Genomic DNA, 72,089 nt, shown 5'->3' with positions numbered 1-72,089 from the left:
ATTATATATTGCTGGAAAGCCCTGGATGTCTACTTTCCAAAGCAATTGGAAGTGCGCCATTTCGAGCGCTGTAGCTCCAGAAAATCCACTTTGAGTGCAGGGAGGTCAGAATCCAACAACATCAACACTCCTTCTTCAACCTCTGAATCTGATTTTTGCTCAAGTCCCTCAATTTCAGCCAGAAAATACCTGAAATCACAAAAAAACACACAAACTCATAGTAAAGTCTAGAAATGTGAATTTAACATAAAAACTAATGAAAACATCCCTAAAAGTAACTAGATTCTACTAAAAACATACTAAAAATAATGCCAAAAAGCATATAAATTATCCGCTCATCACAACACCAAACTTAAATTGTTGCTTGTCCCCAAGCAACTGAAAATCAAATAGGATAAAAAGAAGAGAATATACTATAAATTTCAAACTATCAATGAAATATAGCTCCAATTAAATGAGCGGGACTTATAGCTTTTTGCCTCTTGAATAGTTTTGGCATCTCACTTTATCCATTGAGGTTCAGAATGATTGGCATCTATAGAAACTCAGAGTTCATATAGTGTTATTGATTCTCCTAGTTCAGTATGATGATTCTTGAACACAGCTTCTTTATGAGTCTTGGCCGTGGCCCTAAGCACTTTGTTTTCCAGTATTACCACCGGATACATAAATGCCACAGACACATAATTGGGTGAACCTTTTCAGATTGTGACTCAGCTTTGCTAAAGTCCCCAATTAGAGGTGTCCAGGGTTTTTAAGCACACTCTTTTTTTTTTTGCTTTGGACCTTGACTTTAACCGCTCAGTCTCAAGTTTTCACTTGACACCTACACGCCATAAGCACATGGTTAGGGACAGCTTGGTTTAGCCGCTTAGACCAGGATTTTATTCCTGTAGGCCCTCCTATCCACTGATGCTCAAAGCCTTGGGATCCTTTTTATTACCCTTGCCTTTTGGTTTTAAGGGTTACTGGCTTTTTGCTCTTGTCTCTTGGTTTTAAGAGCTTTTGGCTTTTTCTGCTTGCTTTTGCTCTTTTTTTTTTCGCCTATTTTTTTTCTTTTTTTTTTCTGCAAGCTTTGTTCTTTGTTGCTTTTTCTTGCTTCAAGAATCATTTTTATGATTTTTCAGATTATCAAATAACATGTCTCCTAGTCATCATTCTTTCAAGAGCCAACATATTTAACATTCTTAAACAACAACTTCAAAAGACATATGCACTGTTCAAGCATACATTCAGAAAACAAGAAGCATTGTCACCACATCAATATAATTAAGCTAAGTTCAAGGATAAATTTGAAACTCATGTACTTCTTGTTCTTTTGAATTAAAACATTTTTCATTTAAGAGAGGTGATGGATTCATAGGACATTCATATCTTTAAGACATAGTTACTAACTACTAATGATTATGTAATGAAGACACGAATATAGATAAGCACATAACATAGAAACGAAAAACAGAAGAAATAAGAACAAGGAATGAATCCACCTTAGTGATGGTGGCGTTTCCTTCTTGAGGAACCAATGATGTCCTTGAGCTCTTCTATGTCTCTTCCTTGTCTTTGTTGCTCCTCCCTCATTGCTTTTTGATCTTCTCTTATTTCATGAAGCATGATGGAGTGCTCTTGATGTTCCACCCTTAGTTGTCCCATGTTGGAACTTAATTCTCCTAGGGAGGTGTTGATTTGCTCCCAATAGTTCTGTGGAGGAAAGTGCATCCCTTGAGGTATCTCAGGGGTTTCTTGATGATGAGCTTCTTCATGTGCCTGTTGAGGTCCATGAATGTGCTCTCTTGTTTGCTCCATCCTTTTCTTAGTGATGGGCTTGTGAGATGAATCTTTCCATCTCCCATGGCTCAGAGGTGGAAGCAATTGTCTTGCCTTTCCTCTTTCTTGAGGTTTCTCTGGCCTTAGGTGCCATTAATGGTTATGGAAGCTATGCTTTTACCACACCAAACTTAGAATGTTGCTTGCCCTCGAGCAAAAAAAGAAAGAATAGATGAAGAAGAAGAAGAAAATATGGAGGAGAGGGGGAGATGTGTGTATGGATGTGAGTGGTGAATGGAAAACAGAAGGGATGACCATGAATGGAGAGAGGGAGGGTGAGGTGGGTGGGGATCCTGTGGGGTCCACAGATCCTGAGGTGTTCAAGGATTTACAACCTTGCACCAAATTAGGCATGTAAAATGCCCTTGCACACAACTCTGGGCATTCAGCGCCAGGTTGGTGCCCATTTTGGGCGTTCAACGCCCATTTGTTGGCCATTTCTGGCGTTGAACGCCAGAACCATGCTTGTTCTGGGCGTTCAGCGCCAGCTCTTCTCCAGGGTGCCATTCTGGCGTCCAGCGCCCAGATGATGCCCATTTTGGGCGTTCAGCGCCCAGACACTGCCCATTTTGGGCGTTCAGCGCCAGAACCATGCTCTGTTCTGGCGTTGAACGCCAGGCAGATGCTTCCTCCAGGGTGTGATTTTTCTTCTGCTGTTTTTGATTCCGTTTTCAATTTTTCTCTTTATTTTGTGACTCCACATGATCATGAACCTATAAAGACATATAAGTAAGAAAAATATAGTTAGATAAATAAAAATTGGGTTGCCTCCCAACAAGCGCTTCTTTAATGTCAATAGCTTGACAGTGGGCTCTCATGGAGCCTCACAGATGTGCAGAGCTTTGTTGAAACTCTCCAACACCAAACTTAGAGTTTGGATATGGGAGTTCAACACCAAACTTAGAGTTTGGTTGTGGCCTCCCAACACCAAACTTAGAGTCTGACTGTGGGGTCTTTGGTTGACTCTGCTTTGAGAGAAGCTTTTTATGCTTCCTCTCCATGGATGCAGAGAGAGATCCTTGAGTTGTAAACACAAGGTTGTCCTTATTTAATTGAAGGATCAATTATCCTCTGTCCACATCAATCACAGCTCTTGTTGTGGCTAGGAAAGGTCTTCCTAGGATGATGGATTCATCCTCTTCCTTTCCAGTATCTAAGACTATGAAATCAGCAGGGATGTAAAGGCCTTCAACCTTTACTAACACGTCCTCTACTTGTCCATAAGCCTGTTTTCTTGAATTGTTTGCCATCTCCAATGAGATTTTAGCAGCTTGCACCCCATAGATTCCCAGTTTCTCTATTACAGAGAGTGGCATGAGGTTTATTCCTGAACCAAGGTCACACAAAGCCTTGAAGATCATGGTGCCTATGGTATAAGGTATTATGAACTTTCCAGGATCCTGTTTCTTCTGAGGCAATGTCAGTTGATCCAGATCACTTAGTTCATTGGTGAACAAGGGAGGTTCATCTTCCCAAGTTTCAATACCAAATAATTTGGCATTTAGCTTCATGATTGCACCAAGGAACTTGGCAGCTTGCTCTTCAGTAACATCCTCATTCTCTTCAGAAGAGGAATACTCATCAGAGCTTATGAATGGCATAAGGAGGTTCAATGGAATCTCTATGGTCTCTAGATGAGTCTCAGATTCCTTAGGTTCCTCAGAGGGAAGCTCCTTATTGATCACTGGACGTCCCAGGAGGTCTTCCTCCTTGGGATTCACGTCCTCTCCTTCCCTTACAGGTTCGGCCATGGTGCTTATGTCAATGGCCTTGCACTCTCCTTTTGGATTCTCTTCTGTATTGCTTGGGAGAGTACTAGGAGGGATTTCAGTGATCCTTTTACTCAGCTGGCCCACTTGTGCTTCCAAATTTCTAATGGAAGACCTTGTTTCATTCATGAAACTCACAGTGGCCTTAGATAGATCAGAGACTAAATTTGCTAAATTAGAAGTATTTTGTTCAGAGTTCTCTGTCTGTTGCTGAGTGGATGATGGAAAAGGCTTGCTATTGCTAAACCTGTTTCTTCCACCATTATTAAAGCCTTGTTGAGGCTTTTGATCCTTCCATGAGAAATTTGGATGATTTCTCCATGATGAGTTATAGGTGTTTCCATAAGGTTCACCTAAGTAATTCACCTCTGCTATTGCAGGGTTCTCAGGATCATAAGCTTCTTCTGCATAAGAAGCCTCTTAAGTACTGTTGGATGCAGCTTGCATTCCATTCAGACTCTGAGAAATCATATTGGCTTGCTGAGTCAATATTTTGTTCTGGGCCAATATGGCATTCAGAGTATCAATTTCAAGAACTCCCTTCTTCATAGGCGTCCCATTACTCACAGGATTTCTCTCAGAAGTGTACATGAACTGGTTATTAGCAACCATGTCAATGAGTTCTTGAGCTTCTGCAGGCGTTTTCTTTAGGTGAATGGATCCACCTGCAGAAGTATCCAATGACATCTTAGCTAATTCAGATAAACCATCATAGAATATATCCAGGATGGTCCATTCTGAAATCATGTCAGAAGGACACTTTTTAGTCAACTGTTTGTATCTTTCCCAAGCTTCATAGAGGGATTCACCATCTTTTTGTTTGAAGGTTTGGACATCCACTCTAAGCTTGCTTAGCTTTTGAGCAGGAAAGAACTTGGCTAAGAAAGCCGTGACCAGCTTATCCCAAGAGTTCAGGCTGTCTCTGGGTTGAGAGTCCAACCAGATTCTAGCTCTGTCTCTTACAGCAAAAGGGAAAAGCATGAGCCTGTAGACTTCAGGATCTACTCCATTAGTCTTAACAGTATCACAGATCTGCAAGAATTCAGTTAAGAACTGAAAAGGATCTTCAGATGGAAGTCCATGAAACTTGCAGTTCTACTGCATCAGAGAAACTAGCTGAGGTTTCAGCTCAAAATTGTTTGCTCCAATGGTAGGAATGGAGATGCTTCTTCCATGTAAATTGAAATTAGGTGCAGTAAAGTCATCAAGCATTCTCCTTGCATTATTATTATTTTTGGCTGCCATCTCCTCTTCCTGTTCGAAAATTTCTGACAGGTGCTTGCTGGATAGTTGTAATTTAGCTTCTCTTAGTTTTCTCTTCAGAGTCCTTTCAGGTTCTGGATCTGCTTCAACAAGGATGTTCTTGTCCTTGCTCCTGCTCATATGACAAAGAAGAGGGCATAGAAAGATAATAATAATAGGGATCCTTTTTTACCCAAGTATAGAGGTTCCCTTTAGGTGAGTGGAAGAAAAGGAGAAGAAAAGAGAGAGAGAGGGAATTTTTGAAAATTGTTTTTGAAAAATGGTTAGTGATTTTCGAAAATAATTTTTGAAAAAGGTTAGTGATTTTTTTCGAAAATTAAAATAAAAATTTAAAATAATTAGTTAATTAAAAAGAATTTTTGAAAAAGAGGGAAGATATTTTCAAAAATTAGAGAGAGAGAGTTAGTTAGGTGGTTTTGAAAAAGATAGGAAACAAACAAAAAGTTAGTTAGTTAGTTGAAACAAATTTTGAAAATCAATTTTAAAAAGATAAGAAGATAAGAAGTTAGAAAAGATATTTTGAAATCAAATTTTGAAAAAGATAAGATAAAGAGATATTTTGAAATCAAATTTTTGAAAAAGATAGAAAGATATGATTGAAATTAGTTTTTGAAAAAGATTTGATTTTTAAAATCACAATTAATGACTTGATTCACAAGAAATCACAAGATATGATTCTAGAACTCAAAGTTTGAATCTTTCTTAACAAGCAAGTAACAAACTTGAAATTTTTGAACCAAAACATTAATTGTTGTTGTTATTTTCGAAAATTTGATACAAAAATAAGAAAAAAATTTTTGAAAAATATTTTTAAAATTTTCAAAAATAACTAAGAAAAATTAAAAAGATTTGATTTTTAAAAAAGATTTTGAAAAAGATAAGATTTTTAAATTGAAAATTTGATTTGACTCATAAAAACAACTAGATTTTAAAAATTTTTGAAAAAGTCAAATCTAATTTTCGAAATTTTAAGAGAGAAAAAGGGAAAGATATTTTTTTTTCTTTTTGAATTTTTATGATGAGAGAGAAAAACAAGAAAAATGATGCAATGCATGAGAATTTTAGATAAAAACATGTGATGCATGCAAGAATGCTATGAATGTCAAGATGAACACCAAGAACACTATGAAGATCATGATGAACACCAAGAACATATTTTTGAAAAATTTTTAATGCAAAGAAAATATGCAAGACACCAAACTTAGAATTCTTCAATGCTTAGACACTAAGAATTCAAGAATGCATATGAAAAAACAAGAAAAGACACAAAACATGCAAATGCAAAGATCAAACAAGAAGACTTACCAAGAACAACTTGAAGATCATGAAGAACACTATGAATGCATGAAAATTTTCGAAAAATGCAAGATGCACATGCAATTGACACCACCAAACTTATAACATGACTCAAGACTCAAACAAGAAACACAAAATATTTTTGATTTTTATGATTTTATGATTTTTTTTGTATTTTCTTTTAATTTTTTCGAAAATATTTGGGAAAAAGGAAGTAATGAATTCATATTCCTCAATCAAAATCCTGGGAATTGGACATGGCTTAATAGCCAGCCAAGCTAAAACATGTTATATGAAACACTAGAATTCATTCTTAAAAATGTTGAAGAAAAATATTTTTTTGAAAACACATTTTTTTTTCGAAAACATATGAGAAATTTTTGAAAGATTTTTGAAAAATTTTCTTTTGAAAATAAAATAAAAAGAAAATTACCTAATCTGAGCAACAAGATGAACCGTCAGTTGTCCAAACTCGAACAATCCCCGACAACGGCGCCAAAAACTTGGTGCGCAGAAATTGTGATTACACTTTAATTATGTAAAATTCATTGCTCTTTCTTTCCCTGGTAATGGCGCCAAACACATGATGCCAATACCATGGTTCACAACTTCGCACAACTAACCAGCAAGTACACTGGGTCGTCCAAGTAATATCTTACGTGAGTAAGGGTCGAATCCCACGGAGATTGTTGGTATGAAGCAAGCTATGGTCACCTTGCAAATCTCAGTCAGGTAGGGTTAAATGTGATTGGATTAGATAATTAGAAGATAAATAATAAAGGATAGAAATACTTATGTAATTCATTGGTGAGAATTTCAGATAAGCGAATAGAGATGCTTTCGTTCCTCTGAACCTCTGCTTTCCTGCTATCTTCATCCAATCAGTCTTACTCCTTTCCATGGCTGGCTTTATGTGATACATCACCATTGTCAATGGCTACTTTCGGTCTTCTCTCGGGAAAATGATCCAAATGCCCTGTCACGGCACGGCTAATCGTCTGGAGGCATCACCCTTGTCAATGGTTTTATCTTATCCTCTCAGTGAAAATGGTCAACGCACCCTGTCACGGCACGGCTATTCATCTGTCGGTTCTCGATCCTGCTGGAATAGGATTTACTATCCTTTTGCGTCTGTCACTACGCCCAGCAATCGCGAGTTTGGAGCTCGTCACAGTCATTCATTCATTGAATCCTACTCGGAATACCACAGACAAGGTTTAGACTTTCCGGATTCTCTTGAATGCCGCCATCATTCTAGCTTACACCACGAAGATTCTGATTAAGAGATCTAAGAGATACTCATTCAGTCGAAGGTAGAACGGAAGTGGTTGTCAGGCACGCGTTCATAGGGAATGATGATGATTGTCACGTTCATCACATTCAGAGTGAAGTGCGAATGAATATCTTAGAAGTGAAATAAGATGAATTGAATAGAAAACAGTAGTACTTTGCATTAATCTTTGAGGAACAGCAGAGCTCCACACCTTAATCTATGGAGTGTAGAAACTCTACCGTTGAAAATACATAAGTGAAAGGTCCAGGCATGGCCGAATGGCCAGCCCCCAAAACGTGATCACAGGATCAATAATACAATCCCGGATGTCTAATACAATAGTAAAAGGTCCTATTTATAATAAACTAGTCACTAGGGTTTACAGAAATAAGTAATTGATGCATAAATCCACTTCCGGGGCCCACTTGGTGTGTGCTTTGGCTGAGCTTGAGTGTTGCACATGTAGAGGTCCTTCTTGGAGTTGAACGCCAGCATTTGTGCCAGTTTGGGCGTTCAACTCTGGTTTTGGATCCTTTTCTGGCGCTGGACGCCAGAATTGGGCAGAGAGCTGGCGTTGAACGCCAGTTTGCGTCATCTATTCTTGGCCAAAGTATGGATTATTATATATTGCTGGAAAGCCCTGGATGTCTACTTTCCAACGCAATTGGAAGTGCGCCATTTCGAGTTCTGTAGCTCCAGAAAATCCACTTTGAGTGCAGGTAGGTCAGAATCCAACAGCATCAACAGTCCTTCTTCAACCTCTGAATCTGATTTTTGCTCAAATCCCTCAATTTCAGCCAGAAAACACCTGAAATCACAGAAAAACACACAAACTCATAGTAAAGTCCAGAAATGTGAATTTAACATAAAAACTAATGAAAACATCCCTAAAAGTAACTAGATTCTACTAAAAACATACTAAAAACAATGCCAAAAAGCGTATAAATTATCCGCTCATCAATAGCTCTGCTGGAGGATCTCTTCATCTGAAGAAGATGCCTGCAGAAGCTCAGGAACTCATTGAAATGGTTGCAAATAACCAATTTATGTATACTTCTGAAAGGAATCCTGTGAATAATGGAACAACTCAGAAGAAAGGATTTCTTGAGATTGATACTCTGAATGCCATATTGGCTCAGAATAAAATATTGACCCAACAAGTCAATATGATTTCTCAGAGTCTGTCTGGAATGCAAGCAGCAACAGGCAGTACTAAGGAAGTTTCCTCTGAAGAAGAAGCTTTTGATCCTGAGAACCCAGCAATGGAAGAGGTGAATTATATGGGAGAATCCTATGGAAACACCTTTAATCCTTCATGGAGAAATCATCTAAATCTCTCATGGAAGGATCAATAGAGACCTCAACAAGATTTCAACAACAATAATGGTGGAAGAAATAGGTTTAGCAATAGCAAGCCTTTTCCATCATCTTCTCAGCAACAGACAGAGAATTCTAAGCAAAGCCACTCTAACTTAGCAACCATTGTCTCTGATCTAATCAAAACCACTCAAAGTTTCATGACTGAAACAAGGTCCTCCATTAGAAATTTGGAGGCACAAGTGGGTCAGCTGAGTAAGAAAATTACTAAACTCCCTCCTAGTACTCTTCCAAGCAATACAAAAAAGAATCCAAAGAGAGAGTGCAAGGCCATAAACACGTCTCACATGGCCGAACCTGAAGAGGAGGAAGAGGCAGTGATCTCCACTGAGGAAGACCTCAATAGACGTCCACTGACCTCCATGGAGTTCCCTGATGAGAAACCATGGGAATCTGAAGCTCACACAGAGACCATAGAGATTCCATTGAATTTACTTCTACCATTCATGAGCTCTGATAAGTATTCTTCCTCTGAAGAAGATGAAGATGTTACTGAAGAGCAAGTTGCTAAGTACCTTGGAGCAATCATAAAGTTAAATACCAAGTTGTTTGGTAATGAGACTTGGGAGGATGAACCTCCATTGCTCATCAAAGAACTGGATGACTTGACTAGGTAGAGATTACCTCTGAAGAGACAAGATCCTGGAAAATTCTCAATACCTTGTGCCATAGGCACCATGACCTTTGAGAAGGCTCTGTGTGACCTAGGGTCAAGCATAAACCTCATGCCTCTCTCTGTAATGGAGAAGCTAGGGATCATTGAGGTACAAGCTGTAAGAATCTCACTGGAGATGGCAGACAATTCAAAGAAACAGGCTTATGGACTTGTAGAGGATGTCTTGGTAAAAGTTGAAGGCCATTACATCCCTGCTGATTTCATAGTCCTAGAGAATGGGAAGTGTATAGATGAATCCATCATCCTTGGCAGAGGACATGAGGACATGCTTGGTTTAAGTGTGGGGAGGTTGACAAACCCCAATTTGACGGTTTGTTTTGTATTGATTTTTGGGGATTTTATCACCTTTTACCCATATTTATTCAAGAAATAGCATGGTTTTGTATATTCTCCTTTAATTGTGCTTGAATGTGAAAACATGCTTTTTAGGACTCAAAATAGCTAAATTTAATTCACCTTGGTTCTATTAGATGCCTTGATATGTTTGTTAAGTGATTTAAGGTTTAGGAGGCAAAGATTGGATCAAGGGAATGAAGAAAGAAAGCATGAAAAGTTGGAGAACTCATGAAGAAATGGAAGAACCGGAAAGCTGTTAAGCCGACCTCTTCGCACTTAATCGGCCATAACTTGAGCTACAGAGGTCCAAATGATGCGGTTCCAGTTGGGTTGGAAAGCTAACATCTGGGGCTTCGAAACGATATAAGATTTGCCATAGTTGCTACACGTATGGTTTAGTAGTGAGAGTTAGTTTCTAGAGAGAGAAGCTCTCTCTTCTCTCTAGAATTAGGATTAGGTTTAGTTCTTAGATCTAGATTTTAATTCATCTTCTTCTACTTCTATCTTCTCAATTCCTTGTTGTTACATTCATTCTTCTTCCATCCTTTTGTTGTAATCTCCTTTATGTTGTTCTTGCATTTTGTTGTAGATCTACTTTTGTTCCTTCCTTTCTCTTTCAATTCAATTCAAGGTAAATCATAATAATTGTGTTCATTTGATTTGTTGTTGTTTAATTCCTTGCAAATTGAGTAGTGTAGATTTACTTTTCTTGCAATTTTACTATGCTTTCCTTTTATGCCTTCCAAGTGTTTGATGAAATGCTTGGTTGGATTTTAGAGTAGAGTTTTATGTTCTTGGCTTGGAAAGGTAACTTAGGAACTCTTGAGTTACTAATGTCCAAGTAATTGATGATTGGGATTCATTGACTCTAGTTCTCACTAATTGAATTAGTGGAGAGTTAGGACTTATGGACTAGGATTGATATAGCTCATTTGACTTTCCTTTACTACTAGTTAGAGGATGATTTAATGAGATTAATCCTTGCCAATTCTCATATTGTGGTTAGTGATTAGGATAGAGATCTTTGACCACCAACCCTTGCCAAGACCTTTTTAGCCATTAGTTTACTTTCTTACCATTTATCTTTCATGCTTCATATCAAAACCCCAAATATAACTCACAACCGATAACAAGACACTCCATTATAATTCCTAGGGAGAACGACCCGAGGTTTGAATACTTCGGTTTGTAAATTTTAGGGGTTTGTTTTAGTGACAAACAACTTTTTGTAAGAAAGGATTAGTGATTGGTTTAGAAACTATACTTGCAACGAGATTTCATTTGTGAAATTCTAAACCGTCAAAAATCCAATTCATCAAAATGGCGCCGTTCCCGGGGATTTGCAATGGTGTTATGTTATTGGTTATTGTACATATGTGAATAGTGTGAATATCTCGCTTTTTGCTTTATTTGCTAGTTGTAGAATTTTGCTTCTTTTGTTTTCTATTAGCTTTTGTTTTTATTTTATCTTTTCACCATGAATTCTCATTTTGGCTATGAGTGTGATTACAACTATGTTGTAGGTGATGAGGACTATAATGGAGATGTGTATCAAGGATGGGACAATCAAAGGTGGGAGGAGCCATATGCTTATGATCAATCCTCTTGGCAACAACCCCCACCAATGCACTATGAGGAAGAGCCATTCTTTGATGCATATCAATCAAATGGCTATGGTGGATCTCCTTGTGATTTCCAAGAACCACCACTATATGCCTATGAGTCATATCCTCAACATGACCCTCAACCACACTCACAAGCTTATTTTCAACAAACACCTCCATATGACCATGATCCTTACCCACCATACCAACCCCCTTTTGAACCATATGAGCCATACATGGAACCACAATTCCAAGATTACTACTCCTAAGAACCACTTCAATACACACCACCACCTCACCAAGAAGAACCACCTTCCTATAATGAACCCTTTCTCCAAGACAATGAACCTTCTTATCCACTCCAACCTCTAATGGATGGAACCCTTGGTGTTCTTCTTCAAGGACATGAGGAGATGACAAGGGATGTGCAACAATTCATGACCGCCTTGGATGCGATGGTAAACCGGTTAGCATCCCAACTTTTGGACACTCAAGGAACTCCCATGGCTCAAGAAGAGCATAGCATGAAGGAGAGATTGGAAACTCCGGTGGAAAAGGAGGAAGGCTACTTTGTGTTAGAACAATTGGGGGAACCTATGACCATTGAAGAAGAGGAAGAAGTGGTTGAAGACTTAGGAGATGCGGAACTTCCATGGGAAGCTAAAATCAAAGAAAATCCCTCCAAGAAGAGTAAATTTGATGTTGAGGAGGAATGTGCACAACCTCCAAGGCATATTCTATATGAAGACTTGGAGAGAATGAAGCAAGAATTGAGTTCCCTTGGTGATGAAGATCATGCATCCAATCTTCTTGATGAAGAATCCTTTGAATTTGAAGAACCCTCTCCCAATGAATTTAAAAGTGATGTGGAGGTAGATTTCTCTCAACCTCCCATTTATGACTTGAGTGATGAAGACGAGCTAGATGAAATTGATGAACAAAGGATTGAGAATGAAGAAGTTTATGAAGAGGTAGAGATTGACAAGGAAGAACACAAGGGAGTGAAGCTCGCTAGCACATTGGAGATACCTCTCCCCAAGCCACCACCATCCATTCTCTCATTCAAGTGGGTAAATTCCTTATGCTCAAGCTTTATTATTCCCCTTGAATATGGTTTGCTTAAGACGGATGGTCAACTAAGACATATTTGTGGCTTTAAGAGTAAAAAGGAGATGGTTAGTGGTTTGAAATATCATTCTAGGTTCATTATGGTTGCATGCTCAAAGCTTAATTGTAAAAGTTGGTGTAGAACTAGATCGCTTGGGTCTAGAAGGATGTTTGGTCATTTCCTTGAGAATTCACTTTGCTCACCACCCACATGGATTAATGATAATCAACTTGGAGATGGGTGTGAAAACAAAATATGGGATCCGGGAACACATGAGGATCAACTTTGGGAGCCCCAAGCTTGTGAAGAACTCCATCAAGACTTGGCTCAATCCATGAAGAATCTTGGGGCACAATGGAGAACCAAGCATTGGTGGGAGTTTCAAGATGAATACAAGCACAAGCCACCTTGATGAGGAGCTCCCCATAAGTCCAACTTAAGGACAATAAACAAAAGTGCTAGGTGGGAGACAACCCACCATGGTAAAATCCTTTCATTTTCTCTTTTGTATATATTGGTAGAATTAGTTTAATTTCATGTTTTGTTTAGTTAGTTGAGTATGTTTGGTAGTTTAAGTATGTTGAATAAGGTTTTGTGGTGTTTTGGTAGGTGTTTGGAGGTTTGGAATGCTTGGATTGGTGCAAAAACATAGAAAAAATTTTTTGAAAAACAGAGCACCATCCACGCGTACGCGTACATGGCGCGTACGCGCACTTACAGCATTTTCGACCATCCACGCGCACGCGCCATGCGTGCGTACACGTGGATTGAGAAGTTCCAACCTCCATACATTTTCCAGAGAGTTGTGCCTGCGCCGCGCCAACGTTGTGCCTTTGGCACAAACCTATTTGCGCGCTCGCGCACATGACGCGTACGCGTCACTCTCGAAATAAGCCATCCGCGCGCGCGCGGCATGCGCGCGTACGCGCAGATTTCCTTCCTTCACCACATTTCTTTTCTTCTCCTCTTTCTATTTCTTTCCTTCTCCTTTCTCCTACCCCTCATCCAACACTTCCAAACACCATTGACAACCATTTATTTTAGTTAACAAATTAGTTAGTTAGTTAGTTAGTTGATTAGTTAGTTTTAGTTTAGTTTTCATTTTATTTTCTCTCTTTTCATCATAAGTGTTGGAGTATTGACTTTGTTTACTATACATTGCTATATCCCTTATTGCCTAAATGCTATTTTAGCATGAATGTTTTTAGATAATCTTTGTTGGATTCTATGATTGAGGTTATATTTTGTTACTTGGTTTTGAGTTCTTCATGCTTACCTTTTGAAAAAAATACCAAGTGATGAGAATTGTCTTCGAGCTTATAACTCTTTTGAATTGCATGTTGTAGCTAGCCACCATGTGATTTGGAACCGTATTCTTTGATTAGGCAACCTCTTGATGGATGATGTTGTGCATTTACCTTAATGCATTGTGTTCATGATTATATCCATCCATATGTTTGACTTGAATGCTTTCATGCTTCTCTAATGCTTGTCTTACCTTACAAGCTTACTTAAAGCATCTCAAGCACATTAGGATAAGTGAAGTGCATGCTTCTTTTGTGACATAGCTTTTATGCTAATGTGTATTCTAAACCGCGCAATTTAGAATTCACACACCTAATATTTCTTAATGTTACACTAATTCACTCACCTCATTCTAGTGATTTACCTCATTCCAACAATGTATGCTTCCTTGCTTTTATATCTTCTCATCTTATGGTGTTATATTTTTGTTTTTCATAACGAATGCACCACAAGCAACCATGGAAGCGGAAGAAAGAACACATAGCAATCCGGAGAGTCGCCGTACCCCCTTGCTCATCTTTGAGTGCACCGAGGACGGTGCAAACTTTTAAGTGTGGGGAGGTCGTCCGACCGATCGGCAATCTTGGGTGACAAATTTCTAACTCCAACACTTTTGCATTTCATTTTAGGTTTTTTGGATTTTTGTTGCATTTTCTTATTTTTGCATATATATATACACAATAAGCTTAGTCAAAATAATGAAATTTTCCACGGATTTCTATCTATAGGGCACCAATTGATTTGAGTGGAAAACTTTTCATAGAACTTGCTTGAATTATATATTTTGTGGAACATGATTTATGAGCTAAGAACACAAGCTTGTGAGACTTGAGCCTAATGATGTGGTTACATCTTATAACCACTTATTTTTCCTTCTTGTGTGCATTATTCTCTTTCTATGATTGTAATCTTTGATTTGTTTGATTCTTTATGTCCATTATTGTGTATTCATGCATTTATGTGATTGAGGCCATCATTTCATTTAACTCACTTACCCAAATAGCCTACCTTTTATCTTCCATTGTTAGCAAATTTGAGCCTACGCTTAACCCACTTGTTCTTATTTTAGCACATTACAAGCCTAAAGCGAAAAACAATAATTGTCCTTATTTGGATCTTTGATTAGCTTAGGCTAGTGTGTGTGAGTATCATTCAAGTGTGGGAACCTTGGGACATTGGGTGAATAAAAGGGTAGTTTTGTAATGTTATTGGAAATATTGGGAATTGGGTACATACTCATGTATTGATCAAATGTAAAACCTTATGCATTGAGGTTCTTGTATATAAAAAGAAAAAAATAAGAAAAACAAAAGAAAAAGAAATAAAAGTGAAAAAGAAAAAAACAATATAGAAAAGAAAAAAAATAGAAAAAGAAAGAAAAAAAAGAATAAAAATAATAAAAAGGGGACAAAATGCCCCAAAGTGAAGCTCAATAAGATCAATGCATAAGTGCTGTGAAATGAAAAGAAAATGCATGAGTATGTGAAAAAGTGAGAAAATGGGTAGTTAGGTTAGAACTTAATTGTATAGGATGTCATAGGTTAGGTGGGAAGTTTAAGCTTATCAAAGATTCAAATTTCAAGCTCACTTGACCAAATATGCATCCTACCTTGACCCTAGCCCCATTACAACCAATGAAAAGACCTCATGATACTTGTATGCATGCATGAAATAAATGTTGATTGTTAGAAGAAAAACAAATCTTGGAAAGCATGAAATAGAGGAGAATTGAGTGAATCAACCCTAAACACTTGAGCGAATAGAGTGCAAACACATCCGGTGAGGGTTTGATGCTCAATTACATGTTTTCACCTATGATCATCATTCCTCATGCAAGTTTGTAAAAATATTTAATAACTCAATTCAATTGTGGATTAGACTTGCTAGTCCTTAGCCCTTGTGCATATATGTTTCTTGGGAATTGATTTATTTTGACCAAGCACTTGCATTCATTTAGATAGTTGCATATAGGTAGATTGCATTTAGTTAGTTTCCATTGAATAAATGCCATACCTTTACTTCATTCTTGGTTTAAGCATGAGGACATGCTTGGTTTAAGTGTGGGGAGGTTGACAAACCCCAATTTGACGGTTTGTTTTGTATTGATTTTTGGGGATTTTATCACCTTTTACCCATATTTATTCAAGAAATAGCATGGTTTTGTATATTCTCCTTTAATTGTGCTTGAATGTGAAAACATGCTTTTTAGGACTCAAAATAGCTAAATTTAATTCACCTTGGTTCTATTAGATGCCTTGATATGTTTGTTAAGTGATTTAAGGTTTAGGAGGCAAAGATTGGATCAAGGGAATGAAGAAAGAAAGCATGAAAAGTTGGAGAACTCATGAAGAAATGGAAGAACCGGAAAGCTGTTAAGCCGACCTCTTCGCACTTAATCGGCCATAACTTGAGCTACAGAGGTCCAAATGATGCGGTTCCAGTTGGGTTGGAAAGCTAACATCCGGGGCTTCGAAACGATATAAGATTTGCCATAGTTGCTACACGTATGGTTTAGTAGTGAGAGTTAGTTTCTAGAGAGAGAAGCTCTCTCTTCTCTCTAGAATTAGGATTAGGTTTAGTTTTTAGATCTAGATTTTAATTCATCTTCTTCTACTTCTATCTTCTCAATTCCTTGTTGTTACATTCATTCTTCTTCCATCCTTTTGTTGTAATCTCCTTTATGTTGTTCTTGCATTTTGTTGTAGATCTACTTTTGTTCCTTCCTTTCTCTTTCAATTCAATTCAAGGTAAATCATAATAATTGTGTTCATTTGATTTGTTGTTGTTTAATTCCTTGCAAATTGAGTAGTGTAGATTTACTTTTCTTGCAATTTTACTATGCTTTCCTTTTATGCCTTCCAAGTGTTTGATGAAATGCTTGGTTGGATTTTAGAGTAGAGTTTTATGTTCTTGGCTTGGAAAGGTAACTTAGGAACTCTTGAGTTACTAATGTCCAAGTAATTGATGATTGGGATTCATTGACTCTAGTTCTCACTAATTGAATTAGTGGAGAGTTAGGACTTATGGACTAGGATTGATATAGCTCATTTGACTTTCCTTTACTACTAGTTAGAGGATGATTTAATGAGATTAATCCTTGCCAATTCTCATATTGTGGTTAGTGATTAGGATAGAGATCTTTGACCACCAACCCTTGCCAAGACCTTTTTAGCCATTAGTTTACTTTCTCACCATTTATCTTTCATGCTTCATATCAAAACCCCAAATATAACTCACAACCGATAACAAGACACTCCATTACAATTCCTAGGGAGAACGACCCGAGGTTTGAATACTTCGGTTTGTAAATTTTAGGGGTTTGTTTTAGTGACAAACAACTTTTTTGTATGAAAGGATTAGTGATTGGTTTAGAAACTATACTTGCAACGAGATTTCATTTGTGAAATTCTAAACCGTCAAAAATCCAATTCATCAATGATCATGTGAAGTCACAAAAATAATTGAAAAAGCAGAAACAGAATGAAAAACAGAACACCCTGGAGGAGAAACTTACTGGCGTTTAAACGCCAGTAAGGGTAGCAGAATGGGCGTTAAACGCCCAGTCTGGCACCATTCTGGGCGTTTAACGCCAGAAATGGGCACCAGACTGGCGTTTAATGCCAGGAATGGGCAAGAAGCTGGCGTTAAACGCCAGAAATGGGCAGCAGCCTGGCGTTTAACGTCAGGATTGGCAGCAAGGGGCGTTTTGCACGCCACATGGTGCAGGGATGAGAAATTCTTGACACCTCAGGATCTGTGGACCCCACAGGATCCCCACCTACCCCACCTATCTCTCTCTCTCTTCTTCACCCATTCACCAATCACCTCAATACCTCTTCCCCAAAAACCCCTCACCTATCAAATCCCACCATTCTTTTCACCACTCACATCCATCCTTCATAAAACCCCACCTACCTCACCATTCAAATTCAAACCACTTTTCTACCCAAACCCACCCATAATAGCCAAACCATACCCCCCTCTCCACTCCTATATAAATCCATCTTTACTCTTTCATTTTCACACAACATACACACTAACTATCCCCTTTGGCCGAAACACTAAGCCCCCTCCATCTCCTCTATTTCTTCTTCTTCTACTCTCTTCTTTCTTTTTTTGCTCGAGGACGAGCAACCTTCTAAGTTTGGTGTGGTAAAAGCTAAAGCTTTTTTGTTTTTCTATAACCATTAATGGCACCAAAGGCTGGAGAAACCTCTAGAAAGAGGAAAGGGAAGGCAAAAGCTTCCACCTCTGAGTCATGGAAGATGGAGAGATTCCTCTCAAGGGTGCATCAAGACCACTTCTATGAAGTTGTGGCCAAGAAGAAGGTGATCCCCGAGATCCCTTTTAAGCTCAAAAAGGGCGAATATCCGGAGATCCGACATGAGATCCGAAGAAGAGGTTGGGAAGTTCTCACCAACCCCATTCAACAAGTCAGAATCTTAATGGTTCAAGAGTTCTATGCCAATGCATGGATCACCAAGAACCATGATCAAAGTGTGAACCCGGACCCCAAGAATTGGCTTACAATGGTCCGAGAGAAATACTTAGACTTTAGTCCGGAAAATGTAAGGTTGGCATTCAACTTGCCCATGATGCAAGGAGATGCACACCCATACACTAGAAGGGTCAACTTTGATCAAAGGTTAGACCAAGTCCTCATGGACATCTGTGAAGAGGGCGCTCAATGGAAGAGAGATTCAAGAGGGAAGCTGGTTCAACTAAGAAGGCATGACCTCAAGCCCGTGGCTAGGGGATGGTTGGAGTTCATCCAACGCTCAATCATTCCTACTAGCAACCGATCTGAAGTTACTATAGACCGGGCTATCATGATTCATAGCATCATGATTAGAGAGGAAGTAGAAGTTCATGAGGTTATATCCCAAGAACTCTACAAGGTGGCGGACAAGTCCTCTACTGTGGCAAGGTTAGCCTTCCCTCATCTCATTTGTCACCTCTGCAATTCAGCCTGAATTATCATAGAGGAAGACATCCTCATTGATGAGGACAAGCCCATCACTAAGAAAAGGATGGAGCAAATAAGAGATCCCACTCATGGACAAGAGCATGAGGAAACTCTTCATCATGAAATCCCTGAGATGCCTCAAGGGATGCATTTTCCTCCACAAAACTATTGGGAACAAATCAACACCTCCCTAGGAGAATTAAGTTCCAACATGGGACAACTAAGGGTGGAGCACCAAGAGCATTCCATCCTCCTCCATGAAATTAGAGAAGAACAAAGAACCATGAGAGAGGAGCAACAAAGGCAAGGAAGAGACATTAAGGAGCTCAAGCACTCCATAAGATCTTCAAGAGGAAGAACAAGCCGCCGTCACTAAGGTGGACCCATTCTTTAATTTCCTTGTTCTTTATTTTTTGTTTTTCGAAAATTGTGCTTTATGTTTATTTATGTTTGTGTCTTTATTACATGATCACTAGTGTCTAAGTGTCTATGCCTTAAAGCTATGAAAATGAATCCATCACCTTTCTTAAATGAAAAATGTTTTTAATTGAAAAAGAAAAAGAAGTGCATGAATTTCAAATTTTAAAACAGTTTAATTATTTTGATGTGGTGGCAATACTATTATTTTTCTGAATGAATGTTTGAACAGTGCATATTTTTGAATTTGATTGTTTATGAATGTTAAAATTGTTGGCTCTTGAAAGAATGATGGGAAAAGGAGAAATGTTATCTGATGATCTGAAAAATCATAAAATTGATTCTTGAAGCAAGAAAAAGTAGTGAAAAGCTTGCAGAAAAACAAAAGGCGAAAAAAAAGAGAAAAGAAAAAGAAAGAAAAAGAAAAGCAAGCAAAAAAAGCCAATACCCCTTTAAAACAAAAGGCAAGGGTGATAAAAAGGATCCAAGGCTTTAAGCATCAGTGGATAGGAGGGCCCACAGGAATAAAATCCTGACCTAAGTGGCTAAACCAAGCTGTCCCTAACCATGTGCTTGTGGTGTGAAGGTGTCAAGTGAAAACTTGAGACTGAGCGGTTAAAGTCGTGGTCCAAAAGCAAAAAGAGTGTGCTTAAGAGCTCTGGACACCTCTAATTGGGGACTCTAGCAAAGCTGAGTCACAATATGAAAAGGTTCACCCAGTTATGTGTCTGTGGCATTTATGTATCCGGTGGTAATACTAGAAAACAAAATAATTAGGGTCACGGCCAAGACTCATAAAGTAGCTATGTTCAAGAATCAACATACTTAACTAGGAGAATCAATAACACTATCTGGATTCTGAGTTCCTATAGAAGCCAATCATTCTGAACTTCAAAGGATAAAGTGAGATGCCAAAACTGTTCAGAGGCAAAAAGCTAAAAGCCCCGCTCATCTAATTAATACTGATCGTCATAGATATTTTTGGAATTCATTGTATATTCTCTTCTTTTTATCCTATTTGATTTTCAGTTGCTTGGGGACAAGCAACAATTTAAGTTTGGTGTTGTGATGAGCGGATAATTTATACGCTTTTTGGCATTATTTTTAGTATGTTTTTAGTATATTTTAATTAGTTTTTATTATATTTTTATTAGTTTTTAAATAAAAATCACTCTTTTGGACTTTACTATGAGTTTGTGTGTTTTTCTGTGATTTTAGGTATTTTCTGGCTGAAATTGAGGGACCTGAGCAAAAATCTGATTCAGAGGCTGAAAAAGGACTGCAGATGCTGTTGGACTCTGACCTCCCTGCATTCGAAGTGAATTTTATGGAGCTACAGAAGCCCAATTGGCGTACTCTCAATTGTTTTAGAAAGTAGACATCCTGGGCTTTCCAAAAATATATAATAGTCCATACTTTGCTCGAGATTTGATGGCCCAAACAGGCGTTCCAAGTCAGCTCAAGAATTCTGGCGTTTAACGCCGGAACTGGCACAAAAACTGGAGTTAAACGCCCAAACTGGCACAAAAGCTGGCGTTTAACTCCAAGAAAAATCTCTACACATGGAAGCTTCAATGCTCAGCCCAAGCACACACCAAGTGGGTCTGGAAGAAGATTTCTGCATTAATTACTGATTTCTGTAAACCCTAGGCTACTAGTTCTCTATAAATAGGACCTTATACTATTGTATTTTCATCTTTTGATCATCTTGGAATCATGTTTTGATGATTAAACCCTCTTTGGGAGGCTGGCCATTTGGCCATGCCTAGACCTTTTATTCTTACGTATTTTCAACGGTGGAGTTTCTACACACCATAGATTAAGGTGTGGAGCTCTGCTGTTCTTCATGAATTAATACAAAGTACTATTGTTTTTCTATTCAACTCAAGTCTATTTCTTCTTCAAGATATTCATTCGCACCCAAGAACATGATGAATGTGATGATTATGTGACACTCATCACCATTCTCACCTATGAACGCGTGACTGACAACCCCTTCCGTTCTACATGCAAACAAGCTTGAATGTGTATCTCTTGGGTTTCTAATCTAAGATTGGAACCTTCGTGGTATAGGCTAGAATTATTGGCGGTCATTCTTGAGATCTAGAATGTCTAAACCTTGTCTGTGGTATTCCGAGTAGGATCTAGGAAGGGATGACTGTGACGAGCTTCAAACTCGCGATTGTTGGGCGTGTGACAGACGCAAAAGGATCAATGGATCCTATTCCAACATGATCGAGAACCGACAGATGATTAGCCATGCGGTGACAGCGCATTTGGAACATTTTCACTGAGAGGACGGGAAGTAGCCATTGACAACGGTGATGCCCAACATAAAGCTTGCCATGGAAAGAAGTATGAATGATTGGAAGAAAGCAATAGGAAAGCAGAGGTTCAGGAGGAACAAAGCATCTTCATATGCTTATCTGAAATTCCAACCAAAGAATTACATAAGTATCTCTATCTTTATTTTATGTTTTATTTATCTTTTAATTATCAAATCTCCATCACTATCTGAATTCGCCAGACTGAGATTTACAAGGTGACCATAGCTTGCTTCAAGCCGACAGTCTCCGTGGGATCGACCCTTACTCATGTAAGGTTTATTACTTGGACGACCCAGTGCACTTGCTGGTTAGTTGTGCGGAATTGTGACAAAATGTGATTCATGTTTGAAAGCTCCAAGTCCTCTGGCGCCATTGTTGATGATCACAATTTCGTGCACCAGTTGTCATATGTCCAAACCGCCAACCGCTGTCGTAGTGTTGCGGCCATATTTCTTTGTTAAAACGAGCAGCCCAGTCCGCCATCTCTCGCGACAAACCTCTCAAGGCATCCATGTACCACTCATACTTAGCCTTGCTTAGACTATAAGCGGCATTTATAAGGTATCGCTTGCCCTTGGCTGATTTGAAACGAGACATGAAGTTTGCTGCCATGTGTCTAATACAATAAGCATGGAATGCCCTTGGAGGTTGCTAACCACTATCATCGGCCCTGAGTGTATCCTTGATTGCCTGTGATCTATCAGAGATAATCAACAGGCCTTGTTGTGGGGTGACATGTAGTCTCAAATTAGTAAGAAAGAACGACCATGACTCCGTACTCTTGGACTCCACAATTGCAAAAGCAATAGGAAAGATATTGCTATTGCCGTCTTGTGCCACTACAATAAACAACATCCCACCGTATCTGCCATACAAATGTGTGCCATCGACAAAAACAAATGGCTTGCAATGCTTGAAAGACTCAATACATGATTGGAAAGCCCAAAACACTTTATCGAACATGCTACTGTCGTGGACCAGAAGGTGCCCATCATAGTAAGGTACGACCCTGAGCTCACAAATAGTTCTAGGACAACAACTCTGCAGTGCCTGCAGCAGTTTCAGCACCTTGTTGTATGACTCCTTCTAATCCCCATATATCTACGTAATTTCCTTTTGCTTCACCATCCAGACATTTCTGTAGGAAGGTTTGAAGTGATAGCTCTGCCGGACTGCACCTTGCAGGACAGAGATGCTGATGAATGGGTTGGACTGTATCAACGGCAGGATGACGTTGCAGATGATGCTGCTATCCAACTGTCGATGGTCTTGGGACATGGTGGGTGCTAGAGAAGTATCGCTCCACCAACCCTTCAGACCTCCCTAATGAAATAAAACATCCGTGGTTGGAAACTACTCAACATATAGCAATCATAAATGAGTAAGTACGCCTCAATTAAACTTGAACTCACCAGTATCCGATTTCTGTCGGAGGACAATACGGAGACTCCATGGACTTCCATTTGCAGCTTGATGGCAATGCACATGGTAATTTAATCGGTCTGATTCGACCACTCGGTACTCAACACTTCTGCAAATACTGAAGTTCTTCACACCCTGCATTACTGTATCTCTGTATAACCCAAAACTCAACCCCACCATCTAGGTTATAATCATCTTCCCCGGTGTTGGAAATAGGAGATTTCTCATGCATGACGTCCAGATCCAATGTATGATAGTGACTGGGTATATCTGATAGCGCTGGAATCGGGTGGCGCAGGGGGGAGGCAAAACATAGCACACCATTGTCTTGGCCGGCGTCTCCAGTACAAACTCCTCCTCATCATCATCTTCTGAAGAATCACTATCGTTGCTATCCACAACGTACTCTTCATCGGAGTCTTCCTTACCCACCTCCATGTCTTTCACTGGTATGGCAACATGAATCGGTGGTGGTGCGAGAGGTGGGTCATCCTACACAAATGTTGAGTGTACAGAACCACCACCACCAACATCACCAACCTCGGCGGAAAGCTCCATCATTTATTCCGTCATGATTCTCCCATGGATGTCGAACATGAGTCGCACATGCTCGTCGCCAAAGAGCCAAAATAGTTGAACCCAGAAAACTCCATTACCCAATGATGTTAGCAACCTATACCCCACCCTTCCGATCTCTCTTCTCCCTGTGCCACCAAGGTTGCTCAATATCAAACTTTTCAACTCGGTTAACGAACTTACGCGCTGAGTGTGCAATAGTAACGGATTCTCACACTCAAATATCACTTCATTGTTGCTGTTTCTCATACGACAATTGGGGTACACATAGACAACTACTTATCCGCTATTACTGGACATTTTTGTCCAGTTTTTGTAAGAAAAAGGGGAGAGAAGAAGATATGAAATGTATGTGGAGAATGCCAAGGGTTGCACATCCTTTTATAGCAGTTAGAAATTTGTCGTTTCCAGAAGCATCCACCTCCATGTCCTCGATAACAGCATTACTTCCAAATCCAACAACGTTCACCACATTCTCAAGACCAAGTTCCACAACTACCCCAAGGGCACGCCTTTCTCCACTTTCTGGCAAGTAATATAGATTGTTGGACATTAGGACATCATGAGAAGATTTTTCTTCGACATCATATGCAAATTCTCATTTGGAATGGACTCCAAGTACTTCATTCCTTCTCTCCCAGAGTCCAAGCTAACAGACAGCTTCGACCTCATATCCAAGCTATTAGTACAATGAGCAATGTCGTTGTCGCCGTCGCCGCTCATATGAAAAATGAAGCGATTACTAAACATTGGTTCAGAAAAGAAGTTGAAGGAAGTAATCAGAGTGGTGGACAATGTGGCCATGGAGATGATAGGACAGAGGAGGAGGGAGATGGTGACGACGACGATGGGTCTTAACAAATCGGACTTGCTGTCTAGATTCATGGAATCCATTGAAGACGACAAGTACTTGAGAGACATAATCATTAGTTTCTTGAGTATGAATTGGTTGAAAACAAGTTGATGATTTTTTTTTCTTGTGAACATTGAAGTTGTAGAATGTGCATTGTGTAGCTTGAGGTTACCGTACTGTTAGAATTATGCGAGACATGACGGAAATTGGGGGAGAACAGTATTGTTTCTAAACAGAGGGATCAAGGACTATTTTGTCCCCCGTTAGAATTGTTAGGGACCATTTTGTCCTCTGTTAAAGGTGATGGAACAAAATACCTAAGTGACTGAAGAAGTTAATTGTTAGGAACCAATCGAGTAACTGATTTTAGTTGTGGACTAAAATGTCTGATTCAAAATTTTTTGGGGACCAAAATGGATAAAAACATAATTACGATGATAAAAGTATTTGTTCTCGATTTGACTATTTTGTATTGAACACATTTTAAAAATATATAAAAAAATATCATTTTAATCATTTTTTTAGTAAAATATTTTTTTATGGTGTTGTTGGAAAGACTTTTATTTCTTGAAAGTTTTATCCATCAAATTAAACATTAAGCTAGTTAAGCTAAAAAATTTAAAACAAAAAGACTAAAGTTCGTCCCTCTTATTTTCTGTCGTTTTTTTAGTGATATTGTGATTCTTGAAGAAAAAAAATTTAATTCAATCTTTGTTTTTTATCTTCATGAGATGACAACAATTTTTTTGTCAGTAACATTGAATGAAAGTCGTCAACGTATCACGTTAACATATTGAGTTAGACATTAAATACTAATATGGAATATATGAGAACCGATTTATTGCTAAATCTAAATTGATTATGGCTTATTTGAATTTATTCATTCAAACAAAATATGTCGTTTTAATGTTAAATTGATCAGATGCGTATTTGTCAAATATTTATTTGTCTAAAAAAATTTATACAATTTTATTTTATTGTTATAATAATTATTATATTAATATTTTTTTAAATAAATTCTTCTATGCATGATATAATAAATATAAATTATTTAATAAATTATTCAAATTTAAAATATGAACATATTAATAATTAATGTAATAGTATTATGGAATTATAGTTAGAATTTGAAATCTCTTGTATTCTTTTTTTTATAGTTATATATTTATATAATAATAATTGATTTAGGAACAAATAACTTTTTAATCAATTTTAATTTAAAAATAAATTAGTCCTTGTTCATTTTATATTAGTACTTAAATGTAACGTGATATATCAGTAATTTTTGTTAATAGATAATAATAATACTAACAAAAAAGTCATATTATCTCATAGAAATAAAAAACAAAGATCGGAATATTTTTTTTTTTTTGGACAAAAAATCGTATTGTGATTCGGAAAAAAATGACAAAAATCGGGTAATTATTTCCCTCGAACAAGAATATTAAACATCTACTAGTTAAGTTAAGGAAAGCACTAAATTTAAATTGGAATCTACCCAATTTTTTTGGTACATTAATTAATAAAAATCTAACAAAAATTGCGACAACTCATCAAAATACGTTATGAATTAAAAGTGAAGTTTGCAACGAGGGTAAACGAAAAGTGAGTATGTAGGGTGGGTGATAGGAACATGCTAGCTTAGCATAACAATTAACAAACAACTATTACCATAGCCATAACCCGTAATCGTAAGTCCTAACCATAATCAATTGCCAATTACCATTCTCTACTTTTGTTTTGTTATGCTCATTATCGGTCCCTCCCTCAATCAAAAACCCTAGCTCCCTCGCTCGCCTCTTTCTTCTTCTTCTTCTTCTTGTTCTTCTTCTCTCCAAGAGAACCCAAAATATACAAATATCAACTCTTTTTTGGTGGCGATTGAGTTTCATTTCAACACGAATAATCGTTATGATTGGATGACATTTTAGGGCGGCGATTGCAGGAAAAAAAAGGGGGGACATTTTGAAGAAAAAAATTGAAAATTGAGTTTGTTATAGGGATTTAGGGTTTGTTAGGGATGTATAGAGAGCGAGGGCTAGTTGGGGCCTCCAAATCGGAGGATCGGAAGCGAATCAACGACGTCCTCGATAAGCAGCTGGAGCGATCCTCACCGTCCACTTCGAGGGTTGGTGGCATCAATGGCGGCAGCAAAGACAGGTCTTCCCTTCTATCATCCTCCTCCAAGGACCCTCGCTCTACATCTATCTCCAAGAACTCAAACATCTCAGGTTCTTACCCTCTTTCTTTTAAATCTTTTTCTTTTTTTCGTAATCTGTATATGCTTTCTGTTTATTCTTTGTTAACATAGGATCTGATCTGTGTTGGTGAAAATGCAGTATTTTCGAATATACATGTTATGTTGACAAAATTTGGAACCTTTTTGGGTTTGTTAAAATGGGTGACATGACACAAAAGATTGGAGCTTTATCGGTTTGCTATATTGGGAGGCATTGCAATAATAACAATTGTTGTTGGTTCAAGTGGTTACTTGTGTCAAACTATGTCATCGAATGTTTATTGTGAATAGCGGACGTTAGCGTTGAGGGGGAAGCTTTAGCAAGTTTACTCGGTGAATAAAAAGAGGATGATGCATTTCTGTGTTTGCTTTAGTAATTGTTGTTCCGTCTCGGCCTTCTCAAGTTCCAAATGCTTGATGAGTGTTTTGCATCTTATCATGATTTTCTAATGGTTTGCAGTAGTTTTATTTAATGAAAGACATAGAGGCCTTGAGCATTTGATTCATCTAACCTGGCACTTTAGTTTTAGGAGAATAGATACATGTTCTTTATGGCATGACAACCTTGGTCGTCGGGTTATATTTACTAGCTGGTGCTGGTGAATATTTGTTTAGCAGCTTCGTAGGCATCTTCAATGAAGAGTTTGATAGATTTTGCTCTGGACTTGAGAAGTTAATGCAGGATGTAGTGCTAGTTATTGTGATTATGTTAGGTATCTAAGGAAAGTGGGAAACCACACCTTAAAAGCTAGCTGTTAAGGGGAAAGAACCACTCTCCTTATATACAACATCAAGCATCCCATACTATTCGATGTGGGACTTTGAGCACCCATAATACCCAAGTCCCTAACAGATTACTTCATGCAGCTGCAATGAAAAGCTTCAGCTTTTAATGTTTATTATAATGTACTTACAAACCAGTAAGGATTTTTAGATATCAATTCACATAAATGGAAAGCTAGGAAGGAGATACATTGATTCGATGCATTCCCATCACCTTATATGCTCCATGATTTTTCTGTCACCTATATTTTTCTGTTTTCTTGTAGCATGGTATGTAGTTGTTTCTATTTTATTATGTTGATACTATTCAAATGAGGATAAAATCATTTCCCAAAACTGGTGAGTATCTTGCATATTGGGAGGGAAAAAGGACACTTAATGCATATGTGATTGCCTTGAGTGACATTTTAATTAGTTATATGCCATGACTTGGTTAACAAGCTAACTCAATTTTGTATGGGTGCATTGGCCTCAGAGGAACCTGAAACAGACAGTGAAGAATCAGATGTTAGTGGCTCTGATGGAGATGACACCTCTTGGATCTCATGGTTCTGCAATCTCAGAGGAAATGAATTCTTTTGTGAGGTTGACGATGATTACATCCAAGATGACTTCAACCTGTGTGGGTTAAGCAGTCAAGTGCCTTACTATGATTATGCTCTTGATTTAATATTGGATGTTGAGTCCTCCCATGGTAAGGTTACATTCTTAAATTTGAACTTTTATGTGCAAGTGCATTATTCCAATGTTTGGATGTTGTATTTTTCATGACAAACCTGTTGTAATTTGATGAGTCCTTGCAACAGTGACCGCCCTTGAAACTAAATTCAAATTTCATCCTAGTATATTTATTTGTCTTTCTCGTTACTTTGCTGATCATTCTGTTGTTCATTTTAGTTTAATCAATACTATTTTGTTTTGTTGAAATTTATAGGTGACATGTTCACAGAGGAACAAAATGAGTTGATTGAATCAGCAGCGGAGATGCTTTATGGTCTGATTCATGCTCGATACGTATTGACAAGCAAAGGAATGGCTGCCATGGTAAGATTTCATTATTACTTATAACTGTTTCTGTGCTTTACAATCTGGGAGATTGGCTCTTTCATTGATTTCCAAGTATTTACAGCTTGACAAGTACAAGAACTATGATTTTGGAAGATGCCCAAGAGTTTACTGCTCTGGACAACCTTGCCTTCCAGTTGGTCAGTCAGATATTCCTAGGTCAAGTACTGTGAAGATATACTGCCCTAGATGTGAAGACCTATATTATCCTCGGTCCAAGTATCAAGGCAGTATCCTTATACCTATCATTGAACTTTCTTATTTTTTGGGTTTTAAGTGTTGCAACTATGTAACAACCTCTCCGTGAAAATTTCTCTTGCATCTCTTATTGCATCATTGTTTGTGAAGATTTGTTCTTTAGTTTTTGTTGTGGAAGTAGTATATTTGTCCGGATGCATATACTTAGTAACAGCACTGGGATGGGTTTAGTCTACATCTGTTAATGAGATATTTGTTTGGTTTCTGGAAAGCAACTGCCACTTTACCAGAATGGCCTTTGCTTTATTCAAAAATCTCTTTTCAACAATCATTTTTCCGACTGTTGTATACCTCAAGTACTTTTTTCCAAACTGTGAACTTGTTTATGTTCAACAAAATCTATTAAGATGTAGAAATCCAAGATAACTGAACACTTCCTTTGGAGATAATAAGATATTTTTGGAGGACGACCTATTCCATTTTTCTATCAACTTTGAGTTTATTGATTGTTTGTTATGCTCACAATTCTAGGTATACTTCCTTTTTGCTATTCCATGTGATTTCTGGGATTATTGTATTTCACTATGCTGTCTCTCCATGTGTTTTGGGATGGCTGTAATTTTTTGCTGTTTTGGCTTTATATTTTTTCTTTGAATTGATGTTGATCATAGTATCTTGAATTTGTCAAATTTCCTTGACTCCATTTAGACATTGATGGAGCATACTTTGGGACAACATTTCCACACCTCTTCCTCATGACGTATGGACAACTGAAGCCACAAAAACCATCACAGAGCTACGTTCCAAGAGTTTTTGGGTTCAAACTTCACAAGCCATGATGAAGCTGAAGTCAGTTTTTCATGAATGTGAGTCCTATTTAACACTTCTTTGAAGTACTCCCTTGCAACATCCAGCGGATTATGACATGGATATTCCAAATCAGTACAATCTAGATCCTCGGTTTTTTACTGTCTTAGGAGTGTGTTGTAAAGAAAATATATGCTGACTTGTGATGCAAGTGCTTAGTTTCACTTTCAGCTTCAAATTCAGATTAGCAAGTGCTTAGGTACTTGACTATACTTTTTTTTAATGGCCTATTACAAATTTGTATTCTTGCAATTATCTTCATCTTGCCTCATCTGGAACAGTTTTATTCTGTTGTAGTATTTCAACGTCAATTTGATAACACAAGGTCCATATATTCTTATCTTAAAAAGTTACAACTTCTATGATAGCTCTAAACCCGTGTTTCCAACATTAATTCAATTTTATGGAATATAAACACCCGTCGAGGTTGGTCTCAGTATGTATGATTCAGTATTTGCGAGAATTCTTTCGTTATAGGTATAGCCTTTGTATATATGCACTTATAAATTGATTCTAGGCATAGAAAAAGTATATTCCCTGCTCATATATCCAATATGTATTATTTGTTGAAATGCAAGACATGCTGCTGTTTTAGTACATGGGTGTTCACATTATACTGATGATAGTAGGGGTGAGCACGGGTAGCGGGTACCCGATTATCTGTTCGAATTCGAACCAAACCAATTAAATTGGTTCCGGAACCAATGGGTAATCGGGTCCGATCCGAATCAAACTAATGCTTCTCTCTAGTAATTGGTTCGGGTAACGGTTTCGAGGGGTGCAGAATTCGAACCAACCCGTGGACTCGATTATATATTAATTAAATAAAAAAATAAAAATTTTAAAAATGTCTTTTAATGATTGAGTTTCTCACCCAGTAACCCTATTATCCTAATACTAGCAGCAGTTTTCTCACCCTACGGAGTAAAACCAGCAGAGTTTTCTCAAACTTCACATTACCTGGAAGTGATATTGTTGTTGGATGCACTTCTTCTCCAAGTGCAGCTACTCCCACTGTATTTAATGTGTTTACATTTTAATATATTTGGTGTTTAACATGTTTGAATTATTTTGTTAGGGACTTGGGTATTATGGGTGTTCAAAGTCCCACATCGAGTAGTATGAGATGCTTGATGTTGTATATAAGGAGAGTGGTTCTTCCCCCTTAATAGCTAGCTTTTAAGGTGTGGTTTTCCACTTTCCTTAGATACTTAACATATTTCTATTGATTTTACATGTTTATTGTACTTGAAAATGTTTAAGATAAAAATTTTGTTTTTTTTTTTTAATTTTCTGTTTCATCGGGTACCTAATTATTCGAATCGGATCAATCCGTTCTTAATTGGTTTGGTTTGATTCGAGTACATACACAAAAAAAACGTAAATTCGAATCAAACCGAACCAATTATAATTCAATTGGTTCGGTTCTAATTTTACCCTAAACTCGAACCAATCCGATCCGTGCTCACCCCTAGATGATAGACAGAAATCTAATCTCAAGCAGGCTAAGTTATTTTGTATTAGTTTAAAAGATTAATAACAGAAACAAGTGTAATCGGTTGGGTCAGTCAACCAGCAGGTTGTTGGTTTACTGGTTATTGACCATTTTATACTGATTTTGAAAAAGAAAATATGGTTTTTATATCATTGTCCATTGCATGGCAGCAGCGCATTATATATGGCTGCCATCTCCTACTAGTCTTTCATTGTCCTGATCTCAACCTTGGTTGCAGCAATCGCAATCTGCTATATCAATTGGCAATTGCTTTGCGTCATCCAACTCCATGGGTTCCTTTTCTCCCTCTTTGGTTGCTGAACTTTAATCAAATCCAATCACCATTGGTTTTATTTCAAAAGTGATATAATAAACCAAGCACATCATGGTTGGAGGCTTGGTTCAAGTGCATATCATATGCCTCTTAAACAGCCACATCCAGATTCAAATCTAGCTTAAGCCAATACTGGAAAAAAAGAATCCATATAGTGTGTATAAGTGTGGAGTGTGGGTGTATTGTGTTGTAAAGACTAAAAAAAAACACAAGCAAATAATTCAACATTGACTCTTTATTTTTGGACTCCGAAAAGGAAATAAAAAAACATGGAGTAAAGTAGTAATCCGGCCCTTGTCCTTTTTTCTAAATGACAATGCACAATCTAACAAATAAAAACTCTACTTTAGCTCCTGTTCCTGATTTCAACAAGACAATGCAACCCTTTTGTTAGTACTACCATTATCTGTTGAACGAAGTTGCTGACGCGTCATGTTAAGATGTTGAGTTATGCCAACATGGAATTGAGAGGGACCAATTTGTTCCTAAACCCAAATCAGAAGAACTTTTTTGTTCCTATTTATTCAAACAAAACCATGTGGTTTTGACGTTAAATTAGTTAGGAGTTTAATTGTTAATGACTTATTTATCCTAAAAAAATTTATACGTTTTTTTTCAATAAATTCATGAATATATGGTATAATAAATATAAAATAATTAATAAATTATTTAAATTTAAAAATATTATTTATTATGATACTAAGTAAATAACTTTAGGTGTAATTTTTAAATATACAAATAACAAAAACTAAAATACAATTATTATATTAGTAATTTTAAAATTAATGGCCCTGGAATATATTATTAGTATTATAATATAAACAATTTATATAATAAAGCAGATACTAGAACACATTATTTGATATATGTGCCATATATAATAATAGATTAATAATTATAATATTCTTACTAGATTTTGACATGTACAAATTTTTTGGAGTAATTACAAACTTAATTTGTCATTTCTTTAAACTAAATTAATTGCATTTGATATTTTTGTTTTGAAATACACTAATTGACTACTAGTAATAAATGAAATAAAACATATATATATATATATATATATATATATATATATATATATAAAAGAAAGCATGGATGAACTTATATAAATTTGTATCAAGAAATAGATAGAATTAAATAGACAATAAAAGAGAATAGAATAGAGATTCTTAGAATTAGGGCTGTTCTGAGGATGACTTGAAACGGATCAATTTGGGTCTAAACGTTAAGTCCAGACTCTTTTTGGAGTAGTATCCGAAGTCTTCTGGTGTCAAGATGTCGCCGTCTGAGTTCCTCATGAGGAGGTGGGAGGTGGTACTTGTAAAGGGCTCCGATACTTAAGTTAGTAAGGGTTTTAGGCAGGTTTTTAGTAGATTTGAATTTGAAAAATACCTAAGGGTGTCAGGGTATTTATAAGTGTAAATGTAGCATCAATAATCGCTTTTTGAGTAGCCACACATTTGATGGTGGATTAGTTGCTCCCTTTTGGTAGGAAGTTTGTTGAGATATCCCGTTTAGATGGATAGAAGTGATAGTATGGTTGGTATTTAAATAAGTAGAATTGAACTCACGTTCGTTATATCCAACCTCTATGAGGTCGGGTGGGTGTCGGCTTGACTAATGTCTGTAGATTTGGATTTTATTCATTTTGAGCCTAGCTAGATAATAGGTCAAGGTATGAACAGTGCCCTTACTTAAGGCCGAACTTCATTGGTTTGGGCTTAAGCATTCTCAAGTCGGTCTTGATTTCTTTCGGCCTTCATCTTATCACGTCGGGTATACCGCCTCTCTTTGAACTAGGTCGGATATTCGATGTGTTTTTGAATTTGAACGTTACGTCTTCTCATAACCGTTCGCACGTCTTTTCAGTTACTTTGATAACCGTTCCTGCCATTGAATGAAGGGTAAATGTATCGTTTTGTTCCTGTGACTATAAAAACACAATTACTTTCTCTTCTTTTTCGCTTTAACTTCTAAAAACTTGCATCATTTTTCTCGAAACCTCCTTGTTATTTGCTTAGATTAACCTTTTTCCAAGATTTTTCTATCTTGGAGATCATTTCCAGTTCGAGTTTGACATTTGAGGATTATTCATCGTTGCCATCGCAGTTTCTTCCTCCTGTTTCTTTGAGAAAGTTGGTTTTTTCTTTTTCTTTATCTATTTTTTGTCGTTGTTGGTATATGTTATTTGGTATAGCTTTATGTTGCGTTAATATTCTTGTTTTCTTTCAAATATGGGTTCTTAATATTTGTTCGTAGAAGTTTCTACCTTTTTCCATTCTTGCTTATTATCTTGGTTATCGTGAACCTTCATTATTGTTTGCAAGAATTTATAGAATCTGGTAGAAAATGTTTGTAAAATCTGAATTAGTGTCTTTGTTGTTGACTTTTGGGGATTTTATCTTGTCTCCAAATGGTGCCATTTTTGTTTTGAGTAATGGCATCATTTTGCATCATAGTAGATCAGGTTGAAGGTCTCATTCGTGAGGATGGTCCAACCACTTTTGTTTGTTGTGTTGTTGTTCCTGATTTGTAGCTCGTAATTTTGTATGGTGACAACTTTCTTTTTGTTTTGTAAGTATAAATCTTTATGTCTCGCTCAGTAGTCCTCAGCATGTCTACTAAAGTTCCTTTCGACTTAGATTGGGTAGACGTTACTGTTCTTTACGCTGTTTCCGTAGTTGATAATGAGTATATAAAGACATTTCGTAGGTAGCATAAGCTTTGTAGGGGGAGGGAAGATAAAGAGAAGTATGAGATATGGCCCATGACCTTGACGATAGGATTTTATTTTCTCGGCTTGATAAATCGAAGTGTTATTTCATTTTTATGTATGAATGCTTTTTTACTAAGTTGGGGGTGAATATTCTTTTTACTGACTTTGGGTTGGAAATCCTTCGTATTTGTAGAGTTGCCGCTTCTCAGCTTCATCCTAACTCCTCGGGTTTCATAAAAGTTTATCAGCTAGTTAGTCAGGAGCTTGATCTTCCATTGTCTTTCAAGGTTTTCTTTTACATTTTCCAGCTTACTAAACCATTTAGTTCTAAAAAATAGCATTGGATTTCTTTCCAAGCTATTGAGGGAAGGAATGTATTCTCTATTTTTGATGATTCATTCCATGATTTTAAGAACTATTTCTTTAAGGTTCAACCTTGATGCATTCACATCTTTTGTACTTTTTCTTGCTTTAATTTCTTGTTTTCTTAGGTTTAATCATAGTTCTTCTTATAATCTCATCACTTTCAAGTATCATTTTGCTACTAATGTGTTTTTTAAATATTTTTAAGAAAATATAGCTAATTATTTCTAAGTATTTCCTTCTCTTTTGTCAATGTTTTAACGCTTTTCTGACCTCACCGATTAGCTCATCCAAACATCCACTACTTACTTATTCTCACGGAGAAACCATAAGTTTTCCGTCACCTTTCGATAGTTTGTCATCTCTTCGTACTTTGTCACTTTTCAACAGTTTTCCGGCAGTTCCATCTGTGTTCTCTTTCGGTTGTTCCATCTGCGTACTCTTCTAGCAGTTCCATCTGCATTTCCTTCCGGCAGTTTTGTTTGCACTTCCTTCCAGAAGTTCTGTCTGCATTTCTTTGTGGCAGTTCCATCTGCGCTTCCTTTCGGTAGTTCCGTCTGCGCTTCCTTCCGATAGTTCTGTCTGCGCTTTCTTTAAACAGTTCCGTCTGCACCCATTCTATCATCAGTTTATGCATTTTTTTTATTTAGTTGTTTCAAATAAGTTTCAAACTCAAGTTGTCACTTGAGTTTGAGGAGAGATGCTAGAGTATAATTAGGATCAATTAGATCAATTAGCATTATTTAACATATCTGAATATTTATTATAGGATATTACATCTTTATTATTTTGATTCTCTTACACCTATAAATCTCCTTTTATATTGTATCATTCTACACAACTTGAATATACAAATATTTTCTCTACTACTCTCTCTTACCCTTTCTAATAATAATAAATGCAATTTAATTTAGTTCGGAGTTCATTGTTTTATAGTCATCTATATATATATATATATATATAATTGTAAAAATAATCTTTTTATTACTTTGGATATTTTAACTCTTTTTTTTCTATTTACGTGTAATTTTATTTGACATTAACTTTGTTTATTTAATGATAAAATATACTCATGCTAATTCTATCATATAATAGATTATTTTTCTCCCATGTATTTTGATTTGTATAATACTTCCAGGGTCACCCAGTGGTCGTGAGAACGGACCAGGGAATCCGCCAGGTGCTCCAAAAACCCGACTTAGCGGGAAGAATGATGACTTGGGCCATCGAGCTATCTCAGTATGACTTGCGATATGAGCCCCGACATGCAATTAAGGCGCAAGCGATGGCAGACTTCTTGGTAGAGGTAACGGGGTACCCAACCGAGGAGGCGGGCATACGGTGGAGGCTCCATGTGGACGGGGCCTCCAACCAAACGTCCAGAGGTACCTGGATCATTTTGGAAAGCCCTGCCGGGGTCATATACGAACAATCAATCAAGTTTGAGTTCTCCGTATCGAACAACCAAGTGGAGTACGAGGCCCTCTTGGGCGGCTTGACCTTAGCTCGGGAAGTCGGGGCTACGAGGCTGGAAGTGTGCAGTGACTCACAGGTCGTTACCTCACAAGTAAATGGAAGCTACCAAGCCAGAGACTCGCTGTTGCAGAAGTACTTGGAGAAGGTCAAAGAGTTGAGCAAACAATTTGAGGAGGTCGCGGTCCAGCACGTTCCGAGGGAAAGGAACACACGGGCAGACCTCTTATCCAAGCTAGCAAGCACGAAACCGGGAGTTGGCAACCGGTCCCTCATTCAAGGCATGGTAAAAGAACCAGCAGTTGCCCTTCACCTGACAAAGATAGGCCCCTCCTGGATGGACCCCATCACTGATTTCCTAGAAAACGGCAAACTCCCTGACGACGAGAAGGAAGCTAAAGCGTTGAGAAAGGAGGCGGCCAAATATGCGATCATACAAAGTCAACTATTTAAAAAGGGACTCAGCCATCCCTTATTGAAGTGCCTGCATCCCGACCAAACGGACTACGTACTCAAAGAGGTCCACGAGGGGTGCTGTGGTCACCACATCGGGGGCAAAGCGCTAGCAAGAAAGCTCATCCGAGCTGGATATTACTGGCCATCAATGATGATGGACTCCAAAGAATTCGTAAGGAAATGCGTCAAATGCCAAGAGAATGCCAACTTCCACAAAGCGCCGGCAACCGAACTAAGCCTATTGACGTCCTCCCGACCTTTCGCACAGTGGGGAGTCGACCTACTCGGACCTTTTCCGATTGGCCCGGGACAAGTCAAATACCTCATAGTTGCTATCGACTACTACACCAAATGGATAGAGGCTGAACCACTGGCCAGTATATCCTCATCCAATTGTCGAAAGTTTATGTGGAGACAGGTGATAACTCGATTCGGCATCCCGGAAGTCGTTGTCTCTGATAACGTGACACAATTCACTAACAAGAAGTTCGCGGAGTTCTTCTCCGGTCTGGGCATAAAGCAGAGATTTTCCTCCGTAGAGCATCCCCAAACGAACGGTCAGGTTGAGGCCGCAAACAAGGTCGTCTTGCTAGGCCTCAAGAAACGGCTGGATAACAAAAAAGGTGCATGGGCCGAAGAACTCGCCTCGGTCCTCTGTCTTACCGAACAACCGAGCAGTCGTCCACAGAAGAAACCCCTTTCCGCCTGACATACGGGGTGGACGCAATGATACCCGTAGAGATCAGCGAGCCGAGCCCACGATTACTTCTGAAGGAAGTAGAGGAAGCTGTGGAAAAGGACCTAGCAGATGAGGCTAGGGAGATGGCCCATTTGTCAGAAATAGCACTAAAGCAAAGAATGGCCCTGTGCTACAACACCAAAGTGCTCATGAGAGAATTTGAACAAAATGATCTCGTCCTACGGCGCAACGATATCGGGCTGCCGACCCAAGGGGAAGGTAAACTGGCGGTAAACTGGTAAGGCCCCTACAGAGTCAAAGAGGTGATTGGCAAGGGTGCCTACAAATTGGAGAAGCTCGATGGCAAGGAAGTCCCGAGAACTTGGAATGCAGGTAACTTGAGAAGATTTTATTCCTAGCTCAAACACGCCGATTAGGCGATCTGGCGAGCTCAGTGATTTACCTTTGTTAAGTACTTATTATGGCAATGGACTTGTTTAACTATCGATTAATGTTTACTTGTCAAAATTACCTTCCCATTTACTTTTCTCCATTTACGGCAACAAGTTCCTTATAATACATGTTAAACGGGACCAGGATACGGCGCCCCAAGACCGATCACCCCGGGAGCCAACTAAGTTAAAGCCATAACAAACGGCTACAGCAATATTAAAGCAACGACTTGGCTTCGCCAAATTACCAACACAACGGTAAATAAACACGAGCGACAAGCCAATACCAACAAAACAGTAACAAAACAGAATGAAAACGCTACCAGATAAGCAGAGAAAGACGATAATCACAAGCCGACCAAGCGACTATTAAAGTATATCAAAAAGTAAGTTCCACAAGTCCTACAACAAAATCACAAACTCCATACAAAGTTACAAGAGGTCACTTCTTGGGCATGTCGACAATCTTGCCATCCTTGATTGTCTTAAAGACCCCGATTGCCGACGTGTCGAAGTCAGGGGCCACGATCTTCACCTGAGCTTTAAGAGCCTCTTCAGTCATCAGGATCACGCTTTTTCCCTGCTTCACGGTCTCTTCATGCTTCTTCTTGAATTCTTCGGCTTCGGCTTGAGCGGCCCTAGCCGACGAGACGGCCACATCACGTTCCTTCTCGAAAGCGACCACCCGACCTTGCGCGGCATTGAGCTGGCTTTCCAAAGTCATCTCCCGCTCAGTTAGACGGGATACGGTAGCATCAGAGGTCTTCAATTTTCCCTCGGCAGACGCAGCCTTCTCCTCGGAAGCCTTAAGCTTCTCCTCCGCCTTGGACAGCAGCAGATTCGAGCTTCCTACGCAGCGACTGCATCCCCGACAACTCGAACTCGGCCTTCTGAGCTATAGCAGCGCCGCGGATGAGGGTACGGTACATCCACCTCGCCTGCCCCGCAAGGTCGGAGCCATGGAAGTGTTCCTCCGTGCCGGGAAGCAACTGGGAGTCTATGAAGGTCCCGGCGTCAAAGTTCCTCTCCATCACGGTGAGGGATCCTTCAGGGCTGGAGAATGACCTCTGCCTCTTGGGGTGGGGATAACCTTCAAGTCATCATCATCGACTTGTTGAGCGGAGGTCGAATGCCCAGTACCGGCCGCCTCCTCGTGAATGGGAGAGACGCGCGCCCCGTCAGAATGCTTGTCCGACATCCCGGTATCACGAGGCGAAGGCACCGCCTGATCCTCCTTATTCTCAGGAGGGGCCTCCGGTTTCCCGTCAGCATTCTCCTCATCGCTTTCCTCCAAAAAGGTCTTGTAGAAACTCTCAAGGCCTATCATCTCGGCAGACATTCCCACTGCAACAAATAAATAAGCAAGTTAGTCGTGAAATCAGCATAACCAATCAAAGCAGCAGTAATGCAAGAAATACAAGTCAAAGCTACTCACAAATATAAGTTCTGGCGACCTCCCGGTCACCCATAAGAAGGTGAGGATTCACATGGTTTCTCCCAAAAACGGCCAACAACACGTCGGCAATCTTTTTGTCCACGGCAAACATCCCTTTGTAAGTCACCTTAATAAAGGTATTGGACCCCGCCCCGAAACTCCAATACGTCAGGATGAGGCGTTTCCCTTCTAACGACAGCCAGAAGGGGTGGCGAGCTTTGGCTGGACGCACCTTAAAATACTTATCCTTATACCCATGGTAAGAGTCCTCGAACAAGCTCCGACCCTGGGCAGATCGGAAGGACATGAACCCTTTCCTCGCTTTCCCTTCCTTGAAAGGATTCGTAAGGTTGAAGAAATAAAGGAAAACATCGACGGACACCGACAGCTCTAAATATTCACATACCATCTCGAAACAGTGGATGGAAGCCCAACTGTTCAGATGCAGCTGTGACGGCGCCACGGAGATCCGGTTAAGGAGCGCCATTTGAAAAGAAGAAAAGGGAATACGAACCCCCACTTGGGTGAACATTGACTTGTAGAACCAAATCCAATCGGCAACCCGGGGGAATGGAAGTTGAGTTCGTATAGCCGTTCGTTGGGGGCAGGAACGAAAACGTCGTAGTTGGCCTCCTCGTCAGTCCCGCCGCATAAGTACTCCGCTTGGCGGAACTCGGTAAGCTCCTCTACGCCCATCTGGTTCGGGGACTCTTTCACGTTGGAGGTCACCCAAGCGTACGAGTCGTAACCCGTGTTGGAGGTAGAAGCTCGTGAGACGATGCGAGGCATACCTACAGTGGGGGCACCACTCGGTTAGTCTACGAGGTCGGGAGCTCGGAAAAGGCCCAGAAAATACATTTAGCCTACTCAATAACTAACATTAAGCATGGCTGAAGCAAATTCCAAGTAAAAGCCTAAAAAGCTAAATGCCCTGGAATGGTAACCCCCCCTAACGCACTTACTAAGGTCATCTAGTGTTCAAATCGAACCAGAAAAGCAGCATGCACACAGAAACACTAATAACAAAGGAAAGATGAACATGAAGCAGAGAGTGAGGAAACGAATGCTTACCTGGATCAATTGCAAAGATTTGAAAGGGAATGAAAGGAAACGAACGCACAAGGATACAGAAATGATGCTTTGGGAAACTCGAGAGAGAAGAAGATGGAGATGGAAGGAGTGAAGAAATGAGATAAAAACAAAAGGCAAAACTAGTTAAAACTGCCAGACTCAAGAAGCGCGAAAGGCCAAGGGGCAAAATAGTCTTTGCGCGCGGGGTTTTGAAATAACCCATTATGAGCATTTAATGCTCAGCGCGAGGAACAAGGCGACGAACGGTTATCCCCAACAACGAACAGACACGCGCGCAAGAGGCACGCCCTCTCCACGAGCGGCCGACCTGGCGACAATGCACGAAAGAAGAGACAACACGCCACCAACGACCCTCACGATCATTGCTGGCGCGTTGGGGGCACTGTTACGGCCTGGCACAAACATCACATGGGCCGACCCGACTCACGAACCACCCGACCCGAACGGTCGGGTGCGAGGCGTTCAATTACCGACTCGGACACGCGTCCTGGACAGCTCTCTACTACAGCTATATGGGGAAGCTTCGAGGAAGGTAGGTTTTGCCCTTGTGGGACCCGCCTCTGACACGGTATATATGGGGAGGGTCCTACCCCTCCCCCAAGGTACGTCACATACCATTCTCCCACTTTTCGCCTGCACACTTGACTGACTAAAGCGTCGGAGTGTCTTTGCAGGTGACACCCCCCTCTTCACACGAAGAGCTCAGGACATCGGTTACACCTCCTCCAACCCAGCAACCCGGAACTAGGTGATTCCCCCTCTCATCCACTCAAGTACCAACCCGAACCGTCCGGTACCCGACTTACCGTACACTTTTCGACTTGATGATTTAAATAAAAAAGTAAAAAAGGAAAAAAAAATATGGCCAAAGGCGAATACTAGATGCCTAAAGCAGCAAACATCATTCCTCAATATTATTATTAATACGAACTTTATTATTTCTTTTCTAACATTCTTTAATATAAGTTTCATTTCTTTTTCTTTATTATTATTAATGCTTTTATTATTTTTTTTTAATTTTAAATTTTCTTATAATAATTCTTTGATAGAATCCTTTTTTAGTCTAATAGATTTTTTTCTATTTTTTGTCAAAAATAATTTATATTAGGAAAAAAAGAGGATACAAATTAAATTTTAAAATTTAAATTTGAATAAGATGTGTAAAGGATAACTATCAAATTCATTTGGTAGATTTAAACTCTTTGTATTATCGTCATTGAAAATTTTAAATACTATTATAAAATTCTAGATCTTTTTATCTTATTGTTCTTAAATATACATTATACCATGTATTTGAAGAGTTTCATCTTTTTTGAAATAAGTGTGACATTATATACTTTTTTGGATACAAAGGGATAATAAAGTTGAAGTGAGTAACAAAATTGATTATATAATAATATACAAATTTTTAGAATTTCTAGCACAATTGACAAATTTTTAGTTTCAAAATAAATTTTTACTCTATTTTTTATCTTTTATTTGATTTTTTAATAATTTTTTCTTGATTTTCTTAATTAATTATGATTTTCATAATTCATCAAAAATTTGTGTTTTATAGAAAAAAATTATCGATCATAAAATATAGAAGACTTAACCAAAAAATTTAAAAAAAGTTGATTAATCACAAAAATAAAAAGGTATGAATTGTACTTTAATTATGTTGTAAAATATAAATTGAGGCTATTTAAAATTAGTTTTTTTATCATTAATGTTAACTTAAATTATAATAAGGTAAAATATAAATATTGTATATAATAATTTAATTTAATTATTTATACTACCAAAATTATTCTTTATTATATCCCATTCATTTTTATTTATTGGTGATTTTTAATTGTCTGTTTTAAATAAAAATTTGAATAAATTGAGTTGATTTTTTCAAATTAGTAATATAATTATTGTGATATTTGCTTTGTTCAGTAATATTTTTTAATTTATTTAATCTGATTAATCATCTCTTTCTTATTTTATGCTAATTTAATTAATTAAAGTTAATAAATTTCAATTATTTTAATTTTTGTAACTTTTTCTTTTAATAATGTATTTCAATTAATGCATTAATATAATTTTAATATTTATATGTTATTAATAATAATAATCTCATTTTAAAGTAACGTATTATCATCTCTTTCTTGTTTTATCTTTTTCTTTTTCTACATATGTCTAATTGTAGAAAATCTACTATTTTTTTATACGATTAGATTAGATATATTTATATTCAATTTATTTGATTATTTAATTAGAATTAATTATTTTAAAAGATTAGATTAAGATTATGGTAGACTAATTATATTGTTATTAATTAATTATATTAAAAAATTAACATTATGATAGATTATTATTATTTTATTATTTTTTATTTTGATATTAATTCAGATATTTAGTTTTTTATTATTATTTTTATTCTTTTATTCTATGTATTTATTTCTATAAATCTTGCTAAATTAAACAAGGTACTGTATATCTTCTTTTTATTTCTCTTTTATATACACATAAAATTTATTAAATTATTTTTCTTCCGTCTAATAATTTTGTTTCTCTTCTATTTATATTTCGTTCCTTAAATATTTTATTGGTTCTTTTTTTTTTTAAATTTTACTTTAATTTATGTATTTGTTCTCATTACACCTAACATTTTTTATTTATGTGTAATATACATTTTTATATATGTTATAGAAATATGATTTGATTCCATTAACTTGCCAAAAATTTTTAAAAAACTCTAAAGCTAAAGTACAAAAATATATTTATAGATATTTTACTTTTTTAATTAAAAAATATAATATTTTCTGCCATATTTGTTGAAATCTTAAATTAAATATGAATATTAATTTTTGAAATAGAATAAATATATTTTAAATATTTTGCATCTAAAAATAATATTCTATCAATGTTAGAATTATTTAGATAGATAAGTAATAATGAATATAGAATTATTTAGGATGGATAAGTACATCTTTTTATTGAAAATATGAATTTAAAAATATTATATTCAATTCTCAATAGTCAACCTCTTATTGAACCATTGTATGTTGAAAAGATTTTTGAAGAAATGAAATAATTTTAGGTATATAAATTTTTTGTAAAAATTTAATTAATTCAAGATATTTATTGTCGTTGATTAAAAAAGTAAATTGAAATGACCATTTAATATTTTTATACTCTTAAAATATTATTTATTTATTTTTCTAGCATTCTTTATCATCCAATGATCATATTAATATAATTTAATTCAATAAAATTATTTATCATCATTTGATTGAATAAAAATTATATTTTATCTGAAAATTTAGGATTTCTCAACTTCAAGATCATCTATGTTAAATCATTAAAAAATATAACTGAGAGCGCAGAAGTGTCCCTCCATTCGAGAGCATGATTGAGATCAGAGAGTTTGGCTTTTGTGGTTCTTTGATCTTCGTCAATCAAAACCTTATGTATTCTTGATATGGTTGAATCACAACTCCACAGTGGAAAAAGAGCTACGAAGACAAGTTTGATGTGTTGGAGACCAAAATTCTGAAATCATTATTTATATTTGAGTGTGACACTCATTAAATCCCAAAACTCAAATAAAATAATATCAATGGTTTTAATCTCATTTATCCAAATCAAAAGTAATAATAACTTATTTAATTCAACATTTATGACAATAAATGAGATTACCATTATATACGTCATTTAATTTGAAATTACTTAATTTGCGATTTGATTAATATATGTATTGCCCATAAATATATCAAGAAATAATAATTTCCTAACAATCTTTCACTTGAGCTATACATATATATTTTCCAGAAATAATCACATCTTATAAATCTTTTTTATGCGCACGTCTGAATGTTATTTCCCTTATTACTTTAATAATCTGGTCTGTCTTATATATAAGTTATGAAATTACCGCAACTTTTATCACATTAGTGTCGCAACGAAATCACGGTGATCGCTATACTAAAATACTCAACCACATAGATCAAATTTGGACGAGAAAAATCAGAAATTACATGCAAAAATGATTTCATGCATGCCTATTTTCAACTGGTCGGGACGGGTATACCCTAAACCCAACTATGCCCTATCCCAAGCAATATCTACCCTGAGTCGTGTCAAGTATGGACGGGTCGGGTACCCGCGTATTGGGGTACTCTTGCCAAGTCTCACCACATATTAATGCTCCATTTATTAAAAATTTGCCGCTAACCAATAGATTGCTACATACACAAGGCGAAGTTCTAACTCCTAATAGATGTTTAATCGAACGAGTAAGATGATCACTCAACAAACTCAATTAATACTAATTATTTTTAATATTTTAATATTAAAAATCCTGAGAGTTTGATTTTAATTATAACTTTATAAAATATTTATAATAATTATTATGTATATTTTATTTAACTTTTTAATAAAATTTTTATATAATTTTATGTATTATCCCATACAGAGTACGAAAACATACACTAGTTTAATTCAATTATACACATATCTTATTTACAATGTGTATTTTTTTAAATTCTATATATCTCATTTACACAATAAACAAGATACATTTATAATTGTTTATATGGTAAACGAAATAAAATTAGATGACATATTTCAGTAATAATCATGGTTCTGAAAATCGAACCGGACTGACCGGTTCAACTGGAATAATCGAAAACCGATCATCTAATCGATTCGGTTGACTATAAAAATCATTTGACAAAAAACCGGTTAAAAAACCGACCGAACCGATGGTTAATCGGTGAACCGTCAGAACCGGCCAGGTTTTTTAGAGATTTCCGATTTTGTGGCTACCTCAAAATGGCGCTGTTTAAGTATATATATAAAAAAAAAAATGCCCTGCCCCAATACCCTCGTATGTAAGGTCCCACATCGGTTGGGGAAGGGAACGAAGCATTCCTTATAAGGGTGTGGATACCTCCCCCTAGCATGACGTGTTTTGACGAGTGAGTGTGGGGAGTTTCGGCTATCATCTCTATCGTCAAAGGCAAAACCGTGAGGCATTGTGTGCCAAAGCAGACAATATCATTCTAGCGAGTGGTCTGGGCTGTTACACCGTATTTGCCATCCCAGACCCCACCCCGGCCAAACTCTTCTCCTCCGAACTTCGAACGCAGCCCGTAGCCACCATTTCTCTTCGAAGTCATCGCCGCTCTTCTCCTCCACACTAACAATGGGTGCGGTTTCGCGTGTGGAAGGTTGGAAGCTCTGTTCGGCGGAAGTTCGAACGCAGCCTGCAACCGCCATCCCTCTTCTCATCCTTCCTCATTTCGCCGCCGTCGTAGGAAGGTCTTCTACTCTCATCGTTCTCGGTCATCGTCTCCTCTGTTCGAGCTCTCTCTCTCTCTGTCTTTGCCGGTAGTTCCCGCTCCTCCGTCGCCGTCACTTCCTTTCCTCCCTCACCGCCAGTAAGCACTATTGCTTGGAATTATTTTTGCTTGTTTTATAATTTCCTCTGTTATTAATAATATTGAGTTGTTGAATGCTGATTTGCAGATTTTCTTAATACTTTTATTAATTTGCACTGATTTTGTTAATACTGGACTTACTGATTTTGTTAATTTAAACTGGCTTTACTGATTTTCAGTTGCTGAATGATTCTGTATTTTTTTTTTTTAGTTAATTTTGGTCATGTTTTTACACTTCAGGCTCTCATGTTTTTGCTTCTTTTGTGTTGATGTTGAAAATGCAATTCTCACAATGGATGGATAAAGTAAGTTTCTAAATCCAATAAAAAAGCAGTTAATAAAACATTGTTAGGTGCAAAAGAAGCTATGCTTGGGATTAGATGAGACTGCAAGTGTTCGTATAAGTTCTTTTCATTAATTTTACACTTATTATTATGCTTCTAACTACTGTTTCTTTGCAGTTCATGCAGATTGAATCTGAACTTAGAAGGAGTGTTGTTGGCTAGAGTTCCAGCAGCAAGAGGATTTGATGTTGTCTTTAATGTTACTTTGAAAAATTCAAGCAGCAATGTAAAAAAAATATGGAGCTTACTCAATGTTATTTAATATTTAAAATTATTGAATTTAATTATTTAAAATTGTATATTAAATTTTTAATAATTTTATTTAATATTTAATTAAACCAGTTTAACCCCGATCAAACCTTGGTCCAACCGTTAAACCAATAAACCAGTCACCTTACCGGTTTGTTGACCAGTTTAGTTTTCGTAACCTTAGTAATAATTTTCAAAAATTATTTATCTCAACAAATATAATATTTTTTTAATTTATTTAAAGAAAAAATCCCTTAAACTCGTTGGTTGTGAATAATATTTAATACAAGGAGCCGAAATAACATGCTCTGTTCTATTTAAAAAAAAGTGTAAAGATAAAGTATAAATACGCTCTTCAATCTGTAAAATATCCGGTTTTAGTTTTAGTATTATAAAAAAAAAATTTTTTGGTATTATAAAGTTTATAAAATTTTATTTTTGATCCAGTAAAATTTTTTATTAAATGAAACTCGTGAATACTATAAGTACAAAACAATTTAATGTCGTAATCTAATTTTCACTAGGGGTAAAAACTCACCAGTCAGGCAGTCACCACTATCATGCAAAAACTAGAGTTGCCATACCGAGAATGAATCAGAGGCATAAAACGGTAATTTTCCAGGGTTAAGTTAAAATTAAGGTTACCATGAATGACAGACAGGGAACAACTCAGCCACTTTAAGTTAAAAAGCAAAGAGAATTAACAAAGATTTTAAGTCTTCAAAGACAAAAGATTAATTGTTTACCTCGAATACAATCATACCAGTTCATCAAAACTTAAAACTAATAAAAAGTCTAATTGCTCAAAATAAAAGCATCAAGCAGAACCTTAACTCTCAGTTTGTTCCCTCAACCTTCTAATTGTGCTCCGCACGGTCACGGCACTCGCGGTACTGTGGAAAATAGTAAGAACAAAGTCAGTAATGACTATTTCAAAAGCAAAAATACTTTGTACACTAAAATCAGCCACCACAATCAGCCACTATGTATTTGTATAAATACATGTGTTGTTTAACTCATTTTTAATGTGTATTTTGTATTCGAACTTGTATTTTATACTAGAGGCTGACTTTTGTGGCTGATTTTGGTGTACACAGCATTATTCTCTCAAAAGAGGAAAAAATAATTAAAATCCAATCGACTAGAGGAACAGGAGAATTTACTTCAAAGTGTAGGCGCCACCAGCTTTCACTTTACCACAGTCCTTGCATCCCCATATTCCTACAGCCTTCCTCTTCACGGCATACTGCAAACACAATCATCAGAATTCAATCCTTTCCAAAAGGGCTTTTATATCTTCACTGAGCACACAGAAAATAACTTGTGGCTCGGCTCTACCTTTCCGCAAAATTCACAGAAAAATTTGCTGTGTTGACTAACTTCCATCTTCTTAATCTGCTTACGCAGACTAGCTCCATAACGGGTACCTGATACAGGAAAAAAAACAAAGCTAGTCTCTCAGGAACAGCATTTACAGTGACAAAAAAATCAAATTATACTTCAGCAATGACATATGCAGTGGTAAAGAATAACAGTTGTTAGTACATTAAGTTTGACCAAAATTTTAAACCTTTAAGACCCCCAAAAAGATTGTATACCATGCTATACAATACTACAATAAGTACATAACTCAATTCATTCTTTGAAAAAGTGCTCAAAACAGAAGGAACTGGACATCAGCTAAAATACACGGCCAGCCTGTCTAACCCACAGCTCGACTTACATGACCATATCAAAGATAAAGCATTACACATAGATCAAGTGTTATGCAATTTTGCTATATACAAAACAAACAAACTAACAGGCATAACCGCACAAGCTTATGCAATCAAGGTCTTCATGTACATAACTCGATCTATCATCAACATCTCAAACAATTAATAATCAATGATAATTCATCTAGATACTAGACAACTACTAGTAGGGAAAAAAAATACCGCATCAAAATAGTGAAGCATAGTTAGCAATCACAGCTAATAAAACGTACCGTATTTTCCAACAATACCAGCCTTCTTCGTTCTCTTAGTCTGAAAAAGGGGGGCCAGTGTCAACTTAGGGTTAAAACTCCATGTCCAATACAAAAAGAAAAACCAGTAAAAGTGAAATATGAAAACACAAAATATCCATGATAGCTATAAATAAATAGTCCTATTTAATTATATTTTAGGAAAACTACAGATTCCAACGCAGAATCAGCAAACTTGTGCGTTTTCAGCAACCATGATTTACTTGGGAGCCATTGGCAGTAATCACATTAGTACTAAGCAATAAAATCCCTAACTGGTGGAACCTTAGATCCGAAGGAAAACAAAAACTCTAATCAAAGAGGTGAATCGAGAATTTGAAAGTTTTTGGAAGAGAAATGAGAGAAGAGAGATAGAAGATACCATGGTTACGGGATCGAAGTAGCTGAGAGCTTCTGCAGTAGGGAACGAGTGGAATAGCCAAAGAAACCCTAATTCCAGTTGGGCGCTTTATATTGAGCATCTACACTTTAATGGGCCGGGCCGGTCCGGGTACAATAGCCGTTTTGTTTTGTTTTTTTTTTTTTGGTGACTCGTTTTTTTTTGTGTTTAATTTCAAATTAGAACCAATCTACTTAAAAATAAATAAATTATTAAAATAATACCAAAAATTTGTATTGCTAACAAAAATAAATTTTAAAATATGCTAACGACAAATAAATTCGTAAAAGATTTTAAAAAGGAACAAAAATATTAGATATTAAATATATATTCTAAAAAATAATTTTAGATGATAAATTTTAATGTAAATTTTTTTAATTATATAATTAAAAAATATATTTTTATTATTAAAATTTGATATTTGTTGTCCGGTAAAATTTTTTAAAAACAGTTATTTTGAATGAACATATTTTTTGAAAAATAAAAAGTAAAATTTTAGGTATCAAATTTTGCTCCAAATTTTTTTATGTACTTTTAAATATTTATTCAAATATTGCCACAAAAATTTAGATCAAATGGATAAGAGATTTGCTAAATATGAAATTTTTTGTTACTTATAAAAAATATCATATTTATTGATTTTTTTTGTTGTATTTTTAAATTATTTAATGGTTGTTTTATCGATAACATTTTTCGGGGACCTTTCTGTCAGCGGCTGAATCTTCGTTAACAACGTGTTGATTTATTATATTAACTTGTTAGGATTTAGATTCTTTATTTAGATTCCATGTGATCAAGATTTATTAGAGATCAATAAGCTTGATTGTTGCTTCTAGAGCCGCAAAATTTTCAAATTGAACTTATTATTATCATTTTCGTGAAGATATTGAGGAGTTAATCAAGTTTCTAAGAAGTCTAGTAAGTCTTAGAGTATCTCCAATGCTTGATTTTAATTTCATTTTATTTTAGGTTCTACAAAGTATCACATAAATATTTGTGGGACTATATATCATAAAACTTAATTTGAAACTCAATATGAGATTTGTTACTCCAATACTTAATTTTATTTTAATTTAAACTTAAATTATTTTTAATTATTTTTAATTATTTTAAATAATTTTAATTAAATTATAAAAATTTAACTAAAATAAAAAATATAGAATTACAAAATTAATAATTATATACCATATTTAAAAGATATCATTGAATTTGAAAAAAAAATGCAATGAAAATTAAAATTTAGTGGAGGTAAAGATTGAGAATTTTGTGCATTTATATTGAAAAAAAATAAAATTATATAAATAATTGAAAAAAGAACTTACGTTAAATTAATTCAGATCTATTTTTCTATCAAATTGATAAGAAGATAATAAAAAAATGAAAAATACTATTTGTACATCAAAATCAGCCATTAAAATCAGCTACCAATGTATTTATGTATAAATATATCATATATGTGTGGTTTAATTTATTTTCAATGTGTATTTGTATTTCAGCATGTATTTTATACTGGTGGCTGACTTTGGTAGCTGATTTTGGTGTACACGTAGCATAACTCTAAAAAAATAGAGTTATAAAATACATGAGTACAATTGAGTGCATCTATTTATTTAAATATATTTTGATTGAGTCTTTGTTACAACATTAGAATGTTCATTTAATAGGTTTAAGATCTTTCATCAAAATGATTCAGTATCTCTTTACTGATACTAGTATTATTTCAAAGATAATATCTAATGCTAGTATTAATTTTAAATTATTTTAGTTACTGTATTGGTCAAAAGTGATACTCAAAAAATTAGTTTCATTAAAATTGTTGTTAGTCACATAAAATTTAGATGAAGAGTCCAAATCTTGGTAATTAACGTGCAAAATTAATATGCCATTTATAGAAATCAGTTTAGAGACTAACGTAAGTTGTTATTCTAATTTTTGAGGTCAAATTGAATCAATTATATAATTTTAAGAATTAATTGAATCCGGCTTTAAATTTTAGAGTAAACTACCATTTGTACCCATGAAAGTTGAAAACGCTGACATATCTACCCATAGAAAAAAGAAATTACCATTTGTACCCATCAAAAAATATTTTTACAGGCAAAATTATCCAAACCCTAAAAAATTATCTAAAATTCCTAAATTACCCTTCTCTCCACATTATCATCTCCTTCCTCCCTCCTCTCTCTCTCTCAATGTTCTCAGCCACCCAATCCCAGCATCAACCACAAACCACCGTCTCACCCTCCTCATCATCGTTCACCCTTCTCTGCTAGCAACGTCGCGGATCTCTGCCAGCCCAGGAGCACCGCGCCAGCTTCTCCTCGCCACCATCACCATCAGCCAAAAACCAGAGCCTACCACGTCAGAGACCCTCCTCTTCACGCTACCTTATTGGCGACGGCGGCATCAAAAGCTACGAGAATGTCAGAGTCGAAGCAACCGCCGTTCCAGCAGACCTTGCAGATGGCGAGGCGGGCCTGCAATTTCAGGAATTTCCCCTTCATCTTTTGTAGAGCTTCTGTCACCAGCCTTGAGTTATACAAAATTCCAAAGTAAAACTTGCTCAAGAGTGAAATGGCGCTTCCTCTTCTTTTTCCTAGCCTCCGCAAGTTCCTGAAATCAAACAACAAAATATTCCACCAATTCATAACAATAACAAAACACAGATTCAAATGCATTTGAAAGTAAATTGGTAACGTTTTAAGACCTTAGCATGAAGACGACGTTCTCGACCTGTAAGGGGAGCCTTCTTGGTCTTGTCTTTAGGAACGGCGTCTGGTTTGCGTGTTTTGAGGGATTTGAAGGGTTTCTTAGAGGCAGAGAGTTTAGGAGCCTTAGAAGGGGATTCATGTAATGCTTCGGCATTAGAGCCCGAAGCTGGAATCCGCTTCCTCTTCTTGGTGCTTCCATCGTCCTTTTTCTTCGGCGCCATTGTAGCTCAAGCTCTGAGCCCTGAAGTTGAATTTAGTCAGAAGAAGAGAGGGGCTCTGTTACGCAGAACATGAAGCTGAGGTTTTCGACTTAATGGTGAGAGTGTGTTAGAAAGGGAAAGAGGGGTGGTAGCTGGGTGAAGAGGATGGTGGTGGGATTTGAGATTAGGAAGGGAAAGAGGGGTGGTGGTTTGGTGAAGAGGGTTAGGGTTAAGAAGGTGATTGGGTGAAGGAGGTGGTGTGGTGGTGAAGATAAGGGTATTTTAGGGATTTTAGGAAATTTTTTAGTGTTTGGATAATTTTGTTATGCGAAATCCATATTTCATGGATACAAATGGTAATTTTCTTTTTCTATGGGTAGATATGTCAGCGTTTTTAACTTTCGTGGGTACAAATGTTAGTTTACTCTAAATTTTAAGGATCAAATTAAATATTAATCCAAATAAAATTACTAAAAAAATATTCAATATTTTTAAATTATTTCTTTTAATCTAATCAAATCTCAAGTTTTTAATTCCTAATTCTCTACAAGTGAAATAATGTGGTGGTGAAGAGTTGGATTAGGTTAAGAAAGTATAGAAATTTTATGGTAAATATTTTAATGTATGAGTAATTTTGTACACAAAAATTTATCTTTTATTAGCATAAGATTAATTTTTATAATTTTTTGGATTTATTAACATTTTAAATATTCATCTGTATAAATAGGAATTTATTTTCTTATTATGGTAAATTATTATTCTTATTCTTACTTTTACTATGTCTCAAGATTCAAGAAGTAAACAATTCATCACATAAATAATATAATTACTACAAGATTTGTTCTAACCTAGTTTATCAGTATTTTTATAAATGTAAAATAGTTTTTTAGTCGGTTTAATTTGATATATGATTATTCCAAGTGGACATTATATAATTAAAATCAGGATTTAAATCTGCATCATAATATATTTAACCCAGATTGAAGATATAACCATAAAATGATTTTAAAATAAAAACATATTTAAATTCTCAAACTCACATAAAATACATTAAAATTAAATATGACCAACATGAAAATAAAATGCAGGTAACAGGACTCAGTTCAGGTAAAACATGATGATTACACATAAAGTTAAAAGTAATTCTTTCTCATTGTCAATAACGGAACAAAACCATAGTTTATAATTTAGACCTATTATAGTGAATAAATTAAAATTAAAATTATATTTGATACAATTTGAGTTCAAGTTGAAGTATTATGTAAATGATTGAAAACTTATATTAACTTCCAATCAAGATCAATAAAAAATATATATAATATATTGCATGTTACACATGTATTTACAAAAGAATTAATGTAGGTGCCATGCGATGTATAAAAAATATTTAATATTTTATTTATATTTAAAATATTTTTAATAAAAAATTTTAATATATTTAATTTTAAATTAAGTCTAATTTATTTTTTTGATTCATGTGAATACTAAACAATACTACATAACAAATAAATTCACAAAATATTTAGATTAATTAAAAAAATGCATAATATGTAATAAATCAATGTCTTAATTTCTACGAGAAAATATGCGTACATATTATTTTTCCAACATTGATTATTTTACATCTATAGGTTTTATCTTTGTTCTTGTATCAAATAAAATTTTAAATATTATTTATATAAAAATTTCTATCCAAATACAAAAATAAAAAATAAAAAAACATAATTAACAATAAAGAGATACTAATTGATTAAACAATACATGATCATCTCAATTTATCAAAGACTTCTCTATACACAACATTAATCGTGTAATTTTAAGAGACATCCTCATGATTCTAAATTAAAATCTTTATCCCTTGTTTGCTCTTAACTCTTGAAAGTGCCACATATAATTGTCCATGCGTAAAAAATCGATCTTAGTAAGTACAGGTCTACAATTTTCAACGTCTATCCTTGAGTCTTGTTGATTGTCATACCAAAAGACACTATCATAAAAATTATCTTTTTTAAAACTTGATTGGAATGCCATCATTATTTGAAACCATATTCATTCTTAGGTTGCATTCCTCCTATTTTGGTCCCTGTTAATATTTTGCATTCAACCAAGTAATTTCTAAATCTCCTAACCTGTGTAGTCGTGTAGATCATTTGATTAGTCTATATTTCTAAGTTGCATCACCGGAATATCAATCTTAAGTGTGAGCTTATGAGGTAGAAGATCAGAACAATTAAGAGCATTCAATACATCTAGACCAAAGAATTTTAAGTGGCTTTTCATATTACCTTCTTCAACATAAAAATTGTCTGAACTAAAATACGCCTTTTCATCACCAGGAATAATGGATAGTAGTTGACTATTTATTTTGTCAACAACGTCTAAGGTTGCGCTAGTATTGTTCTATCATTAAAGTAATTGCTTGACAGATAAATATGCACCAAGCTCGAAATGACAAAGTTGATTAACTCATTAAATGTCTATTCAAAATGTAGAACTATCATATTCATAAGAATCTCAATTTTCAACTCTCCATCTAAATTATCTCCTATTAGGTCATCACCAACTTTTAACAACCAATAACTAAATTACTTAATTTTTGTTGGTTTTCATTTTCGCATTCAATAGTTAGTCTGATGTTCCTCAACAATCATAGAACTTCAACAGACTCCCAAAGGTAAGAAGAATTTATGGTTGCATGTACTATATCCTGTCAAGATTCTCTTGTAATAATATTTATCTAAAGTCTTATCTCCACCGAGTACAACCGCCTTTCCCCTGAATGGATGCTCGCCAATAGTAATTAATGTGTGCCTCATAATATCCCTCAAACATCTATTCAGTACCTCATAACAATACTTGTTAAGCATAAATGTCTTGTCCCATATTATTAAACATGTCCTTATCAACAATTTGGTAAGAGATGAATTTTGTCGGATATTGCACGTAAAATATTCATCTACAGTTAGAGATATCTTGAACGTAGAGTGTGCAATCCTATCTTTTGGTAGAAAAGTGAGGCTATTTCACTAAAAGTCACATTAACCACTATTTATCTTTTGATTTAATTTTTGCTGACATCAAATTATAAAGAAATATTTTACCACAAGTCCACAACCCTTGTGGCCATATATAAAGGAAAAAAAAAATCCTCCCTTGGATTTGTTTTACAGTTCTCATGACTTTGTCATAAGCTTCCTTCTGTTTTATAGTCATCGTGCACAATATCAATGATGCTAAGGTATCTAATTGATACCTGTCATACTTGATTTAAGACCTAGAATTTTTAAAAAATATTATTATAAGTTAATTTTAATTTATTTATTCATTAAAGACTTTAATTTCCAAAATTATTAGTTAATTAAAACAAGTTTTTATAATTAAATTAGAATTTTTTTATCTAATTTTATAATTATTAGATAATTTTTATATTTAAATTATAAAGTTTAGTAATTGTAAAATAGTAAGAATTTTATATAAATTGATTTAACTAATTAAGATTTTGAAATTCAATATTTTCATTTTTATGAATAAAAAATTAATTATATTACCTCTAATTCTTGAATTAGAGTATTTTTACTTGAAATTAATTTATAAATTTATGATTAAATAAATTTTTTTAAAGATAATTTTGTTGAATTAAAATTAATTTTCAGTTACTCTATTACCCTAATTTTTATTAAAATTACAAAATTTCTCTTATACCTAATTCTACTCAAATCCTAATCCCCAAATACATACCCTAATTTTTTTCTTCCCAACCGCCACTCACCCACCCCCAAAGCCCTCACCGACGGAAACAGAAAAAAGGGGGGGGGGAGGAGGGAAGAGAGAAAGGGGAAAATCGATTGGGGAAGGGAGGAGAGAAAGTGAGATCCAAGAAAGCAAAGAGGAAGAGAGGGAAGAGTGCACCGAGGGGAGGAGCTATCACCGCTACTGCACCGGCGCCGCGCCTCACCGCCGTCCAGCTTGTCATCGCGCCAGCCACCCACACCAGAGGGGAGGGAGAGAGAGAGAGAGAGAGAGAGAGAGAGAGAGAGAGAGAGAGAGAGAGAGAAAAGGATACATGCCGCTGCTACTGTCTGTGCCGTCGTCGCCAAGGAAAGCCAGTGCCACCACCCCGTCACCGTATCCGAGCCTCATCGTTGCCGCGATCGTTGACGAGCCCAGGCCCCGCCGTCTCGTGCTCCATCGCCGCTGCTGGAGGTCCGCCGCCGATCTGATCTGAGGGAGAGGAAACACGAATGGAAGAGAAGATGGGGAGCCACCGCCGCTGCTGTTGAACCACCGGAGCTCCTATTGAGCCTATGCTGCTGGAGAACGCCACTGTCATCGCCAATGGCCACTTCCGGTAAGGATTTTGAGTTGATTTTCATTCTTTTGAATTTTCGGAAACGTTATCATCACTGCATGTTTGTTATAGTCACTGTCGCTGGAGTTCTAGTCGCCGCTGTCACTCGAGGTGGTTGCCGGGCTGCCGTTAAACTAGTTCAGTGACCACCGCTGTTTTATTTTCTTATTACAGTAAGTATTTATGTTTCAAAAACCCATGTGTTAGTATTCTGTTATGTTTGGTTAAAGCCTCTGAGGTTTGGTAACGGAGGTTCGAGTTCTAATTGTTGCATGTCTTTAAGTTGTTGTAGTTGCTGCGAGAGTGGTTAGCAACTGGGTTGCGGTTGCCGTTGATTTTGGGTTGAGATAAAAAAGTTCCGTTGACGCGTTCGGTTTATGGTTTCGACTTATCGAGGTAGGGGTTTCTTTTTAAAAACTCAATTTTATAATTTAAAATTGTTATAAATAGCTATTGATGTGAGAAATACAGTGTTTAGTAATTGTATAAGTCTTATATATTGTCTAGCTATTTGTGGATGAATATGATTGTTTGGTTGATTAGATTATTGTTTGGTTTGTGAAACGGACGGTTGCTAAATTTGTTTCTTTAAAGTTTTCGAAAGGAGTTTGATTTGTTGAAAATGATTTGATTTCGGATTGGCTTGATTTGGAAATGGTTTGGTTGGGACCCGAAAAGGGTGGTAGAGTCCAAATTTTAGGGGAGGTGGTACCGAAATTTCTATAAATTTTGAGATTTTGCTTGAAATGTTATTTAGAAATTATGAATTTAAGAATCATATCATTTCACTTGAATTAGTTAAGAAAATAATGAATTATGTTTTGAGTGAATTATTGAAAGAGAGTTATGATTGAGCTTTATTTATTAAGAAAAGTATTATTTTTTGAGTACAAATTATTTGGAAAATAATTATGTTTCGATTTTGATTTGGATGTAAATAGAGTTTATATTTTGAATTTGATTAAAGGGATCACATTCGAAGGAGTTTTAGTGAATTTAAAAGAAATTGGATTTGACCTTGTTTTAAGTGATTTGGTTTTGAAATTGGATTGGGACGTTTTGTAACACCCTAATTACCCTAAGCCTTACCTCTAGCCGTAAAGCAAAGGTTAATCAAAGGTTACGACAATTCTAAGGCTTATACATATTTATATAGAAGGAAATAATATATTCTAGAAGCCTGATGAAGGATTAAGCTCAAAAACAGAATTACAAAAGCGCGACACGTTCACACGAAGCTAACGCACAAGACACAAGGTATAGATGCAAGAGAATAGAACATATATAGATATAAGAGTATAATAATCATAGGGAACTAGCCGCAGCTTGCGGAGTTTAAGCCGACTAGTTACAAACAAAAAAATACAGAGTTTTGGAGTTAAAATAGCTTATACAACTTATCTCTCAAGTAAGCCTCTAAGGCCATAAAGTCTAAAATAAAAAGGGTGAGAGAAAGTACTACAATAAAATAAAACAGTAATAAACCAGGAAGAAACCATACTCCACTCTACCACCATGTCCGCAATTTCACCGAGGTAAATTACGACCTGTATCTGAAAACAACAACAGCAAAGTATGGAATGAGAACCAGAGGTTCTCAGTATGGTAACAGTGCTCGATATGTAAGATGTAAGGCTCTGGGACGCCGAAGGCAATCCTTGAACTTCACATCGAATACGGATATTCAAGCTTAGAATAAAATAAATAAATAAAGAACTTAAACCATAAACCGGGTTATCTAAACTTAGGGGAATTTTAACTAATACTAATCACGCCGCTGTATCCCACAGCCTTCCCCAACCTAACATCCGTGCGATCCCATCGCCACCACCTACCTAACCTCCTCAGCACCAAACAATAAAAAATAATGCAAGCAAGTAATACACAAGTAATAATCATATATAATAAGTAATTCAAGAAGCAAGTAGGCATATTATACAATTAAGGAAACTCAAGTAATCAAAGCAAACAAACACATAAAAGATGCATATGAAGAATGCCTGTCCTATTGGCTCGTGATATCACTTGTCGGTCCGTATATGCCAACCCGACACATCCTTTTAGATGTAGCCTTTTCTGCCACGCCAGAGATATAGTGCCCTACACACTCATGCAGTAGTGAATCTGCTACGTCAGAGGTATAGTTCTCTGCACACTCATGCAGTAGGGAGTCTACTACGCCAGAGATATAGGCCCCGCACACTTCATGCAGTAGAGAAGGAAACAACCACAACAAATCATGCAACAGAACAATCTGTCACGCCAGGGATATAGGCCCCACACACTCTCAATAACAACTAGTCATGCAGCAGAAAAATCTGCTACGCCGGAGATATAGGCTCCGCACACTTTCAACAATAACTAGTCATGCAGTAGAGAATCTGCTACGCCGGAGATATAAACTCTGCACACTTTCATATACTCCAATAATTTCCTCATTATTCCTTTTCAAGTTCTCAACTCATCACAACCATCATCAATTCATAATTTTCCATTCCGAACTCATTGGTTCTTCAGTTTCTCAATTCGTTGTCAGTAATCACCAAGTTCACTACTCTTCCTTCTCTCTCAACCAAACTCATCCTTAATACACCAGAAACCTAAACCTTCGTTCGCTAACTTTTCAAAGTAAAACCCAAATTAAATCTCCTAGGACCTTTCCCATATTTTGATACCCGAAAAATAAGCTAAAGAGTTCTAAATAGGTGTCACAGAAGTTTACAAACTTGTTGGGAAGGTGAAGCAGTTAAAAAAAAAACAAGATTTTAGTTGAAAAATAGGGCATGTGCGTATGCACAGAGGTGTGCGCGTGCACGCCTAGGAAAGTTTTCAAATGTGTGCGTACGCATAGAGGTGTGCGTACGCACAGGTAGTAAAATTTTTAACTCTGTTCATCTGCACAAGACGTGCGAACGCCCTCAACAGAGTGCACCTTCCAACGTGTGCGTGCGCACATGTTGCAAAACTTCGTTGGTTGTGTGTGCGCACAGGTCGTGCTAGCGCTCTCAACAGCAAGCCTTCCCCTGTGTGTGCATGCGCACAAGGCTGTGCGTGTGCACAGGTTCAAAAACTCACAGGGGTATGCGTGCGCACAAGGCTGTGTGTGCGCACAGAAACCAGAAATCACAAATTTTGCCGCATTCACAAAATTCAGATTTCGAACACCAACTTTCAACGATCATATCTTTCTCTACAAAATTCATATTTCTACAAAATTGATATCGTTTTAAATCTCTTTGAATTATCTTTATTTTGATACAAAAATCATTCAATTTCAAAAACCGTAGCTCAAGATATGATCTGTCAAAGTTCACCAAAAATCCATTTTTACCAAGTTTCACAAGGTTCTCTATTTTTCCAAAACTCAAACCAAACCAAACATTTATAACCATAATTCATGACCAAAACACTACCACACATTTACCATTATTCCTCAATCATATCCCAAACATCTCCACACCTAATCACTCATTCACTTCTAACGTTTCCTACCACAAATCTAACACACCAAAATCCCAATCCTATACTTCATGTACCTTATCAATCAAACACACATCACTACCAAATTACCCAAATCAATTCCATTCCTCAATTCATTCCATAACCCCAATTACAATAACATTATTCCATATACAAGCCATAAACACAATTATCATCATTCATCATCAAATCATATAATCATCATCATTATTATTCCAATTCCTTCCACACAACACCACTACAACATCTATCAATTTCCATCAACAACACCAATAATTAATTTTCTCATCAACATCATAATCAACTCTAACATACACAACTCATAAAATCTTTATCTCAATTCACATGCCACATACATAATACAATCCACCATTTATTTAATTCAATCCTATCTTAAGGTCAACTAGTCTAAGTGTCCAGAAACATTACATATTACATAAAAAAAACCCAAACCATACCTTGGCTGATTCCCAATATGCGCAAACACCAAAAGCTTGGCTCCAACAAGCTTCCATCAAGCTCCAAACCAGCAAAGTCAAACCAAAAGCCACAACCAACTCCAAAAATAAGCTTCATACATACAACATAACCAAGCATTAATAACTAAAGCTCACACTACACTAAACCACATGGATATAGAGGTTTCTTACCTTATCCAGTGGTGATTGCGACAAAGCCCGACAATTACCCGCTGTTAGAGATCACCTAAACAAGCAAAATCACAAAAATCTACTCAAAAACTCTAATCCAAAAATGCAGAAATCTATAACTGAAAACTGGAGCTTGAGCTTCAAGTTCTTACCAGATTTTTTTAAATAAAAATGAAGAGCTTGACAAGAACTTTGCGTGGCCGCAAACGGCTCGTCAGTCGGAGTTCCGTAGCTCAAGTTATGGCTAGAACAAGGAGAAGGTGAATAGTGCCATCCCTCTTCTCCTCCCTTCACCATCTCAGCGCCCCCTCTCATGTTTCTAAGGTTAAAATGAGCTGAAAGCTCATTAAACATGTATATATATGTTGGGCCTTGGGCTCAGTCCAATCCGTTAGCATTTTTAGTCCGTTTGGCCCACTATCCGTTAGCATTTTTAGTCCGTTTGGCCCACTTTGGGCCAAAACCTTTAAGGTTAGCGCCTGGTTTTCAATTCTAAACTATTTTTATCTTTTTAAAATAATAAATCAACTTTCAAAATCTTATTATCCAAAATATGCGGTACTAGATAGACTAGAGTCGGTACTGCCAGCTTAAGTGCCAGTACGCATTTTTACAAAAACTTATCGAAAAAGATACATTTTCCAACTCAGAAAATTCATTGAAATCAAATTTCACCTTTAAATTTTCAAATTAAAACTTCTAAATTTTGAATCTACTCCAGACACTTAAAAATTATTATTTTTACTAAAGCGACTAAGCCGGTTCTTACACGTTTGATTTACATTATTCGGTTTTGATTTAAAATTTATTTGATTGATTTAAATCAAGAAGCTATGATCTTAAGGATTTTCAACAAATTTAAAGAAATGAGATAGGATGTTTCTTCCCTAAAGTCTTGAGACTCTGCTGTAGAGTTTTTAATTACTAAATTCTAATTTTAAGAGTGAAATATTCTTGAGTCTTTTAAAAAAAACTAACAATTTGGAATGATTTTAAAGTTGTTTTCATTTTCGAAGAATGTTACAAAAAAGAATGGGTTTTGATTTTAAAAGAAATTAATTTGAGAAATTGAAAACTGATGATGAGTTTGAGACTTGAAAACGAATGATTATGGATAATGAAAATAATGGTCTGATGCTATGAACAGTGATCTCTGAGATTGAGTATGTGAGTATGATATGTATTATTCTCTATCGTAGGGGTTGTGGCAGTTTTTCACCTACGTTCGGATGTGAGGGCTGTGGCAGTCTCTCGCTCACGTGACATGCATTGATTTGGAAAGTCGCTATGCGCCTCTAGCAAGGGATGTGGTAGTCTCCCGCTTGTCGAGGTAGCGGTGCCGGCGTAGGGGCCGAGGTAGTCTCCCGCCAACGTTGAGAAGTAAAGACTGTGGCAGTCTCCAGCTCACATAACCTTTCTATTGCAAGAGTGAACTTAGGCACTATAACCCGAAAGAGTATACTAGGCACTATATCCATGGGTTGAGAGTGAGCAGGGCACTATATCCCTAGTGTGGCAGGAAGGTGACATCCCAGGGATGTGTCGGGTTGGCATTTTAACCGGCAAGTAATATCACGAGCCAATAGGATAGACATTCATGATATGCATCTATGTGATATTGTTTAGTGTGCATATTGTAATTTGTTTGCCTATGTGAATAATTCTGTTTAACTGCTAATTGCTATACTTGATGTAACTGCTTTTATTGTGTTTGAACCTTCTTTTTTGTGTTTGTGATTGAAATTGATTGAATTCTAGTTGATGGAGTTGTTTGGGCCTAGGTGATAAACCACTATCTTACGGTTTATTTTGTATTGAATTGAGTGGATTTTATCAATTATTCATACACTTATTCATATAAATTGCATGGTTTTACAAATCCTTCCTAATTTTGTGCTATGATTGAAAACATGCTTCTTTTGCCTTAAATTTGCTAATTTGTAATCCTCTTTTATTACCATCGATGCCATGATATGTTTTTTAAGTGTTTTCAGGGTTTATAGGGCAGGAATGACTTAGATGATGGAAAAAAAGTATGCAAAAGTGGAAGGAACACAAGAAATTAAGGATTTCAGAATCAGGTAGCGACGCGCACGCATGAATGACGTGCACGCGTGATTGGTGCAGCAGACAAATGACGCGCACGCGTGGCTAACGCCTATGCGTGGCCAGTGGAAAGTCCAGTGACACGTACGTGTGATAAGCGTCACGTGCTGTATTAAATAGAATTCACTGGGGCGATTTCTGGGCTGCTTTTGACCCAGTTTCAGGCCCAAAAATACATATTAGAGGCTGCAGAGTGGAGCTGGAAGGGGAACTCACTTTCATTCACACAATTTTAGGTTTTAGATGTAGAATTCTATCCTTTCTCTAGGTTTTAGGGTTTCTACTCCAATTTTTCTTAGATTTAGATTTAATTTATGTTTTTATTTATAATTCCTTGCAATTTATTGTTCTAGCACCTTTGTTCTTCAATTCTACTTGTTATTTCCTTCACTTTGTTATCCTTATGTTTATGCACTCTTGATACTTCAAATCTTTGTTAATGTAATTTATATGTTCATGTTGTTATTGCTTTCTTCAGTTGTCATTGTTAATTTCTTTCAATTGGTAGTTGTTAGATTTTATTATTGTTGCAATTTTACCATGCTTTTATTTTATGCCTACCAAGTATTTGATAAAATGCTTGGTTGGATTTTAAATTAGATTTTTGTATTCTTAGCTTGGATTGAGTAATTTGGAGACTCTTGAATTATCAAAGTCTCTTGTTGGTTGGTGATTGAAAGTTGCTAGTTGGCTTGAGCTTCACTAACTCTAGTCTTTGATTAGGACTTGTGAACTCAAATTGATTTGCTCACTTGACTTTCCTTCAATTGTTAGAGGTTAACTAAGTGAGAGTAATTTAAAATTACCATCACAATTGACAATGATAATGAGGATAGGAATTCCGATTCTCAATCCTTGCTAGGACTTTTCTTAGTTGTTGGTTATTTTCTTGTTATTTACATTCCTTGCTTATTAAACTCAAAACCCAAAAAGATACAATCTCATAACCAATAATAAACATACTTCCCTGCAATTCCTTGAGAGACGACCCAATGTTTAAATACTTTGGTTAATTTTATTGGGTTTGCTTAAGTGACAAACAATTTAAACATTGACCGAGAATAATTTGTTGGTTTAGAACTGTACTTGCAACGCGACATTTTTGTGAAATTCTTTACCGACAATTTTCCTCTGTCAAGTTTTTTGCGCCGTTGCTGGGAATTTGCAAATGTGTGCCTTATTAATGGTTATTGTGAATATTATGAATATATTTGCCTTTTGTTTTTTTGTTAGTTTTTGCTAGTTTTAGGAGTTTATTTTCATTAGTTTTTGTTAGTATTTGTCTTTATTTTCTCTCGCTATCATGAATTCTCACCCCTTTGGCTATGAGTGTGGTTACAATTATGTTATGAAAAGTGGAGATTACAATGAAGGCTTGCATCAAGGATGGGACAATTAAAGATGGGAGGAGCCACAAGAATTTGATCAACCCTCTTGGCAACAACCTCCTCCAATGTACTATGAGCAACAACCATATTCCATGATGCATACCAAGACAATGGTTATGGTGGACCTCTTTGTGACAATCAACAACCACCACCATATACCTATGAACCCCCTCCTCAATATTGCCCTCAACCACCATACTCACAAGCCCCCTACAATCCAACACTTCCATATGACCCTAACCTATATCCACCATCCCAACCACCTTATGAGCCAAATGAACCATACATAGAGCCACCCCAATTTCAACCCAATTACTCCCAAGAACCACCACTTCAATATACACCACCTCCAATGTATGTGAACTTTCAACCACAACATGATTTTTTTTCCACCACAACCCTCCATAGGGGAATATCCATATCCATCAATCCAAGAGCAATATGATCCTAATTATGTTAGCCAAGCAGAACAAGAGCCACAGGATCATTTTAAGGAAGCAATGGATCGACTTTAAGCAACCATCCATCAAATGGAGCGAGAGGAAGGACAAAAAGCACACGAAACTCTCATGGCTAATATTGCCAAGACGAGAGCCACCATCGAGCCATGAGACTCATGCAACAAATAAAGCATTTCCACGGATGAATGTGGAAAGTCAACCGAAGAGCGGAGCATGAAGGAGATCTTGGAATCTCAACTTGAGAACAAGGGACTAGAGTGTGTTGTGCAACAAGTGGAAAAGATGGAGAGTGTTGAACTGCTACATTCTTATCATGATGAACCACCCTCCTATTATGAACCCCTTCTCCCAACTGATAAACCCTTCCATCCACCCCAACCTCCAGTGGATGACACCCTTGATCTTATTTTTCAAGGGCAAAGAGAAATGCTACGGACGACACTAGAATTCACGACTGCCGTGACCGAGTTAGTAAGTCGATTAGTTTCCCAATGTTTGGACACTTAAAGTACTCCCATGGCTACATGTGGAGAATCTAATGAAGAACGTAGCATGAAGGAGAGACTAGGAACTCCGGTGGAAAGTAAGGAATGTGACTTTGTATTGGAACAATTGGAAGAAGCTGTAATTGTTGAAGAGGAAGAAGTCGTTGAAGACTTAGGAAATGCTGAACCTCCATGGGACTCTAGAGTTGTAAAGTATTCCTCCAAGAAGCTTGAAATTAATGTTGAGGAGGGTAGTGCATAACCTCCAAGGCATGTTCCTTATGAAGAATTGGACGGGATAGATTAAGAAGCAAGTTCCCTTGGTGATGATGATCATGAATCAAGCCATCCTAGTCATGAATTTGCATCCACAAGTGAAATCCTTGAATTAGAAGAGCCTTCTCCCAATGACATTAAAAGCAACGTTGAGGTAGATTTCTCTCAACCTCATATTTATGATTTGAGTGACGAAGAAGAGTTAGATGAACTCAGTGTGGAAGAGCTTGAAAGTGAAGAATCTTTTCAAAAGGTGGAAGTCCTTCGGCAAGGTTGGACGGGAGTTGAATATGCTTTGTCAAGATCGTTGGAGACTTCTCTACATAGGTTGCCATCTACTCCCTCATTTGAGTGGGTAAAACTTATCTCTATTAGATTTACTGTCCCACTTGAGTATGGTATTCTTGAAACAGATGGCTAACTTAGGAGGCTTTGTGGAATGAAGCGTAAGAGAAGGATGTTTAGTGCTTGGAGTTGCAAATCAAGACTCATCAAGGTTGAGAATTTAAGAGCTAGATGCAAGGGTTGGACTAGTGATCAATTTGTTAGATCTAAGAGAAGAGTTTGATACTTCATTGAGAATTCAGATTACGTGCCACCCAGTTGGAACAATGATGATCCACTTAAAGAAGGGTGTAGAAACAAGATTTGGGATCCCGACATACAAGAAGATCGACTTTGGGAGCTCAAAGCTTGTGAAGAACTTCATTAAGGCTTGGTGAATTCACTTGAAAATGTTGGAGCTTATTGGAAGTCCAAGCATTGGTGGAGGTTTCAAGATGAGTTTAGCATAAACTTAATAAACTTATGCTTGGAACAGCTTGGTCATTCATACTGTCTAGGAAAACTTTTAATATTTGATACAAAAGGAAAAGGTTTTGGATTTTAAAGAATTAACGGAATTCTCTTTTAAAAAGGATTTCAAATTTTTGAATGTAAATCTTTGGTTTTTGAAAAGATACATAAGGCGAACAACGATCACTATACTCTGAAAATAATTTTATTTTACGTATCTTATTATAGCAATTCTCTAATCTTATAGTGAGAACTAGTGAGGACGATGTTCTCACTCCCCTACAGGTGTTTCCTTTTCAGGATATGGGTGAAGAAGTCACGAAGAGCTTATTTCGTTTATGTTTATATGATGTATTGTATTGTTTTAGATATTATGTTTTTCTCTCGTCTTTATCTTCACACATTTTATAAGAGGGATAGAATTTATATTATGTAATGCTTGTAACTCAATATATATATATATACTTGTCAAGTGTTGTGTATGGTTTGTAAGTATGTATTTATGTTTTCAACTAAAAGTCTTTTGAAAGGTTATACGGTTTAAAGTTTTAGCCAGGCTCCTATCTTAGTATTAAATATATTTAGAGGCGTCGTAATACCTAAACTACCAGAGTGGCGCAGCTAGAAGCGTGACATTCTGATAGTAAGGGTGTTACACTTGAGTTCCTCTATTATTAGTTGTTCATTTTGCAATGAGTAGCTAGTGCCATAAAAGATTGACATTGAAGGATATTCTTGCAAGCTCCGTCCAAAAGAGACAACATTGAGACTTTTTAAAAGTACAAGCACCTCATTTTGCATTTGGTAAATAAAAAAGTTCATGTACTTGTACTTGCAGTTTTTAAAAGTTAATGGTACTTTTGAAAGCATCTAAGAAAAATCTTTTCAAAATTAAAAAGTCTAATATAACCTCATACATTAATTAATATTCAAATTTAATTCTTGCATTAATGTTTATTATAGTATTTCTTTTATTTTAAAAGCTATTTTATCAAATACATTTATTATTGCTTGTACTTATTAAAAGTCATTTTTAATTTAAGAGAAAAAGATAAATAGGTCCTTGACCTTTTGATCCATAGACATTTAAGTCCTTCAGGATTTAAAAATACATTTAAGTCCCCGACCTTTTCAAAACCTAGACATATCGATCCCTCATGTTCACTTGGCTCAGTCAGACCTAACGGATAAATCAAACATGACTTTCATTGTACTAATCTGGTCGTTATGGATGCATACGTAGGAGAGTTTTTAAAATGTGACAAGGTAGACTCAAGAATGGATGTGTCCAGATTTTTCAAAAGTCAGAAATTTAAATATATTTTTAAAGTCTTAGGGATTCAAATATCTGCAGACCAAAAAGTTAGGGATAGATTTATCATTTTCTCTTAATTTAATTTACCAAATACAAATACTACAACTTTTAAAAAGCTATATTATAAAAGCTAGCTTTTATAATCTACTTTTGAAAAGTAAAAGACTAAGCCTAAATTTATCACAGTTTTAAAAAAACTAGGTCAACAAACTATATCTAGTCATAAAATATTTTTTGAAGTTATGAAATACAAAAATAAGATAGTAAAAGTATAACATTAATGTTCAAATGCCTTCAACGTCTATGCAGAATATCATCTAAAAGTTGCGGCCAATAATTCTCCTAGACAAAGTGAGGTCTCGAAAGACAAATAATCAAATAGATAGCTTTTCTAAATTTCTGTACTTTCAAAAAATTTCTATTAATAAAAAAGTGTGGATCCATAATAGATATTTGAAACTCTCATTATTCTTTAAAAAATTATGAAATAATATATTATTTAAAATTTATAGTTATGTATGTATGGCTAAAAATACTATAAAAGAAAAATAGGTATTTACAGTCAAAATTCTTAAAATTTTTAAATTGCAATATAATGATATATTGTCTATTTAGGTAATTTTGCATGTATTCAATGAAAATGTGCTAAAATTTTTTCATAATGTGCATCTCAATTTAGGTCCACCCTTATATCATATGAAGACAAAATAGTTAAAAACATAATAATTTCTAGAAATTTAGAAAACAAAATTAATAAAACTATCACAAATTTTTAACTTATCGTATCTCATCAAATTCTAGCACAACAAAAAAAAAACAAGACTTTCAAATTTATTAGAGACCTCTAAATTTCTTTTTTCAATTAGAAGTCATATTATATTTGGAATTTTAAAAATACAAAGTATTATTATCTTAAAAAATTATTAAAATAAATTGATACCAATAATTTTAATATGAATTATACAACTTTTACATATCAAGTGCAAGTCTTCTCTTTTTATTGGAGTATTTCTTTGTACGGTTTAAAGCAAAATAAATTTACCGGGATCGAGGAGTCTTCAACCAAATGCAAAATAATATCTTTTTGAAATAAAACCTATATTTATGACTGGTTGGCTTGAATTTAATATTATTTTGACCTACGTTAAGATTGGTCATAACATAAACACTTCCTTCAAATATCATTTTTTTCAAATAGAGAGACTTTTGAACTTTTTATTGTGCATTGTATATGCTCTTTGTAAAATAACATCACAACAAAAAACTTAAAAAATAATAAATAGTAAATTAATTTAAAAATAATATACAATTCTATATTATCTCTTTATCAAATAAAACCATTTTGATTGGAGTTTTTTGTGTACGTGTTTTAAACTATTTGACATTCCATAATCAAATTATTCTAATCTTAAATTTTTAAACTTTATGCCCAAATATTGCCTTGAGATTTTTAATAAGATCATACCTACAAAGAAATTAAGATAAAATAAAAAGACAAAAGAATGTAAATAAAAAACTAATTAAAAAATTATATTTAACATTATATTAAACTCAAGGTTAGAACATAATCTAGTAACCATCACAATTGTCAAGAAAAATATAAGTCTTGGATATAAAAATTACAATCACATAATACATTTAAGAAAATTTATATATAACGTAGGATTAATCTAATCTAAATTAAAAATAAAAATATTCAATTAATTTGATTATTTATTTTAAAACAAATCATTATAATTATGTGCATTTGATTCCTAAACTTCAAATATAAGATTGATGGGCCAAACTTGATATGTTCGAATATTGGCAAGTGCACCAAATCATTCTAAGTAATACTACGGCGAGTGGATATTGTTCCCACGAGAATTAATGGATTGAATCGAACAATATCTAATTGAATCTCTAGTTAGTTCGATCAAACCTTGGCAAGAGTAGGGGTGGCAAATGAGGAAGCTCACCCCGCCTGAAGCCGACAAAAGCCTGCCATTTGGCAGGCTGATCCGCCTTGCCTCACCTATTGAGGTGGTCCTAAATTCTTCCCCCACCACTCCTAACGGCGGGTTGGCAAGCAAAGCCTGACAAATCTCTTTTTTTTTATATATAAACTATTAAATAATATATATAATTTTACAACCATTTCAATAAATTTATAATTTTTAAAAGTATAAAAAAATTATAATTTTAAAATTTACAAACATTAAAGTTTTTATAATTATAAATATGTAATAAACATAATTATAAACCAAGTTTTTTTAAACAAAATAATAAAACCAACATTGTCCAAAGAAAATAAACTTCGTCCAAAACATATAATTAAATATCTTTAAGTTTACAATCAATCAAACATAAAACATAATCCAAAGTATAACTTAGAACATCTTCAATTTTCACCTTCATCCTCTTATAGATCAATAGTATCATAGAAACTTGTAAAGAAAATGCCCCTGACAAAAAAATGCATGGTCCCATGGGGAAGCCCGTCCCGCCCTGCTGAAACCCGCCAAAGTCTACGGATTAGGCAATGCGGGTTAGGCGGATTTTTTAAGTTTTATGGTCTCAAATTTTTAATCCAGTTCGTTTTTTTTTTTTGCTGGTTACAGGGGCCGGCCCAGCAGATTTTGGCCCATTTGTCCTCCTAGACAAGAGGATTGTAAATATTGAAGTAAAGGAAAGAACAATGAAGTAGTGTATTTGAAGTTGAACAAGAGAAAGTGTATGATTTAGGAAAGTAATTAATGAGTGAGATATCAAAGGTTTCAAAGATGTTTAACTCTTAGAAAAAGTAATGCTTGTTGTAACACCCTAATTAGCCTAAGCTCTACCTCGCGTCGTAAAGTAAAGGTTAATCAGAGATTACGACAGTTCTAAGCTCATACGTATAATATATATAGAAAGAATAGTATAATCTAAAAGCCCGATGAAGAATATAGCTCAAAAACCAAATTTGAAAAGCGCAAACGTACTAACGAAACTTCTAACTTAAAGCACAAGAAACAGATAAGATATATCAAAATATAATAGTATAAAGTCATAAGAATCTAGCCACGGCTCGCGAAGTTTAAGCCGGCTAGCCATATATACAGACATACAACAACTTGACAGTAAAACAGCTTATACATGTTTTGTTCTCTCAAATACAAGCCTCTAGGCAAAACAAAATACAAAAGTGAGAGACATATACAAAATAGACCACAAAGACTCAAAAAAAAGTCCAGATCCTCTGCTTCTGTCACCAACCAAACAACTCACCGAGGTGGATTGCGACCTGCATCTGAAAAAAACACAACAGAAAATATGGTATGAGAACCGAAAGTTCTCAGTTTGGTAACAGTGCCCAGTGATATAGGATATAAGATCCCGGGACGCCAAAAGCAATCCTAAGCTCTATATCCATCACAAGATTCAAACTTAAAGCATTCTAAAATAGTAAAGCATGATTATATAGACCTTAACATAAATAAACTGGGTAATCTATCTTAAGGAATTTCTACTCTAACCAAACACCGCTGTCCCACAGCCTTCACCAACCGATCCTCCATGCGATCCCATCGCCACCGACTTCCGAACCTCCTCAATCCTAGTAGAAAACACAGATAATATACAATGCAAGTAAATCACAAGTAGAAACATATAAGGCAAATAATTCAAATAGCAATTAGGCATGTTATACAAATAGGCAAGCCATCTCAAGTAGTCAAAGCATACAAACAGATAAGAAATGCATATGATGAATGCCTGTCCTACTGGCTGTGATATCACATTGTTGGTTCAACTGCCAACCCAACACATCTCCATGGAGATGTCGCCCTTCAGAATCATCAATGGGAACCCCCAAGATATAGTGCTCGGATCACTGTCCAGGGTTTTGCGCCTGCACGCTCTATTGATCCAAAGGGATGTGAGCGGGATACTCTTACCTCAGACCTCACATTTCAATGTAAGCGGGATTAACCACCGTCCCTGCCGGGCGCATAACGTCTCAGAATCTCAGTAAAAATAATATTTCAGTGGTTTTCAGAAAACATTTTCAGTATCCATGAATCCACCATCTCATTCAGTGTCCTTGACTCACCTCAACCACTGTCCGTTCACATTTCAGTTTCCGAACATCAACAATTCCTAATTTTTCATCTCATATATCAATCACCCTTCACATGACATCAAACCATCCTCAGCACGCCAGAAACCTAGGCCTCTGTTTTCTAAGTTTTCCAAATAATATCACCTAGATCCATTAAATTCTTTCCCATGTTTTACCAAAACTAGGCCCAATAGTCTAAAAATGGTGTTAAAGAAGCTTACAACCTTGTTGAGAAGGTAGAATAGTTGAAAATAAAGAAAAATTTGAGAAACAGTGCGAGTGCGTCCGGACAGGGGTCTGCGCGCGCACGCTCTGGAGAGTTTTAAAATGTGTGCGTACGCACAGGGGTATGCGTACGAACAGGTGTCAAAATTTACAAGATCTGTTCACTCACACAACCTGTGCCAGCGCCCCCAATAGACTGGCCTTCTCAACGTGTGCGGGTGCACAGATGTGTGCGGACGCACAGGTTGCAATTCATCCTTAGATATGTGCGCGCACAAGCTGTGTTGGCGCTGCAAACAAAACGCATTTCCCTGCCTATGCGTGTGCACAGGTGTGTGCGTCCGCACAGATCAAAATTTTCGCAGTGTTGTGCGTCCGCACAGGGGTGTGCGTGCGCACATATCAAAAATCATAAAATTCTGCAACTTAGCAAAATTTCATATTTTCAACACCAACTTTGAATGATCATAACTTCCTTTACAAAATTCCAAATTTTACAAACTTTATATCAATATAAAGGATTTTCAAAGATCTTTAATTATAAACAAATCTCATCAAAATTTGAAAACTGAGGCATAAGTTATGATCGAACAAAGTTCACCAAAAACCCAATTTTATCAAACTTCACAATTTTCACAATTTCTTACCATACACATTCCAAACCATACCAAACCATTCAAAACTACATTTTTCATCAAAATTAACTTGTTGTGCCCTAATACACCAATATTACCATATTTCCCTTCACATTTCACTATTCTCAATCTCGACATCAGCTATATAACACTTATCATCAAACCACATTCAAATTTACCATTCCATCAACCTCAATCTCACATATATCACAATGAACCAACTTTCTAATCCATACACTCATTCAACATCATAATATCACTATAAATCATCATAATTGAACCCAACATTCATCAACTCATCATGAACCATCATTCATCAACATTCAACACACCAACAATCATTTTATTTCAAACCTATCCTATTGGTTACTAGTCTAAGTGTCCATGAATATTATATACTACATAGAGAAAATCGAAACCATACCTTGGTCGATCACCTATATGTCCAAAAATCAAAATTGAGCACCAAATGAGCTTTCAACCAA

At 36.0% G+C, this 72,089-nt stretch overlaps 2 protein-coding genes and 1 non-coding gene across 4 annotated transcripts; 2 read left to right on the top strand and 1 right to left on the bottom strand.

The window, feature by feature from the left end:
• Positions 1 to 4,333: 4,333 nt before the first annotated feature.
• LOC148576287 (small nucleolar RNA R71) lies at positions 4,334 to 4,442 on the top strand. Its single transcript, XR_015903611.1, has one exon. It is a non-coding gene; the product is annotated as a small nucleolar RNA R71 (small nucleolar RNA).
• A 21,418-nt stretch (positions 4,443 to 25,860) lies between these two features.
• Positions 25,861 to 29,893, top strand: LOC107629012 (casein kinase II subunit beta-1). 2 transcript variants are annotated; one of them, XM_016331684.3, is made up of 5 exons: positions 25,861 to 26,623; positions 27,890 to 28,108; positions 28,349 to 28,458; positions 28,544 to 28,709; positions 29,386 to 29,893. In XM_016331684.3, exons 1-5 carry the CDS (start codon positions 26,413 to 26,415, stop codon positions 29,514 to 29,516), a joined length of 837 nt encoding a protein of 278 aa, XP_016187170.1. In that variant the 5' UTR covers positions 25,861 to 26,412; the 3' UTR covers positions 29,517 to 29,893. The 2 variants fall into 2 exon arrangements, with proteins under 2 accessions (XP_016187170.1, XP_016187178.1); XM_016331692.3 differs by having other exon boundaries at positions 25,958 to 26,623; positions 28,544 to 28,706.
• Positions 29,894 to 46,699: 16,806 nt separating this feature from the next.
• Positions 46,700 to 48,494, bottom strand: LOC107629003 (large ribosomal subunit protein eL43). Its single transcript, XM_016331672.3, has 5 exons — positions 48,431 to 48,494; positions 48,031 to 48,070; positions 47,382 to 47,470; positions 47,207 to 47,289; positions 46,700 to 46,936 (listed from the first exon to the last, which is right to left on the bottom strand). The coding sequence occupies exons 1-5, from the start codon at positions 48,431 to 48,433 to the stop codon at positions 46,873 to 46,875; spliced, it is 279 nt and encodes a 92-aa protein (XP_016187158.1). The 5' UTR covers positions 48,434 to 48,494; the 3' UTR covers positions 46,700 to 46,872.
• Positions 48,495 to 72,089: the final 23,595 nt, after the last annotated feature.

The sequence above is a fragment of the Arachis ipaensis genome, chromosome B1 (assembly GCF_059453495.1).
Source record: "Arachis ipaensis isolate K30076 ecotype BB chromosome B1, ASM5945349v1, whole genome shotgun sequence".
NCBI lineage: Eukaryota > Viridiplantae > Streptophyta > Magnoliopsida > Fabales > Fabaceae > Arachis > Arachis ipaensis.
This window is presented reverse-complemented; position numbering and strand designations above follow the sequence as displayed.

What these genes read in the sequence shown, in the direction of transcription:
- LOC107629012 (XM_016331684.3), top strand. Translation starts at nt 26,413, where the DNA reads ATGTATAGAGAGCGAGGGCTAGTTGGGGCCTCCAAATCGGAGGATCGG. An exon ending in CAAGAACTCAAACATCTCAG is followed by an intron (nt 26,624 to 27,889) that starts GTTCTTACCCTC and finishes CATTGGCCTCAG; the next exon opens with AGGAACCTGAAACAGACAGT. An exon ending in TCGGTCCAAGTATCAAGGCA is followed by an intron (nt 28,710 to 29,385) that starts GTATCCTTATAC and finishes GACTCCATTTAG; the next exon opens with ACATTGATGGAGCATACTTT.
- LOC107629003 (XM_016331672.3), bottom strand. An exon ending in TCTGTGAATTTTGCGGAAAG is followed by an intron (nt 47,290 to 47,381) that starts GTAGAGCCGAGC and finishes TTGTGTTTGCAG; the next exon opens with TATGCCGTGAAGAGGAAGGC. An exon ending in GGTGGCGCCTACACTTTGAA is followed by an intron (nt 46,937 to 47,206) that starts GTAAATTCTCCT and finishes TATTTTCCACAG; the next exon opens with TACCGCGAGTGCCGTGACCG.